Raw genomic sequence first — 64,539 nt, forward strand, 5'->3', positions numbered from 1 at the left:
TATATTGGAACATGGTTTAGAGCTCGAACATATAAAACCAGTGAGATTTTGAGCCTACTTGATTGGTTGTATTTTATCAACCAATATTTTATTTTTGGTGTGTATTTTTCTCTCTAAAATTGTGACCTTTGTCTTGCTTAATTCTATATTTCCATTGTTTGATGTATGCATGCACTTATATGATTGAGGCCTTTGTTTCACTGAGCTTACATACCCATATGGCCTTACCTTTCATTATCCCTTGCAAACCAATGTTGAGCCTATTATACCACTTTGTTCTTTACTTTAGCTCATCACTAACTCTAAGCGGAAAACAATAATGTCCTTAAATTTGAATCCTTGGTTAGCTTAGACTAGTGAGAGTGCTCATGAATTAAGTGTGGGAAAAGTGGGTTTGGAAACGTTTGGTTTTGGAAATTGAGTATGTTAGAATTTTCTGAAAATATGAAAGAAATGTTTAGGACATGTTCATGCATTCAATAATTTAATCATATGCATTGAGAAAAAAACAAAAGAAAAAAAATATAGATATAGATAAAAATTTAAAAAAAAGGGAAAAGAAAAAGAAAAAGAGAAAAAGAAAAGAAAAAGAGCAAATAAGTAAAAGGGGATAAAATGCCCCAAAGTAAATGGTGAAAGTAATGCATATGTACTGTACTCGAAATTAGGATGCATGAATATGTGGAAAACATGGTTAATGGATAGTTAGATGTGGTATTATGATTACATGGATTGTCTAAAGTTAGGTGGAAAGTTTAAGTTAATTAAGGATTCAGATTTTAGTCCACTTGACCAAATACAATCCTACCTTGACCCTAACCCCATTACCACCCTTAAAAGACCTCTTGATATGTGTATTTGTGCATCAAATTTGTGTTGATTGGTAGAAGAAGAGCAAGCCTTAGAAAGCAAGATTAGTAGAGAATTGAGAGAGTCGAACCTTAAACACTTGAGTGATTAGAGTGTATACACTTCTGGTGAGGGTTCGATGCTCGATTCTTTGTTCCCGGCTTTCATGAGCTATCTTCTTCTTGCAAGTCTATTTGTACTTCATTTTTATGATTTGAATTAGTGAAATCCAGTTCATGTTTGTCTTGAAGAGCTTATTTACTTTTAACCAAGTAGGTAGAAACATCTTAGCATGTAGTTGCATTCATATAGATAAGTTGCATTTCATACATTCTACCATTCCTCTTCACTCTTACAGCTTCTCTTGAGCTTAGCATGAGGACATGCTAATGTTTAAGTGTGGGGAGATTGATAAACCACTATTTTATGATTTATCTTATGCTCAATTGAGTGGTTTATATCAATTTTTTACTCACTTATTCATACAATTTGCATGGTTCTACATTTTCCTTCCTGATTTTGTGCTATGACTGAAAATATGCTTCTTTGACCTTATATTTGCTAATATTAATCCTCTCTTATTACCATTCGATGCCGTGATATGTGCGTTAAGTGATTTCAGAGATTACAGGGCAGGAATGGCTTAGAGGATGGAAAGGAAGCATGCAAAAGTGGAAGGAATACAAGAAACTGAAGGAACTACTAAAGCTGTCCAGCCTGACCGCCTGGTCTTAAATCGACCATAACTTGAGTTACAAAAGTCCAAATGATGCGGTTTTAGTTGCGTTGGAAAGCTAACATCCGGAGCTTTGCAACGATATATAATTTGCCATTGCTTCCTCGAAGATAGGTGACGCGCACGCGTGGATTACCTGGACGCGTGACTTTGCTGCGTGCTGGACGTACCAGAAATCACTGGGGGCAATTTTTGGGTTGTTTTTGACCCAGTTTTTGGCCTAGAAAACACAGATTAGAGGCTATAAAGTGGGAGAATTGATCCATTCATTCATACAACATATACAACTTCCATAATTGACAATTATTAGGTTTTAGATGTAATTTTAGAGAGAGAGAGAGGTTCTCTCCTCTCTCTTAGGTTTTAGGATTAGGATTTCTCTTAGCTTATGATTATTTCTTCAATCCAGGTTCAAAATTCCTTTAATCTATGTTTCTCTTTTACTTTTAGTTACTCTAATGCTTTTACTTATTAATTACTTATGTTGCCAAATTGGCTTATGAATCTTTCCATGTTAGATTTGAATATTCTATTTAATATAATTTGAGGTATTTCAGATTTATGATTGTTTTATTCTATTTATGATGCTTTCAATTTAATTTAGATTTTTCTCCTTTTGGTTTTGGTTAAGTAATTGGTGACACTTGAGTTGTCAAACTCAGCAGTTGATTGAAAATTGGAAATTGTTGATTGATTTAGATCCCTCTAAAGCTAGTCTTTCCACAGGAGTTGACTAGGACTTGAGGAATCAAGTTAATTGGTCCACTTGATTTTCCTTTATTTAGTAAGGGTTAACTAAGTGGGAGCAATAACAATTCTCATCACACCTGATAAGGATAACTAGGATGGGATTTACAGTTTTTATACCTCGCCAAAAGTTTTCTTTATAATTATTAATTTATTTATCTTGCCATTCAAATTACTTGTTCCTTATTTAAAAAAAAATCCCAACGATACTTTTCCATAACCAATAATAAATCATACTTCCCTGCAATTTCTTGAGAAGACGACCCGAGGTTTAAATACTTCGGTTATAAATTTTATTGGGTTTTATTACTTGTGACAACCAAATTTTTGTACAAAAGGATTCTCTGTTGGTTTAGAAACTATACTTACAACGTGATTATTTTTATAAAATTCTAAATTAGCAGGAATCTGATCGTCAGGAAGCTTGAAAAAATGGAAGGAGCATAAGAAATAAAGGAGACAACCAGCGAGCAGTGACGCACACGCATGGCTCACGCATGCGCGTGATCTAGAGACTTTCACAGTGACGCGTACGCATACCTGACGCGTAGTCGTGGACTGGAGTTCGCACAACGACGCGAGCCCATGCCTGAGCGCATTCGTGGCCAGGAAAATTGTCAAGCGACGCGTACGCGTGACTGACGCGTACGCGTGACATGCGCGATCTGCAGAAATTTCAGAAAGCGCTGGGGGCGATTTTGGGCCGAGTTTTGACCCAGTTTTCGGCCCAGAAACACAGACTATAGCCAGGGAATAGCAGAGACTCAAGACACATTTCTCATTACGCATAGTTTTAATTAAGTTTTTGAATCTTAGAGAGAATTCTACTCCTTCCTCTAGGGTTCTTCGCATTCATAGTTTTAGAGTTTCATGCTTTTGCTTTTGGATACTGAGAAGAATCATTACCTCCATTGAAGTTTCATCATTCTAGTTTGTTTTCTTATTCCTTTACCTTTTACTGCCCATTAACCCTGTTTGGATAAGTATGTTGCATTTTGGGATTTATTAATACAAGGAACCATTTTTACTTTTAATTGAATTTTAATTATTGTTTATCATGCCTTCCTTTTATTCCTTTTTTAATTCTGCAAAAGTTATATTTATGTTAATGGAGTAGTTTCCTAACTTGATTGGGAGTTGATTAAAAAAAGAACTTTGAGTTGGAATACTCAAGTGTTAGTCCTAATTGGAAGTTGATGACTGACAACTCTAGTCCCTAACTCTAATCCTTTCTTAGGAAAGGATTAGGACCTGTGATATAGTTGGTTAGTTAGTTACTTGACTTTTCCTTATTAATTAAGGGATGACCAAGTAGAACAACAATCTTTTATTATTACACTTGGGAAAATCCAATAAGGATAGAAATTCCAATTAATCTTCTCCCGGTCAAGAGTTTTAATTGAATTATATAAATTCTCTCGTTAATTTCCGTTGCTTAATTTTACAATTATTTATTTTTCTGTTTCTCAAACTCAAAATTACTGGGAAAAACCTCTAACTAATAAGCTGCACTTTTTTGTCAACTCGTTGGGAGACGACCTGGGACTCATACTCCCAATATTTTATTCTTAAATCTGTGATAACTCTTCTAAATTGATAAGCGAATTTTTGCTGGTTAAGAACTGTACTTGCAACGTATTTCTTATATTAATTTCTTAATTGGCCAATTTCAGCCACGTCAATTTTTGGCGCCATATATCGGACAGCATATAAGACACCTATAGGGATGAGCCCCTTCCGCCTAGTTTATGGAAAGGCATGCCACCTCCCAGTAGAGGTAGAACATAAAGCATTCTGGGCGGTAAGAGAGATCAACATGGGATTTGAGAGGGCCGGCGCTGAACGGAAGATGCAACTAGCAGAGTTGGAGACCCTTCGGCTGGAAGCATATGATAACTCCAGGCTATACAAAGAGAAGATGAAGGCTGTGCATGACAAGCACATCAAAAGGCGAGAGTTCAGACCTGGGGAGCTGGTTCTTCTTTACAACTCTAGACTGAGGCTCATGCCAGGCAAGCTGAGATCTAGATGGGAAGGTCCCTACAGAGTAGAGAAGACAGAGCCGTACGGAGTCTTTCACCTGAGTCACCCTTCCAGCTCCAAATTCATGAAGGTAAATGGACATCGCTTGAAGCTATACCATGGTGAGAAGATGAAAAAAAGCAAGGAGCTGGAGATCTTCCTCTTGGAGGATCCACCAACAGCAGAAGCCTGAGCTACTGGACCGTCCAACTTAAGGACGTTAAAGAAAAGTGCTAGGTGGGAGACAACCCACCATGGTACGATCTTTCAGTTTTCTTCTTAACTTTATGTTATTTTATTTTGTTTTGTTTTTCTCAATATCCATTTCTCATCTCTACATGAATTAGATGCATACTGCATTTTGCATATAAAAAAAAATAACGCACACGACGCGCAAGCGTCACTGACGCGTACGCGTCATATGTGTGTGCGTGCAACATATGGATTGAACAGAGAGTTGTGCGGGAGTGGCGCAGGAAGGGTGCATTGCGCACCAACTGACCCACGCGTGCGCGTCGATCGAAATTTTGGCACTCCACGCGTAAGCGTCAAGCACGCGTACGCGTGGACGATGAAATCGGCATAAATGAGGATTTTGGTAGAAAGTTGTAATAGTGTGGGGGTGGAACTGTGCTAGGCGCACAAATCCTGTCACGCGTACGCGTCATTTTGCCATCCAGCCCATCCACGCGTGCACGTCCTTGACGCGCACGCGTCACCTCAAATTTTGGAAAACATGCGTAACAAACAGAGAGTTGCGCGTGCGCGAGGCTGCCTCCGCGCTAATTGCACAACTCAAGTCACGGGTACGCGTCCCTGACGCGTACGCGTCAATTGGAAAAAAGCGCGACCCACGCGGACGCGTAAAGCACGCGTACTCGTTGCATGCAACGCACAACTTAAACACCTCAGCGCCTAATTTCACATCTTCCACCCCTCCAATCCTAATTCTTCTCAATCCTAATTATCTCTTCCTTCTTCCTTCTTTCTTCATTAAGGTTCTCCTTTTTTTCCCCTTTTACTTTTTTTCATTATTACTCCACTTTATGTTTCTTTCTTCTTTCTTCTTTCTTCTTTTACTTTTATTATCTATGGTTTCTTTTTCTTTCTTCTTCCATGCATTTTTTCATGTTGGTGTTGGAATTTTATTTGGGTCTTACCCTACTTTAATAAAGCTTGTGAACACTATGAGGAGTGATTTGACAATTGATATTTTATTTTGGGCTCTATTATACATTTGGATTATATTATTTTCATTCTTATTATCCCTTGCACACCACGTGTTTGTGAAAAAGCTTTTATGGCACTTGGAATCCTATTTTCTTTTACTCTTTTACTTATATGCCTCTTTTTCACAACACTTGGATTCCACATGTATTTGAGATCATTATTCACAATTGTTATATTACATATGCTCTTTTATTTGGCACACTTATTACTTGATGCTTGACTCATACTTCTCATGCCTATTACTTGCATGCTTTTCACATCTTGCATCTAAGTTTATGAATTGCCTTTTTGATCTTTATTGTTGTCTTATATACATGTTGTAGCTACCATGTTGTTGGGCTAACATTTTTCCTTTGGCATTCATTATCACTTGGAATTTCCTCCCTTCCGGTCTTAGTATCTATATTTAATATTCCTCCTTTTCTTTCTTCTTTAGACATGGGTACCAAGAAAAGAAAAGAGAAGGCCCCTGACAAGACTCCAACAAAGAGAGGAACCAAGAGAACACTGGCAAAGGCACTTCCATCACCAGTGTCAAGCCACCAACAAAGCGGGTGAAGAGGATCATTAAAGTTGATGAATCAAAGAAAGCCTTTTCCGCTCGAGACTCCACACAGTTTGCTAACCGTTATTGCGAACAGATGTTTCCCATCCTAGCTGAGAGAAAGTACAATAATGAGTGTCTGCTCATTGTCCCAACACACATTGTTGATTTTGTGGAGCCCCGCATAGAGAGGAGACAGTGGGAATTTTTGAGGAGACAGCCACGAGAGGCCAACTTATCATGGGTCGTTGAGTTCTACTCAAACTTCCACTCGCATACTCTGCAGACTGTCTACGTTTATCATCAGCAAGTCCCTGTCTCCGAGAGTGCCATACAGAGAGCATTAGACATTCCACCTAGTCCAGAGGGATGAGACGCCTATCAGGAGGCCTCTCTCAAGCGCCAGACATACCAGTTCGACAGGAATAGCGTCCTTGTTGTCATAGCACAACCTAACAGCAAGTGGATCTACGGACAGCATAGGACTCGACCTAAGAGCATCCCAGCCCAGTCACTCACCCTGGAGGCTCGCGTGTGGGCACAAATCATGTCCCACTATGTCTTTCCGAGCACTCACGAGTCGACCTTCACAGCAGACATGGCTGTCCTCATCTGGTGCATCCTGACAGAACAACCCCTCAACCTGCCTCGACACATCCAGGCTGCCATGGGACACGTACAGATAGCGGGTAACCTGCCTTTTCCCGCCTTGGTTTCAGATTTAGTCTCTGCAGCGGGTGTGCCCTCTCGGGCAGGCGACACGAAGGTCATGATCCCTATAGCCGACCAGTATGTCCCGAATGGAAAGTATATCAGGCCGCCAGTTCCCTCTGCAAGCCAGCCTGCAGGTCCATCTTTGGATCCCCATCCCTCCTCCACTCCACCATCTTCTACACCACAAGCACCATCTACCCATCAGATGTTCCTTCAGATTCTTGAGAGACTCGACCGGCAGTACCGGCAAATGGAACGAATGGAGCGCCACAACAAGCGCCGATACGACTACCTGAAGGAACTCATACTTGGTATACACCCACCTCCAGAACCAAAGGACACCCCAGACTCCCCTTCATCCAGTAGCACAGGCAGCCAAGGCGAACCAGACACTGGAGGCGACGCTTCCAGCACTCCCTTGCTCCTTACTGATGGCACGGAGGACCGTGCCAAGCTTTAAGTATTGGGAGGTCAGTCCCTGACTTCCGGAGGTAACTTCTCTAGCTCTTAACACCAACATTTTTAGTTTTTCTTTTGTTAGATAGGATATATTGCATAATAATAAGTGTTTGCATGTATGTTCTACTTGGTTGAAAAATAATAAGTTTCTTTTTAAGACCTTATTTTTGAAAAAATTTCACTAATTCGAATTAAAAATTTTGTGTTAAATTTGTTTGAAGACTGTAAATTGGAACATGAATTATAACAAAGAACATACAACCTGTGAGACTTGAGCTTAACTACATGGTTACACTATTTAACCATAATATTTGATTCTTGTGTGTTCTCTTCCCTACGATTGCAATCTATATTTTGTTTCATTCTATATGTCCATTGTTTAGTGTATTTACATGCTTGCATATGATTGAGGCCATCATTTGTTATTAGCTCACTTACCCCAAATAGCCTACCCTTTTAATCACCTTTGTTAGCCACCTTGAGCCTTTTAATCCCCATTTATTCTGTATTTTACCATATCACTAGTCTTAAGAAAAAAATAATTAATTACCCAAAATGAATCTTTGGTTAGCTTAAGTTAGAGATTGAGTTAAATTAAGTGTGGGGAACCCTGGGAACTTGGGTTGATGAAATGGTACTGTGTTTCATTGACAAAATATTGAAAAATTGGGTGCATACTCATATGAGACCAGAAAAATTAAAAATCCATGTGCATTGATAAGTTATGTTATAAAAAAAATATTAAGTTAATTAAGTGAATAAGTGAATAAGGGGACAAAATTACCCCAATGCTAAGTTTAATAATCAATGCATATGTGATAAAATTAAAGAAAATTTGGTACATGAGTATGTGAATTATACAAAACTGGGAATTTTGGATAGCTAGGTATGATTTTAGAATTATATAGAGTGTGTGTGTTAGGTTAGAGCTTAGGTTAGTCAAAGATTCATATTATAGCTCACTTGGCCATACATGTATCCTCACCTTTACCTTAGCCCCATTACAACCCTGAAAAGACATCATGATGTTTACATTGATATACTAAATATTTGTTGATTGGTTAGATGAAGAATAAAATTTAGAAAGCATGACTAGGAAAGAGTAGAGTGAGTGACCTTAGACACCTGAGAGTTAGAGTGATATACACTACCAGTGAGGGTTCAATGCTTGATTCTATGTTTCATGCTTTCATGAGCTATCCTCTTACAAGTTTACTTGTCTTTACTGTATGATTTGAATTAGTGGAATCTGAACTATGTTTGTCTTGAAGAACTTGTTTACTTTTAACCAAGTATACAGAATCATCTCAGCATATAGTTGCATTCATACATAGGTTGCATTGCATTACATGAGTCTTACTTTCCCTTATTCATTCTCTTTGTCTCCTTGAACTTAGCATGAGGACATACTAATGTTTAAGTGTGGGGAGTTTGATAAACTACTATTTTGTGGTTTATCTTATGCTAATTTGAGTGGTTTTTATCAACTCTTTACTCACTTATCATACTATTTGCATGATTTTACAATTCCTTCCTAATTATGCTCTATGATTGAAGACTTGCTTCCTAAGCCTTTAAATTATGTATTTTTATTGTCTTTTCATACCATTCGATGTCGTGATCCGTGTGTTCAGTGCTCTCAGGCTTTACATGGCAGGAATGGCTTAGAGGATGGAGAGGAAGCTTGCAAAAATGGAAGGAGTACAAGAAATAAAGGAGACAACCAGCGAGCAGCGACGCGCACGCATGGCTCACGCGTGCGCGTGATCTAGAGACTTTCACAACGACGCGTACGCGTGGACTGGAGTTCGCACAACAACGCGAGCGCGTGCCTGACGAGCACGCGTGGCAAGGAAAATCGTCAAGTGACGCGTACGCGTCAGTCGCGATCTGCAGAAAATTCAGAAAGCACTGGGGGCGATTTCGGGCCGAGTTTTGACCCAGTTTTCGGCCCAGAAATACAGACTAGAGCCAGAGAACAGGAGAGACTCAAGACACATTTCTCATTACGCATAGTTTTAATTAAGTTTTTGAATCTTAGAGAGAATTCTACTCCTTCCTCTAGGGTTCTTCGCATTCATAGTTTTAGAGTTTCAGAGTTTCATGCTTTTGCTTTTAGATACTGAGAAGAATCATTACCTCTGTTGAAGTTTCATTATTTTAGTTTGTTTTCTTATTCCTTTACCTTTTACTGCCCATTAACCCTGTTTGGATAAGTATGTTACATTTTGGGATTTATTAATACAAGAAACCATTTTTACTTTTAATTGAATTTTAATTATTATTTACCATGCCTTCCTTTTATTCCTTTTTTAATTCTGCGAAAGTTATATTTATGTTAATGGAGTAGTTTCCTAACTTGATTGGGAGTTGATTAAAAGGAGAACCTTGAGTTGGAATACTCAAGTGTTAATCCTAATTAGAAGTTGATGACTGACAACTCTAGTCCCTAACTCTAATCCTTTCTTAGGAAAGGATTAGGACCTGTGATATAGTTGGTTAGTTAGTTACTTGACTTTTCCTTATTAATTAAAGGATGACCAAGTAGAACAACAACATTTTATTATTACACTTAGAAAAATCCAACAAGGATAGAAATTTCAATTAATCTTCTCCCGGTCAAGACTTTTAATTGAATTATATAAATTCTCTCGTTAATTTCCGTTGCTTAATTTTACAATTATTTATTTTTCTGTTTCTCAAACTCAAAATTACTGGAAAAACCTCTAACTAATAAGCTGCACTCTTTTGTCAACTCGTTGGGAGACGACCTGGGACTCATACTCCCAATATTTTATTCTTAAATCTGTGATAACTCTTCTAAATTGATAAGCGAATTTTTGCTGGTTAAGAACTGTACTTGCAACGTATTTCTTATATTAATTTCTTAATCGGCCAATTTTCGCCACATCAAAATACCTACTAATAGTTTTACCAGACTTATAGAACCTAACTTGTACGCTGCAATTTTTGGTATGGTGAGCTAATATGATTAAGAAAGTAGCTACTTGCTCGCCTATGCCAACATGACCATCTTCGTCTAATCCACCTTGAACTTGTAGTAATTCACATAAATTTTGCAAATGCGTTCAAACTCATTCTTAACTCCCATATGCAATTTCTATCTCTACCCTCCCCAATGATATTATCTAATGCATCTCGCCTTAATGGCAATGTGTTCACTCTTCGACCAATTGAAGAATGACCCCGCCTTCTATTCCTAATATACATATATAAAGTAACTAAGAAAAGCAACATTAACATATCAAATTGCATTCTCATAATCTAGTAATATCCAACACATAACTTAATTTGTTTAGAACGATCCATCATCACTTCCTAAGAAACAATAACAAGTAAATGCATAAATGAAGAACTCTAATAGTTTGTACGAATAAAAAAAATACTCAATTAAACTAAAAATGAGAAAAACACTCATTACATAAGCATATACTTACATAATCAAAGTTAAAGCATACTAATAGATTTTAAAACTAAGTAATCAACCAATTGTCTTAGATGCCATGAACAAAATAGGAAAGACATGATTAAAATCTAATTAAATATATATCAATAAAAATGTGAGCCGAAACATAATTAAGAATTTTAATATGTAATTTTATTAAGTAAAATAAGAAAAATAATGCTTTGAAATAGGTGATTGATAACCTTTTAAGACAAAATTGACTCTGACTACTATCACAATAAAACAAAATTCAAACTTGTAAATTAACATGTCAATTTTTACAAACAATTATCATCCATCTTATTCAATTTCTATAAACACATAATACAAACAACTTGGTCAACAATTTGGTAAGCAGTTTGATAAGCAATTTTATAAACACAATATAAATAAATTGCTCTCTAGCATTTCTCAAAAGATAATAATTAAAAATATGACCTATTAATAATTTGATAAGCAATTTTATTAACATATTAATCAGCAATTTGAATAACATTTTTATCACTAGTTTTATCAATAATCAGCACCAATAACAAGAGTAGATTGATAGCATAATGTCATTTATTGCAGCAGCAACAATAGCACTTAATCAACAATAATGTATCTGATCAATAATCAAAATCAAAACAAAAATAGCACAAAAGCAAAATACCAGAGACAACGAGGCAAAACACACCGATGGAGCAGATGTTGCAGCGGCGGAGCATAAAAGACTCAACGCGCAGCAGAAGCACAACTAGGAGGAGGCTAATGCGGCTGCGAGATGGAGAGACAAAGGCGGCAGAATAGCAACACAAACTCACCGCCAACGGAGCACAGCACACAGTAATCAAAGAGGAGAGTCGTTGGAAAATAGAGACGATGTGCGGTGGTGGTATAATTTCGATGATGCAGAACCATAGTAGAAGAAATTATCACTGGTTAGGGTTTGTAACAAAACGAGAAGAGATTTTGAATTTTAGAAAATGAATAAAGATAAAATAATTTGAAAAAAATAATCCAGATCTGTGTCCATCACCCAAAATACATGTATCTTGTGTATATTTGTGTGTAAGCATGTCCTTCTCATTTTTGTGTCTCACAAACCAAACAATAAACACGTCCCACCTTATTTATGTCTTGGCCAGACACAGACATCAAACAACCGGAGTGTTAGAAATCAATGTAATAAGGGTCTGATCATAGTGTTTGATATGGTTCGGGTCCAACCACACCTTCTCCTATAAACTTATGCACACTTTTTTTTTGGATGTTCCGTTTAGTTTTTTTTATTTTTTATTTGAATATTGTTGGAAATCCGTCGTATCCCGGGGCTTTGAAGGAGCCAATGTTAAACATTGCTCTCTTAATTTCCTCCGGAGTAGACCTTGCATTTAAGTTTCTGATCTATTCCTCTGTAATATTCAGATAGGCTTTAGTCCATGGGGGCTTGGGTATGAGTCCATTCCTCACTGTATAGCTTCCTAAAAAATGTGATAGCCATGTTTTCAAGGATTTCTTGATTTTTCTCCCACTGTCTTTGTGCATTTTTTGAGTTTTGCTTGCCACTCTATTCTTCCTTCTCCTTATGACTATTCTTGTATGAAAATATTTAGTATTTTTGTTTCCCTCCACCAACCAAATGTCTCTAAACTTCGGCATCCATAGAACTTCCACCCTGTTAAGTAATTCCTCAAGCTCCTTATTCAAACTCTTTTCAAGGTCTTCTAGGAGGGAATTGTTCCCGTAACTGTGTGCTCTTTGAATTCTTCCTATCCTCCTAAACATCTCTTTTTCTTTTGTATGTGTCCAAAAATCTCCCCATTCTACTTCTTCAGGTGTTCAGTTAATTGAGTAAGGGTTGTTTTCTCCTCCCTTGCTTAATGCATTCCTCAAACTCTGGCTATAAATTCCACATAGCCTCGTATCTAAAAGGTCTGTCCCTGTGATGTATAAGAACAGGTTCAACATGGATTGAGAGAGGGTGATGGTTTGAGTTGGTTCTAGTCAAAACCTCTACCTTGCCTTCAGCAAATCTCATCCTCCAGTTCATATTAACCAGAAATTGATCTAATCGCTTAAACACTCTGTCCATCCTCTCCCATTTAAGCCCCCTCCAAGTAAACTTCGATCCTACATAGCCTAAGTCAATGAGATTCCATTCATGTCAACCCTTGTACTGCTCTTCTTTTCATTTGGGCTCGCTATCTTATTAAAGTCCCCAACTAGCATCCATTCCCTCCTAGTTTGCTGGGATAAATCCAACAACTCCTGCCACAATCTTTTACGATTATTTTCTTGTGGGATAAATTGAAAGTTATGTCGGGGTCAGACTCCACCTCATGTTGGGTTAGTGGAACCCAATTCATTATTGTAGTCTAGGCGTTGTTTGGCATTTTGTAGTGGGCAAATGTACCAGGCCCATTTGAAAGAACCCAACCTCAATCAAGTCTATAGAAAATATTAACAAAAATCCTTTTGCAATCCTGGTTCAGCACTTAACCTACCTGACGAATTTAATGGGAGTCAAAGCCCGCTATGAGCCTATGAGGTATACGTCAAGTTTGCATCTAATCAACAAATCCATTAACAGTAAAAGTGGATTTTTGGTCTGGGCGGTCGAGGGGAAGAAAGAGAGAAGGGTGACGTAGCAATAACGAAAAGCGCGCACACGGTAAGGAATAAGGATGCGCTTTCAAAATACGCGGTCGGGCAACGCTTAACCATGAATAAATAAATTCAAAACAATTTCGGTTGTCGTTTTGACGGATAATTCTGATTTCTGAAGCTCCGCAGCACAGCATAGAAAGGTAGAAACTAAACTTAAAGAGAAAGAGGTCATATTTCTTTTTTGAATCCGACTTGTCGTTTCGATGGATGATTCTTCAGCGCATAGAGATCGCAGGCCAGAAGCACTCGGAGACCTTGGGGTCCTTCCCGATGAAACCCTCTGCTCAATCTTAGAGTCTCTCTCTCCCCGCGACGTTGCTCGCCTTGCCTGCGTTAGCAGGTATTCACATCCATACCTACCTTTCTTTCTTTCTTGATTTTGCTTCATGAACACTTGATTCATCATTTGAGCTTCACATTACTCATTAGCTGCCATGCTCTGCTTTCTTTCTTGTCGAATCATTTTAACAGAATCTCGATTCATACATGAAATTCGTATACAGCGTTTCGTTATTCATTATTCATTCACTTCACGGTAGTTCTGCAATGCTTATGCTACAAGGCTTGATTAAGAAGCAATTTTTTAGATATAGGCATTTAACCCCTAAAAGAAAAAAAAAAAAAAATCAGACTTGAGAGTTCATCTGAACTCGAGTAGGTTAGGCTCGTAACCTCAATTTAGGGACCTAAACTTGTAACTCTGTTAACTCGAGAGAGTCTGATAAGGTTGACTGAGTAGTGAGTACAGTGGATTCTGGCCAATTTTTTATTTACATTCTTCGGTTAATCTTTGTGGGCAGTGTCATGTACGTGTTGTGCAATGAGGAACCACTGTGGATGAGTCTATGCCTTAAAGGGGCATCTGGTTTGCTTCAGTACCAAGGCTCTTGGAAGAAAACTACCCTGCTGCATAAGTATGTTTCTCCTGTCTTCCATTGATGCTTCTAAGTTAACATTCATTATCCATTTTCCTTTTTGTTTTGGTTTGTACTTTTATGCTTACATATTGGGAATCATGAATGCAGTGAGAATCTGCCAGACAAATACAAAGAGTATCAACCACGACTACTATACTTTGATGGTAACAGTTTTGATTCTGCAGGGATCTTATGAGCCAATTTATATGTTTCCTCTAAACCAGGGATATTTACCTTCCTGCAGGGTTCAACTCTTTATTTTTGTACAGGAGATTATACCGATGTCATACCACATTGGAGTCGTTTCATGCAGATGATGGAAATGTGGAAAGAAGGAAAGACCTATCCTTGAAGGATTTCTATGACCAGTATGATGCAAAGAAACCGGTACAAAACAAAAATAACTATACTAGTAATCTACATTAGTTTTTTCCCTCATCATGGTTATGTTTCAAAATTTCAATGTGTATCTTTAAGCTATGTAACCAACAAAAAAATGGGTGTATTTGCTTCAGTTTTTGTTTTGTTTCTTTTTTTTGCTAAGTGATCTATATGCAACTTTTTCTTTTTTCAGAAGCAACTTTTACAACTTATGAGAACATGGGAGTATTTTAGGTTTTACTGTTTTTTTTCCCTTTCAAATATACCGTCAAACCTTTTTGGCAAATATCTTTTAATTAAAAAGAATCACTTATTTTCTTAATAAAACTAAAGTAAATGGACCACCCAATATCTTCAAGCTCTATCTTCTAATTGTTCCTTTTTGTTTCATAATTTGTTTTGGAGGAATAGGAGCTACCTTTGGTCAATGGTACTGTTTTTCTTTTCTTGTAAAGATGGAAATTTGAGAGATAAGTAAATATTATCTAACTCAAGGGGTCCATTACACATGATGTTTTGTGTTGTAGTTGACACTATTTCTGTTTCTACTGGGATTTTATTGTTGATGTTTACAAGTTTGATGAATTACAAACCCCAGGTTATGCTTACTGGATTGGCTGAGACATGGCCTGCCAGGCATAAATGGACAACTGATCAGCTGTTGCAAAACTATGGAGACGTAGCATTTAAAATTTCCCAAAGGAGTTCTCGGAAGGTCTCCATGAAATTCAAGGATTATGTCTCATACATGGAAGTTCAACATGATGAAGATCCCTTATATATTTTTGATGAAAAGGTGCTTGGATAGGGATATTCATGTATCAATAATGCTCTGGCTGTCTCCATCCACCATTTCCTTCTCTTATTCTTGTCCTTTCAATTTGAGAGCTTGGGAGTTCTTTTAATTTTTATTTAATAATTTGTGTACAGTTTGCTGAAGTTGCACCTAGCTTATTGAAGGATTATTCTGTACCTCATCTTTTTCAAGAAGACTTCTTTGATATCTTAGATGCTGAACAAAGACCATCCTATAGGTGGCTAATAATTGGACCACAGAGATCTGGGGCCTCTTGGCACGTTGATCCAGCTCTTACTAGTGCATGGAATACTCTTCTTTCTGGCCGTAAAAGGTAAAAAATTGAGCTACTTGACGCGAATTTTTGAGTTCTATTTGGTTGTGTAGCACAGACATCTACTGTAACATGGTAATATGGTATCTAAGGAAGCTACATGCATTTTCTGGTTTTAGTTTAATCCTTAGCTTATGTTTGGTATGGATGTCAAACTAGCCTGTTCTTGTGAATTAGCCCCATGAGTAAAACTTACATGGACATAAATCATAAAATTCCCACTGCTATGTTCAGTTATTTAACTTAAATTGTGGTTTTTGTTTTTTGATAAACAACAACAACAACAAAGCCTTGTCCCACTAGGTGGGGTCGACTACATGGATCAAATGACGTCATTGAGTTTTATCATGTATCATGTCTACAGAGAGACAATTTACATGTAGATCTCTCGTTTGACCACTTCATGGATGATCTTCCTAGGTCTTCTTCTGTCTTTCACCCCTTGTCTATCTTCCATCTCATCTGACTGAGCGCTCTGTCGGTCTTCTTCTCACATATCCAAATCATTTGAGACGCGATTCTACCATCTTTTCCACAATAGGTGCTATTCCAATTCTCTCTCTTATACCTTCATTCCTTATTCTATCCAATTGCGTATGACCACTCATCTATCTCAACATCTTCATCTCTGCCACACTTAACTTATGTTCGTGCTCTTTTTTTGCCCACCCAATACTCTGTACCATAAAGCATAGCCGGTCTGATAGTATTGCGATAGAATTTACTTTTAAGTTTTAAAAGTTCTTTTTTGTCACATATAAAACCAGATGCGCTCCGCCATTTTGACCAACCTGTTTGGATCCTATGATTTACATCATGTTCAATCTCTCAATTATGTGCACCCAAGATACTTAAAACTTTTAATTTTTTGTAAGATGTTTTCTCCAATCTTCACTTCTGTATTGGGGTTTTTCTTTCGGGGGCCAAACTTACATTCTATATATTCCGTCTTGTTACGGCTTATGCGTAGACTATACACTTTTAGAGCTTCTCTCCATAAATCCAACTTCTTATTTATGTCTTCCCTTGACTCTCCCATAAGGACGATATCACCGGCAAAAAACATGCATCATGGTATAGATTCTTGGATATGCTCTGTGAGTACTTCCAAGACTAATGTGAAAATGTATGGACTTAAGGATGATACCTAGTGTAATCCTATGCCAATAGGAAATTTCTCTGTCACACCATCTTGAGTCTTCACACTAGTTGTAGCCCCATCATACATGTCTTTAATTGCACGAATATATGCGATCCTTACTTTCTTCTTTTCTAAAACCTTCCATAAAACCTCCCTTGGCACCCTATCGTATGATTTTTCCAAATTAATAAACACCATATGTAGCTTCAGTGGTGGATCTTCCTGGCATAAAACCAAATTGATTCTCTGTTACTTGTGTCTCTTGTTTCAGCCTCCGTTCTATCACCTTTTTCCATAACTTCATGGTATAACTCATGAGTTTGATCTTTCTATACTTTTTGCATCTCTGTATATCTCTCTTATTCTTATAGATAGGTACCAAGGTGCTCTTTCTCCACTCATCTAGCATCTTTGATAAACATGAGTTTTAATTTGATTCTTAGATATATATGTATCTTAGTGCTTGATTATGTTTAAAATAAGCAGTGTTATGAGGCTTTCACTTGCATTTGGTAGGTGGGCATTATATCCTCCAGGAAAGGTGCCTTTGGGTGTGACAGTGCATGTTAACGAAGAAGATGGTGATGTCAATATTGAGACCCCGTCATCACTTCAGGTACTATAATTTTGCATTTATAGTGATTTATATATATCCTCTTTATGTTGGTTCAGATCTATGATCATGTCAAGTGTATTGTGTCCAACTACTGACGTGGTTAATCATATTCTGTTTATTTACAGTGGTGGTTGGACTATTATCCTCTCCTTCCTGATGAAGATAAGCCAATTGAGTGTACACAACTACCAGGAGAGACAATTTACGTTCCAAGTGGATGGTGGCACTGTGTTTTAAATTTAGAAACAACTATCGCAGTCACTCAGAATTATGTGAATTCAAATAATTTTGAATTTGTATGTTTGGACATGGCTCCTGGTTATCGTCATAAAGGAGTTTGTCGTGTTGGATGGCTTGCTTTAGATGAAGAAACTTATGAAAATGTCAGACAGAGCACATGTTATTCTGATTTGTCTAGGAAAGAGAAAAGAGCCAAAACTATCAAAGATGTAGATAATCTAAATTCTGAAAGTACCGTAAATGGCGCATCTAGGAACTATGGTTTATGGAAAGATGGATTTTCCTATGATATAGAGTTCTTATCCATATTCTTGGATAGAGATAGAGACCATTACCTTTCCCCGTGGAGCGTAGGCAACAGCATTGGTCAACGAGAACTAAGAGAATGGTTGTCGAAGCTTTGGATTCAAAAACCACAAATGAGAGAGCTTATATGGAAGGTTAGTTTCTTGTCCCCCCCAAGTAGTGGTTACCTTATCAGATTTTATGACCTCATTTTACATATATGTCCAGGGGGCATGTATTGCCTTAAATGCTGACAAGTGGTTGGAATGTGCATCAAAAATTTGTGCCATCCACAATTTGCCTCTTCCCAGTGACGATGAAAGGCTTCCAGTTGGCTCGGGTAGCAATCCTGTGAGTTTTCATTCATCTATTTACTACTTTTCATCTCACTGGTATTTGTTTAGTTTTCTTAGGCTTTTGTGAAAATATATGGTCTTTATTGTCCTATTGTCCTAAACATATTTATGGTCTTTTCTGGGTTTGTGTTGATACTGATTTTCCTCTTGCATTCAAGAATATTGTCACATTCTTATTGATCGACTACAATATGCAGCCCAATTAATTAGTTGCCATCTATACCTCAAGGTTCCCTAGTTAAATTAGGACATGATGATGGCATGTGGTATGATTATTGGATTACCTAATAGAGTCCTTGTGGAGTATGAAGCTTCTTTTTAACTACAGTAATATTTTTTGTTCTCTAAATAGGTTTATCTAGTGGGGAACTCTGTTGTTAAGATTTTTGTTGAAGGAGGACTGGAAGCTTCTCTTTATGGTTTCGGCACAGAGGTACTTTATTGCCATTCTGTTTCTATTGCATCTGCCATACAAATCTAACTTGAATTTTGTGCCTTTTACAGCTAGAGTTTTACAGGCTACTTCATGAAATCAACTCCCCTCTCAAGAAACATATTCCTAGTATTTTGGCCAATGGGATCATTTATGTTGAAGATGGATCTTTTAACAATTTAACTTGGGATGGAAAAGGAGTCCCTGACATCATTTCAAAGAGCAATCTCATCAAGACAAAATGTGATGTTCATGGTTTCTCATTTGGGGTATGGGGCAAGAAACAACTTGAGTATAAGAATGCTGGGATGGAAATGGATGGATCGGATAGTTTAGCAGGTCACTCAAGTATATGGCCATATATGATAATAAGACGATGTGAAGGGAAAATGTTTGCAGATTTGTAAGTCTTATCCTTGTGATTCACTGATAATTTCACCATCCCGCTGAGCAACTCTAAATCTTTGATTTTGTCAAGTAGCAGTTCTCTTCTCTGAATGTTGTCTATGTTCTCCTGCAGAAGAGACACACTGTCATGGGAAGATGCAACAAACTTGGCCTCCTTCTTAGGGGAGCAGCTGAACCACCTTCATCTCTTACCACATCCACCTTTGAATATTTCATCTTTAACAGATATTGAACATGAATTGAGCTTTACTGGAACCGATGGTTGTGGTGCAACTGTTAATTATAAATCAAATACTGCAGCAGAATGGGGAGTCTTCCTAAGAAACTTAACAATGATGCGGAAGAATGTTTCAAGCCGTTTGACCAAGTGGTATAATTTGCCTTCTTTTGAGCACCTTAATTTCTTGTTGAAGAAGTTTGAATTTAAAGATATGTAAGAAGTTGCTGATGGAAAAGTATCGTTTTTGTTTGTGCATTCAATATAATGATCTTCTGATCAATTTGGAGTTTGAAGTTTCGTGGAGTTTATTTATTAACTTTATGCTTTTCCAGATACAGTGAATGTCAAATTTTAGTAGCTGTGTTTATGAAGCATTTATGAACTCCCTTTTCACTTTTGCTTCACCATGTTTAGATTGTACCTTATCCATGTGTTGCATTTGCTGCTGCTGCGTTTGTGCTTCCATAATATACTAATTTTTTATGATGAATCTTCAGTTTCTTATTCGCTCTCATTTGTCGTAATTTTGTAGGGGAGATCCAATCCCTAGCAGTTTGATAGAGAAAATTGATGAATATGTCCCGCCTGATTTTGCTAAGCTGCTAAACATAATTGAGGTTTCTCCAAACTCACTTCTTTCCTACTGGATACAGCGGAATAAAATTGGTTTTCAAATTTCTTACTTTTATTTGACTTCAGAATCTCCCAAGGGGTGCTTGTAAACCTTGCTCTTGGATTCACTCTGATATTATGGATGATAACATTTACATGGAACCATCTTCGGCTTATTCTATCTCAAGTGGGAATGCAGAAGATGCTGCCAAGGTAAATGGTCATTTGAGCAGCTATGATGAAGTGAAATCCTGGCGTCCTAGTTATATCCTTGATTTCAGTGATCTTTCAATAGGTCAGTATGTCTTCCTGCCTGTTCCGAGAATTTTTATCCGACTTCTACAATAATGTTCATCTGTTTTATAATTTACTTTTGAGCATTTTAAATATATGGCATTATCATTTATAAACTTCCAATATCTACAAGAAACTTTTGTTTGTACATTTGAACTGATGATGCGGTTTCTCTAGAACAAGACTAATGTTATCATCCCTAAATACTGTTTGATGTTCTTCAGTCTTCGCTTCCTAATAGTTTTCAATCTATCGTATGTATACATTGCGCAAGCATTCTGACGTTCTATTTGGTTGGTAGTGATTTAACAAACTTTTTTAATTTCTTTTACAGGTGATCCGCTGTTTGACTTGATACCAATTTATTTAGATGTCTTTAGAGGTGATTCAGATCTCCTTAAGCGATTTTTAGAAAGCTATAAACTTCCTTTTGCAAGTCCCATATCAAAGTACGAGTCAACAGATGGTGGTCAGAAGTATGCCCGACTTTCATATGTTGCCATGTAAGTAGTTATGGTAATTCTCTTGCATACTAGTAGTTCTTCCACTACTTTTGACCTTTTCTTTATTGCATATTTCAATCTGGGCGTGTGGGTTATATGGAAATACGGAACTAGCCACATATAAATGAATAGAAACAATCAAGCTCTCCTGAAAGATCTAAGCATGGCAAAGATGGATACCTTGTCAAAATTATCATCAGTACTTTCAAGAATCAGGAATGTTAATGGTTGTCTACCTTGCACATGGCCTTAATAAAAGTATTCAGATAATGCATAACTGAAACTCTTGAAGTAGTCTGTAGGTGCAAAACTATACATGATGTTAAATTGATAATTCTGAACCTTTCGAATGCTTGTTAATTTCTGAGAGCAATGAAGAGTTTGTTCTTTATATGCATAGGAAGTTATTTGATTGCATTGAAGTGGAAAAGCAACTGATCTTTGCTTGGATTAAGATACATCAAGATTCAAGAATACAATGTTTGACTTGAGTTATTAGATGGCGTTAGACATATTTGTGTGCCTGCCTTCTACAGAAATAGAGAGATTTTTTTTGTCCTTCCTATCAAGAAGGAGCAAGCAATTTCAAATTAACTCTGGATTTCTTAATTTTCTTTTGCAAATTGTAGGTGCTATTGTATTTTGCATGATGAGAATGTGTTGGGAGCTATTTTTACTATATGGAAAGAATTGAGATCAGCAAAGTCATGGGAAGAAGTTGAGCTAACAGTGTGGGGCGAGTTGAACAATTACAATGGCTTTCCTTGACCATCCCAGAGTGATATATATTCATGCTTAACTTGTCTAGTAGCCATAAATTTATTGTTCGACATCTTGTAAATTTGTATTATTGGTTGCCACTTGCCAGTGGCCTTTCATTGATTATATTCTGTCTAATAATTCAACATAAGTGTATCCCTTTGCTTCATGCAATGTCAAGTCATTATATAGTTTTTGGTTGGTTCTTAGAGAATGCAATTCTAGTGGCTTTTGCCCACATTAGAATATAATGCAGGATGTTGAGATTTCGAAGACGAAAAGAGACAACTTGGATAAGCTTGATTCCGAATTGTCCATTGTTCATGCAATCATACCCACACGTGTCAAATCATGGCCGAGGAACCAAAACAAGTGAATAAGAAACAGAAATGCTCTTTTGGACCGACAAATTTCGCACAAAAATCTCGAATAAATTTAAATGATGACGTGCCTTGTATTTCATGGATGTTTTTGCTTCTGAACTTGAGTCCACATCTATCGAATTCGAAGGACACATTATTACTGAAAGGGAAACGTATGTTGATCACTTGATTGTTGTTGAACTATGGTGCGCGGTTATTCAAGCATTCTGTTCCTCCAACAACAAAGATTCTGTGGTTACCTAAACCCTTGTAGCTGGTCGGAATTCGCGGATAAATAAAACAAAATTCAAATTTTAGAGATCATACAAAGACCAAAGTACTTTACAGGATTTGAGAAATCTGTGAACTGTCTCCATTTTCCTCTGGGCATGCAAATTTTTAGGTGCTTTTGGGGATGGCAAAGAGACCTGCTTAAACGGGAATATGTGGCGATGGATCCGTTATGATATAATACTTTATTTTATTTATACAAAAATCTAACGTTAGAATTTAATTAAGATTATCTTACATTTAATAAATGAGTTATGGATATTTTTTTGAGGAATGCTAGGTGCCAGTAACTTTTGTGATTTGTAGCCATCAAATAGCTATCAATGATGGTTTTAATGGTGTGAGATTGGTGTGAGATTTCATCCAATGGCTCACTTTTCTTTGCTGGTTATATGCTTGCCAGAATTTAACAAAGTTGCTGGCCCCTAGGCTTTTCCTTATTTTTAAGTTATTTTATCTTACATTTATTATTGAAAAAGGTTCAAAAGTTAGTAGAATTTATTGTTTTTTGGCAGCACTTTTAATCATTAATCTAATTTTTTTAAATTTAATAATTTAATAATGGGTAATGTTAGAGAGACAAAAAAAAAACAGCCAGAATTTGCCTTATTTAGCATTTATTAATTATCGCAACAATTAATGAATGCTAAATAAGGCAAGTTATGACTGTTTTTTACTGATTTTCTTTGGTTACCAAATATTTTCCTTTAATAATATATTTGTAATCCACATCTTTTAAATATTGATGGCTCACTACTAACCAAAAATAATAATTTGGCTGGCTTTTTAACATTTGATATGAATTTTTATGGCAACATTTGATCTAAACAAATATTTAGAAGGTGCACAAAAAGATTTGGAGTAAAATTTGATCTCTAAATTTTTTTATTTTAAAAAAAAGTGATAATTTACAATAAAAAAACTCTTTAAAAAAATTTACTTGACATAAAATTACCAAATTTTAAAGATGAATAGCTCTTATTTTTCTAATAATAATTACAAAAACCTGCATTAAAATCTGATCTCTAAATTTTTTTTAAAATATATATTTATTATTTAATTTTTTAATCACGTTTTTTAATCTTTTGAGAAATTATTTGTTATTACTAATTTTTAAAATTTTTTTGTTAACTATGTAAATTTTTAAATATTATTTTAATAATTTACTTTTAATTTATGTAATATATACGAAGATGATTATATAAATTTTAAAATTTAATTTTATTGATTAGATTTTAATAATAATAAAAGCGGATATCCATATGATGGATTAGAGTTTGGAGGAGTGATAGGAGGTTAGTAATTTTTGTGATTGATAGTCATTAAGTAGTTATCAATGATGTTTTTAAAGGTTTGAGATTTTATTTAATAGTTAAATTTTTTTTTATTAGTTATATACTGGCCAAAATTTAATAAAGTTGTTGATCTTAAACTTTTCCTTAAAATTTAATTTTTATGAACGAAGTCAAAAATGGCAAAATTTGCCCCTACTCACCATTGCCAACCCTAGATACGGGATACCCACTTTCGTTTCTTTTTAAAATTGGGTCGCCGACTTTCCATGCATGCATGTAGCGTCCCCCCAAGATGCTTAGAATTTAGAAAACTGGTTTCAAAATAAAATAATAAACTTAGAAAATGTAGTCTCAATGCATTGTACATGTTGTTTTAATCAAGATTTTAAAATTTGGGATAAGATCCTGTCAAGTAAAAAAAAAAAATAGTAAAGAGATAAAATAAAAAGTTAATTATTTTTAAATTAAAATAATGAGATATATATTTTATAGAAATTATAAAATTAATAATAATTTTTATTAATTTTTTTATTTTAGGAGACATAAATTCTTAAAAATTAATTATCTAATCATTTTAAATACTGATTTACTGATTTACTAGTTCACTCAAAATAATAAAATTATAATAAAATAATATAAAATTATAAATAAATATATAAAATATAAATATATTATAATATAAATCATAAAAATTACAATTAAAAATATAACACAACCAAAAATATATTTTTATACAAGTACAATACAAAAGTCAAATATAAAAGAAAATAGCCAACTATCAATGGTTAATAATATCATTTAGAGTCGTTTTTTCTCCAACGTTTATCGTTTGGGGTAAGTTTCAAAGTTGTCCCTAACGTTTCAATTGTCCTATTTAAGTCCATAACGTTTCAAAATTGACTCAATGTTGTCCTGCCGTTAGGGATCCGTTAACAGAATTGACGGTGGGACAAAATTGAGACGATTTTAAAACGTTAGGGACTTAAATAGGACGAAAACGTTGGGGACAAAAATGATACATAGAAATAAATTTTAATTTTATCATTTAATAATATCAATTTTTTACTATACATAGTATTCAATTATTTTTTAATCACATCTAAGTAAATTACACTTAATCATATTACTTTCATTTTAAATAAATTAATTTTTTTATAATTTTACTCTTAAAGATTTTTAGTTATCATGAAATGTTTGTAGAATGACTAGTATATAAACTTGCAGAAAAGAAAAAAATAATATATATATATATATATATATATATATATATATATATATATATATATATATATATATAAGGTTGAGCTTGTAGGGGTTGTAAAGGTTGAGCTTGTAGGGGTTGATCTTGGAGTGGTAAAGAAGCATCTTGTAAAGGTTGAGGGTCAGGTTGTATCGCTCGGATATTTATTACTTGTATTTGTGATTGTATAGCATGTAGACGTATCATACTTTGGACATGAAAATAATGCATCCTTCTAACATGATGAATACGTTTATTTTTAATGTTTTCTCTAAGGGTTTTTATCGATTTTATGGTTTTGGTTTGTTGTAGTAACTTTATAGTTCTAATAATCCTTTTGTTTATCTTCTTTATTTCTACGTTTAATTCTGAAGATTCATTTATTAATTCTCTTATTTTTCTTCTTATTGCCATGACTCTTGTTTTCATTCTTCTTCTAACAAGCTTTAAAGAAGTTAGCCTTTTTTGAAACTCTTTCATGTTATAAGAATAGAAATAATAACTAAGAGAATAAAGAAATTATAAGAAAAGAAAGCATAAGATAGTAAGCTTACAGAGATGAACTTGTACTATTATTGCTTGCAATGTTGATACAAACTTGATAATGATTACAAATATTGGGAGAATATATGAAGTAAGAAGATTTTAGAGTAGAGAGAATCCTTGAGCTTTCAAGTATGTGATGATCATGAATGAAGGAGGCCTTTGGTATTTATAGACCCCAAGTGATCACTGTTTGGGTACTATTTGCCGACAGTACTGTTTGCTTTTACTATTTGCCGACATTTACTGTTTTGCCGACATTTACTGTTTGCTTTTACTGTTTGCCGACATTTACTGTTTTACTTTTACTTTTTATTTTTACCTCTTTTTTTTTTTTTTTTTTTTTTTTTTTTTTTTTTTTTTTTTTTTTTTTTACAGAGATCATTTTTCTTTTATGATTGGGCTTTTACATGGATTTTATATAGTTCTTACTACATTTCAAATGGATCTTGAGAATCTTGATAATAGTGGGCTGGGCTGGACTGTACCTCTTCGTCTTCTCCAAGAGGTACTGTTTGTATTGCTTGCAAAGAGCTTTGGATATCTTCTTCCGAGGTTGCCGCTGCTAGGGCTGCCATAATTTGTCGCTTCTGTGCTAAGAATTGAGTTTCTTTCTTATATGCTATTTGTTCATTGGTGGCGCTTGAGGCTGTTGTTGCTGGACGCTTTTGTGATGTTGATAACCATTGATCAATAGCTCTTTTACTCAGCAGATTTATATCATATTTATTCCACCATTTTATTTTTATTATTCTTACCAAATATTGTATGCTTGAACATTCTTCATATGCTGCTGAATCATATTCCCAGGTCATAATCCAGCTTATTCCCATGGCTGCTATAAATGAAATGAATTTATACTCTTGTAAGAATGATGACTTGCTTTTAAAATATTCATACGCCATGCTGGCTTCTTTTGGGAAGAAGGCTTCTATTGGTCCAAAATTCTGGAACCAGGATTGGAACCATTTGGGAAATTGTAATGAGATCCCTTTTCTGAACCATATGAACCAAGAATGGGGACTTGGTGATAGGAATAAAATATGGTTCCATGCTTCTTGGTAATCATAATAGGTATAGTTTTGAGGTTCGAATTTTAGAGAGAAGCTTTTAGACTGATATGGGGGTATTTCCCATTCTTGTAGAGATAATATTTTCATGATTTTTATTTTTGAATAAACAGGCTGTTTTGTATTGGAGTCTCTATAATGTGTTAATTCAATAGATCCAGTGTCTACTAATATGAATTCATAGAATTTTTGGGTTTTTTGTGGGTTAATAGGAATGTAATGAAAGGTATTTGGGAAAATAGTCTTGTATAGGGTTTTTCTATCTTTTTTGAACCATTCCTTTTCAATGGTTAATATTTTAATAGGATTGGGCTTTTCATAGTAAGGAAACTGTTCTTTCAAGGGTTGAGTATTATAGAGATCTGATGGTTGTAATAATGTGAATTTGTTATTAGTAGTAATTAAAGAGCTCTTAGAAGGTACTGATGATGATGATGATGCTTTTACAACCTGTGACATAGTCATAGGTCTTAATGATAATTGTTTTGCTGGTACAGGGGTAATAGGTAATTTTGCTTCTTTTATTTGGTCAAAAGGTTGACCATAATCTTCACTGGAGGCTGGTTTTTGTTCCATCTTTTCCCTGCAAAAATTCTCTAGTAAGAAAGTCAGGGAGTGAATTTAGTTCTCCTTTTATATGTTCAATAGTAAAATCGAAACATGATAGAATAGCTTGCCATCTTGCAAATATTTGTTTTGAAACCAGATTTTTGACATCATTTTTTAAAACATTTGGAGCTGCTTTACAATCAGTTCTGATTAAGAATGTTTTGTTAAATAAATCTTCTTGAAATTTTGAAACACATAATACTATGGCAAGTATTTCTTTTTTGACTGTTGGGTAATTCTTTTGAGCCTGATTCCAAATTCCCGAGTGATACTTTACTATTTGCTCTTTTGAACTATTAGGAGGTATTTGTTTAAGAATTCCTCCATATCCTAATTCTGATGCATCTGTTTCTACAATTAATTTAGCCGATGGATCTAGTATACTTATACAAGGTATTTCTTTTATTGCATTTTTTATTTTTATTATTATAGAAGTCATTTCCTTTGTCCATGGAGGTGGATTTTTCCTTAATCTTTTATAAAGAGGCTCGCATGTGACTCTTATTCCAGGTAGGAATTCTGCTACATAATTTAAACATCCCAAAAACCTTTGGAGTTGTTTTTTGTCAGTTATTTCATTTGGAAATTTGTTTGCAAATTCTATAGCTCTTTTAATAGGTACTATGGTTCCTTGATAAATTTCATATCCTAAAAATCTTACTCTAGTTGTAAAAATTTTCATTTTCTTTTCTGATAAAACTAATCCTTGTTCTTTTATAATATCCATAAATTTTTCTAGATGATGTATATGTTGCTTTATTCCTTTTGAATATACTAATACGTCATCAAGATATACTATGGTAAATTCTATATGCGGGTAAAATATATTATTCATTATTTCTTGGAATTCGCTTGGAGCATTTTTTAATCCTTGAGGCATTACATTCCATTCATAATGTCCAAAGGGTACTATAAAAGCTGTTTTATATCTATCTTCCTCTTTTACAGCGATTTGATAATATCCTGATTTTAAATCAAATTTTGAAAAGATATTTGCTTTATTTAATCTTTTAATTAAATCACTTTTGTTTGGTAAGGGATATCTAATCCATTTTAATACCTTGTTTAGAGGTTTATAATTGATAACTAATCTTGGAGCACCTCTTTCTATTTCAGATGCTTTCATCACATAAAAGCCGGTACAGCTCCAGGGTGATTTTGAAGGTCTTATTAGTCCCTTATCCAGATATTCTTGTATTTCTTTTTTACAATATTCTAGATACTCTTTGTTCATATGTATTGGTTTTGCTTTTGTTGGTATATCTTTTTCATTAAACCCATCTTCATATGGTAAAGATATTTCATGTAATTTTCTATGCTGAAAAGCTGTGGGGTTTAGACTACATAATTCTTTCTTAATTTTTTCTTCAATTGCTTTTATTTTATCTTGTATTTCTGGAGTTTGTAACTGTTCTTCTATTCTTTTATGTGTAACTTCTTGGTTTAAATAATTAATTTGTCTTGTCTTTCTTTCTATAATATTAATTTGGAGTGGTAGATTTAGAATTTCCTCTTGGCTTAAACAATTAACTTGTTTTGTTTCTGTTTCCATAACTCTAATTTGTGTAGATAGGTGTTGTAACATATTGAGCTCATGATGTTTTGGTCTCGTGAGAAATTCGAAATGAACAGGATGATTGGGAATTCGTGTACATGTTATTCCATCGATATCGACATTAAAGGGGTATAATAATAAAGTAAAAGGATTTCCTAATATAACTTGATGAGATATATTTCTTGCCAGAAAAAATGTAGTGGCAAAACATACTCTATTTTTACAAATTTTTGCTTTAGATAATTTATAGTCTATAGTCATCGTATCATTTTCAGCCATTAGGACTCTTTCTGTAGTTTTTTCGTAATATTTTGTAGGTATTAGTCCTTCTTGTATACAATTAACATCAGCTCCTGAATCTACCATAGCTATAAAATCAAATTTTTCTTCTCCTACTATTAAGGTTATCGTAGTAAACCATTTTTGTCTTACTAATAAAGTTAGTACATTTATGTAATTTTCTGTACCTAAGTTAATATAATTCTCGGGAATTGTTATGTTACTAATTTCCTCTGGTTTTTTATCATTATTTTGTAAAGTTTGTTCTTGGATTTTTATTATATTTTCTCCTTCTATTTTTAGTAATCTATAATCCATATTGATATTCTGTTGTTTTAATTCTGAAACTTCTCTTTTTAACTTTTTTATTTCCTCTTTGAGAGAATTAAGGGAAACTTTTTCCTGCGGATTTTTAAAACGATCATAAATTTCTTTTATTTCTGTTGGTCTTATTTCCTGCTTACTTTCTTCTTCTTTTTTAACTAATTCAGCTAATTGTTTTATGAAATCATCTCTTAATGGAGTATCTTCTAACCTGTCTATTATTTTGACTAGTGTAGAGGTTTGTTCCCTAGTTAAAACATTTACAGTTTTTTCACAATTTCTACAGTTACATAATCCTATTCCTAAACAATTATTTTGTTCTTCTTTCCCACTATCTCCTTCTGAGCTTTCTTCTTCTGTCATAAGGTCTAATTGTTGTATAAAATAGTCTTCAGTTTCAGAAGAATCTTCATAAATCGATTCTTCTTCTGATTCTGAATTGATTAATATTGCTGTTAAAGCATGTTTAATCTCTTTATTTTCTATTTTATTTATTTTTTGTTCTGTCGTACATTTATTAGCATAATGCCCTTGTTTTTTACATTTCCAACATGTCACTTGTTTTTTCTTATTAGAAGTTTTAGGTTTTCCTTTAGGAGTTTTATGGAATTTTTTATAATATTTCTGTTCATAATAAAGGGGTTTGTCTATATTATATTTAGGTTTTTTATAAAATTTTTTCTTTTTAATTTTTTCCAAAACATCATGAGCTCAATATGTTACAACACCTATCTACACAAATTAGAGTTATGGAAACAGAAACAAAACAAGTTAATTGTTTAAGCCAAGAGGAAATTCTAAATCTACCACTCCAAATTAATATTATAGAAAGAAAGACAAGACAAATTAATTATTTAAACCAAGAAGTTACACATAAAAGAATAGAAGAACAGTTACAAACTCCAGAAATACAAGATAAAATAAAAGCAATTGAAGAAAAAATTAAGAAAGAATTATGTAGTCTAAACCCCACAGCTTTTCAGCATAGAAAATTACATGAAATATCTTTACCATATGAAGATGGGTTTAATGAAAAAGATATACCAACAAAAGCAAAACCAATACATATGAACAAAGAGTATCCAGATATTCTTGTATTTCTTTTTTACAATATTCTAGATACTCTTTGTTCATATGTATTGGTTTTGCTTTTGTTGGTATATCTTTTTCATTAAACCCATCTTCATATGGTAAAGATATTTCATGTAATTTTCTATGTTGAAAAGCTGTGGGGTTTAGACTACATAATTCTTTCTTAATTTTTTCTTCAATTGTTTTTATTTTATCTTGTATTTCTGGAGTTTGTAACTGTTCTTCTATTCTTTTATGTGTAACTTCTTGGTTTAAATAATTAATTTGTCTTGTCTTTCTTTCTATAATATTAATTTGGAGTGGTAGATTTAGAATTTCCTCTTGGCTTAAACAATTAACTTGTTTTGTTTCTGTTTCCATAACTCTAATTTGTGTAGATAGGTGTTGTAACATATTGAGCTCATGATGTTTTGGAAAAAATTAAAAAGAAAAAATTTTATAAAAAACCTAAATATAATATAGACAAACCCCTTTATTATGAACAGAAATATTATAAAAAATTCCATAAAACTCCTAAAGGAAAACCTAAAACTTCTAATAAGAAAAAACAAGTGACATGTTGGAAATGTAAAAAACAAGGGCATTATGCTAATAAATGTACGACAGAACAAAAAATAAATAAAATAGAAAATAAAGAGATTAAACATGCTTTAACAGCAATATTAATCAATTCAGAATCAGAAGAAGAATCGATTTATGAAGATTCTTCTGAAACTGAAGACTATTTTATACAACAATTAGACCTTATGACAGAAGAAGAAAGCTCAGAAGGAGATAGTGGGAAAGAAGAACAAAATAATTGTTTAGGAATAGGATTATGTAACTGTAGAAATTGTGAAAAAACTGTAAATGTTTTAACTAGGGAACAAACCTCTACACTAGTCAAAATAATAGACAGGTTAGAAGATACTCCATTAAGAGATGATTTCATAAAACAATTAGCTGAATTAGTTAAAAAAGAAGAAGAAAGTAAGCAGGAAATAAGACCAACAGAAATAAAAGAAATTTATGATCGTTTTAAAAATCCGCAGGAAAAAGTTTCCCTTAATTCTCTCAAAGAGGAAATAAAAAAGTTAAAAAGAGAAGTTTCAGAATTAAAACAACAGAATATCAATATGGATTATAGATTACTAAAAATAGAAGGAGAAAATATAAATCCAAGAACAAACTTTACAAAATAATGATAAAAAAAAAAAATATATATATATATATATATATATATATATATAAATTATAAAAAAATAATTGAAAGTAATGTGATTAAGCATAATTTATTTAGATATAATTAAAAAATAATTGAATACTATGTACAGTAAAAAATTAATATTATTGAAAGATAAAATTAAATTAAAATTTATTTTTATATATCGTTTTTGTCCATAACGTTTTCGTCCTATTTAAGTCCCTAACGTTTCAAAATCGTCTCAATTTTTGTCCCGCCGTCAATTCTATTAACGGATCCCTAACGGCAGGACAACATTTAGTCAATTTTAAAACGTTAGGAACTTAAATAGGACGATTGAAACGTTAGGGACAACTTTGGGACTTATCCAAAATGTTAAAGACAAAAACAATACTTTACTCTATCATTTATCATCAATCATCAAACTCCAAAAATGGTATATGTGTGTATGTTTCACTTTGTTTAGAGTCACAATTAAGCAATAAAATGTTACCATACTTAAGGTTGATGACTTCAATACTCACGAGGAACTTTAAAAAGGTACAATAGGGTAAAATCTCCAATAATCATATTCATGTCAAACACAACAGCCTTCTGTCTAAAATTAAAAGTGAGTTAAGTCAGTTTGAGTGAATTTAAATTTATATATCTGTTTCGAAAGTTATCTAAAACGTTGATTTGGGTTTGAACGTGAGGTCTATATCCCTTAGTATGGCAGCGTCCGACCTCTTTGGTATCGAGGTGCTGCTTGTCCGAATTCTTCGTGAGAAGGTAGGAGGTGGTACCTGCAAGAGACTCCAATGCTTAAGTTAGCAAGGGCTTTAAGCAGGTTTTTAGTAGATTAGAACGTGAGTATACCTGAGGGGTATCAGTGTATTTATAGTAGAGTAAATAATCATCTTTGTTAGAGTAGTTCCATCTTTTCTGATGGATAACTGTTCCCTTTATCTTGAAAGTTTGTTAGGACTTGTCTTGTTAGAGAAGATAAAGATTTCAGTCGAGATTTCCGTAGGTAGTTACCTACCTTGAGTAGGTAAAGCTTTGCCCCGTTTCGCCGGTGTCCAACCTCTTTAAAGAGGTCGGGCTTATTGTGAAGGCCACCCTTCTTGGTAGGCCTCTTTGTCTTATTGGGCCTGGCTTTTATTTATTGAGCTAGGGTATGAATAATTCCCTTACTTGAGTCTTGAGCTTTCTGTAGGTCGGACTCAAGCAATTTGTGGCTTCTGCTTAGACATCGGGTGTCCCGCCCTTCTGTAGGTCGGATACTCGACGTGTTTTGAAAATTTTCAAACGTTGCTTCTTTAAAGATGGGCGAACGTTGCGCGGTAGTTTTTTCTTGAAATATGTGCATGTTTAAAGAGGAATAAAAGAGCCGTTTACCATTTGTCCCTTGTAAAAAGGCTTTTCAGCTCTTCTTCTCCCTTTTCCTTGTTTCTGAAAAAACTGCTTCATTTCTCCTTCACAAAGAACTTCTCTTGTGCAATCCGATCACTTCTGTTCCTTCCAAGATTTCTTTATCTTGGATTTTGAATATATTTTGCTTTCGCTAGCGTGAAGAGGAACGTCCGTGTTTTTGCTATTTAGGCGTGCCCTCCCTTTTTCTACAGTCTTCATCGAGGATGATTTTGTTTCCTCTTTTTCTTGTATTCTTATTTCTATTTGTTTGGGATTGCTTTGTTGTTGTTATTGAGTTTGCTTCTACTGTCTTTGCACTTTTTGTTTGAGAAAAGTCTATTTTGATTTTCTTGTTTGATGTGGAACGCTTGGAATGTTAAAAACGTTTGTCATCAAAAGATTCTGAAAGACTCTCTTTTCTCTGAAAGAATCTTCTTTTGTATTATGGTACCTGTTACCCTTTGTGTATTGTGTTGCCCCTAACGGTGTCACTTTAATGTGATGACGTTGCATAAGAGAGGCACCATTTGGTTGTTCTGTAGGAGAATTTTTTAAAAGAGTAGCTTTCTTTTTGGCTTTGTTGATTTACCCGACTTGTTTTGGACGAGGTCCGACTTCTTTTAGTAACGGTCTTCTTTACTTTTGCATTTGTAGGTGTAGCCTTTATGTCTCGCGCTGTTCTTACGTATATGTCAAACAAAGTCCCCCTTAGTCTTTGAGTTTGGGTAAACACCACCGTTCTTTCTTGTGCCCCTGTGACTGATAGAGAGTATTGTGAGGAATTTTGTAGGCATCATAATATATGTGAGAGCAGAAAAGATGAGAGGAACTATGTGTTAAAGGCCCCTGATCCAGAAGAGAGAGTGTGTTTTCCTCCCCTGGAGAATTTTGAGCAACCTTTCTTCTATGCTTATGATTGCTTTTTCACTAGGTTAGGTATCCGACTTTCTTTTACTGCCTTTGGTTTGGATGTTCTACGGTCTTGTAACCTTGCCCCTAGTCAATTGCACCCGAACTCTTGGGCTTTTATGAAAATGTACCAGCTCCTATGTCGGGAGCTGGTTGTCCGACCTTCATTAAATGTCTTCTTTTATCTTTTTGTTGCAACAAAACCATACAGTTCCATAAAAAAGTCGGGGTGGATATCCTTCCGAGTTGTACAAGGTCGGAAGGTTTTCTCTATCTTTGATGATTCTTTTCACGATTTTAAAAATTATTTTTCAAGGTCCGGAGTGTTGAGAGAGTCCGACCTTTCTTTTACCCGAAAATCAAGAATTTCCTTTTCTCTTGTACTGGCAAGATACCCTTATAACCCTTAGGCGTGAGGTAGCCGAGTTAGATGACATGGAGAGGGGTGTGGTTCTTTTAGATACCTGGGACCAGACTCCTTACTTGGATACGAAAAGATTTTTGGGAGATCCCAGCATTTTGAAGTTTGAGCTCAGTAGCTCCCTCTTCCCTTACTTGTTGACTTCTGTGTTTTATTATTTTCATTTTTTGATATATATTTTGTTTTGTTTTGCAGAAAGTGTGGCTAGTTCTTCGAAACACTAAGAAAACTGTTGTAGTCCGTAATCTTCAGCAGTAGAAAGAGGTCGGGGCCGGATCCTCTGTCCAATCTTCCCTGAGGAAGTCGGAGTCGGGTCCGTCCGAATAGAAGGTCATCATTCCTACTCCCCTCTCCAAACTTATTCCTTCTGAACCTTCCCCTTAGTCTCCTTCTTCCACTGAACCTCCCTCCAAGAAACAAAAAATGGAAGAGGAGGAAAGCATTTATACAAGGAACTTTGACGCCTTGGCTTGGAGGGAGAAGAACGTCCTCCCTTACCACCATTTGGGCACGGATGATGTGCCACTTCAAAACCACCTCCAGACTTTGGCGCGTGGAGGTCTTCGTACAGTCGGAGTTTGTACTACCCTTGATAGGGAGTTGAGGAACTCTTCCCATTCAAGCCACAACTAGTGCGTTGGTGGCTGCCCGGACCGATGTGGAGAGGTTGAATAAGATAAAAAAAGAATTGGAGCAGGAGAGGGAGACCTTGAGGACCGACCTGGGGAAAGCTCGGGAGAGAACGAGCAAGTCGGAGGCTTCTGCTGCCTTAGCTGAGGAGAAGACAAAGAGATATGAAGAGAGCTATACTCATGTCTTCAAGGAAAGACTGGCACTGGAGAAAGAGTTGGAAAAAATGAAAGAGAAGCTCGCCGACCTTGAGGAGTCGGTAGCATTGGGGTTGGATGAGATGTTCGAGAACCTAGAAGCTCAGGTTAAGGTCTTGGCTCCCGACCTTGATCTTTTCCTTTTCAGCATGGACAGCATAATGGTGGATGGCAAGATAGTCCCTACACCCGAGGAAGATAACGAGGAGCCTCCACTTAATCTGAAGACCTCGGGGCCTCAGGTCGGTCAGACCTCCACATCGGAAGCCCAACCCGAAGCTGCTGTCATGGAGACCTCTTCTTCGGCTCCTGTTGTTGTTTCGGCTGTGCCAGTGTCCGTCCATCCTCCAACTCCTTCGGCCAAGAAAAATGAGTTACAGGCGAGGACTTTACTCCTCTTTGAGCCTTTTGTATTTTGCTTTAGATGTACTGGTATGGCCCACTTATGGGTCTTATAACACTTTAATTTTTTTGCAATAGCTTGTAATTTTCTGAACACTTTTATCTTCTATGTAGTTGCTTTTCACAACTTTTTTATGAAGTAATGTTCAAAACTGTCTTTTAATGTTGTAAAGTACCCTTCCATTTTTTTTTTAAACGAAGTTATGTTCTTGTAGTGGGGTATAGTTTGCTTTGACTTTTGAGTCTCAGTAATTTTCGAACGTTTATTAGTTTCCTTACATAGATCCGACTTCGAGTAGTTGGCCTTTGTTAAGTTACTTTTGCAACTCGTTTTTTATCTATCCTTCTTAAGGTCGCTTTGTACGAGTTGTTTATATAACTTCTTACATTAACTTGTACCTCGTTGCTTCATCTTGCTGACCACTTTAGGTCGGGCAATGATTTTCGCAGTTTATCGAACTTAAATTAATGCATTCAAGATAGGAAAATTTTAAAGAAAGAAATGGAATATGAATTTTTATTGATGCTTAAGAAATTCCCTTACAAAAGCATACTAGGGGTTTGAACGTCCCTAGCCCTCATATTGGTGCCTTGTTAAAAAACCCTTGAAGTCAGGAAAAAGAGTGCACCCATTTAAACGAGGTTCACTACTTAGTTGTAGTATTTGTTTAAGTTACAAGCGTGCCAAGACCTCAGGAGCTCCCGCCCTTGAAGGTCGGACACTTTGTAATAATCTTTACCTAAGACCTCTACTATCCTGTAAGGTCCTTTCCAATTTGTAGCCAGATTTTCTTCTCCTGACTTCTGTATTCTGATGTCATTTCGGATTAGGATAAGGTCATTGGTACTGAAGTTTCTTTTGATCACCTTTTGGTTGTACCTTAGAGCCATCCTTTGCTTTAGAGCTTCCTCCCTAATCCGAGCTCTTTCTCGAACTTCATGGAGGAGGTTGAGCTCTTCATTTTGCGCTCGGGTATTAACTCTTTCATTGTAAAATATGACCTTAGGTGATTCTTCAGCTACCTCTATGGGGATCATTGCTTCCATTCCGTAAGCAAGTCGGAAGGGTAATTCTCTCATTGTGGAATGTGGAGTGGTCTGATATGTCCATAAGACTTAAGGAAGCTCGTCAGCCCAAGCCCCCCCCTTTGCGTCTTGTAGTCGACATTTTAACCCGGCTAATATGACTTTGTTGGCAGCTTCAGCCTGTCTATTGGCCTGGGGTGTTCTACCGATGTGAACTAGTATTTTATTTTTAGGTCGGCCACCAAGTTCCTAAAGGTTGAGTCGGTAAATTGAGTCCCATTGTCCATGGTGATGGAGTGGGGAATCCAAACCTTGTGACAATGTTCTTATACAGGAATTTCTTACTTCTTTGAGCAGTGATAGTTGCTAAGGGCTCTGCCTCAATCTATTTAGTGAAGTAGTCAATTCCTACTATGAGGTATTTGACTTGGCCTAGTGCTTGTGGAAAATATCCGAGTAGATCAAGGACCCATTTTGCAAATGGCCATGATGAGGTAACACTAATGAGCTCTTAAGGAGGTGCCACATGGAAATTAACATGTTTCTGGCAAGGTGGAAATGCCTTAACAAACTTGGCTGCCCCCTTCTGTAAGGTCGGCCAGAAGAAGCCAGCCCGGATCACTTTTTTGGCTAGTGACTAAGCTCCCAAGTGGTTTCCACATATGCCACTATGTACGTCCTCCAAGACTTCCTTTGTGTTGGAGGTCGGGACACATTTTAAAAGGTTTGTTGAGATCCCTCTTTTGTATAAGATATTGTGGACCAGTGTGTGATTTTGTGCCTCTTTTACGAGCCTTCTGACTTCCTTTTTATCCTTGGAAAGTATGTCAAATTTGAGGTAGCTGACTATAGGAGTCATCCACCCTAAATGTTGATTTGATATAGTCAATACTTCCTCCTCTTTTGATATGGATGGTGATTGCATAGTCTCTTGAATGAGACTTCTATTGTTGTCCCCTGGCTTGATGCTGGCTAATTTTGAGAGGGCATCAGCTCGGGCGTTGGATTCTCGGGTTATATGTCGGACTTCACTTTTCAAAAAGTGTGTCAATTGTTCTCGGATTTTATCCAAGTATTTCTTCATAGTGGTGTCTTTAGCTTGATAAGTGTCATTAATTTGCGAAGTTATTACTTGCGAATCATTGAACACCACCACTTTTTCTGCCTCTACTTCTTTAGCCAGCTTCAAGCCAGCAAGTAAAGCTTCATATACTGCTTGATTGTTGGAAGCGGGGAACTCGAACCTTAAAGAGAGTTCTATCCGAGTTCCTTGGTCACTTTCTAGAATGACACCTGCTCCACTTCCGTCTTTGTTTGATGACCCGTCTACATACAAACTCCATATAACTGGGTTTTCCGGACTTTTCGTATATTCAGCGATAAAGTCGGCAAAGTATTGAGATTTAATAGCTGTCCGAGCTTCGTACCTCAGGTCGAACTCGGACAGTTCCACCGCCCATTGTAGCATTCTTCTGGCCAAGTCTTTTTTTGTAGAATGTGTTTCATTGGTTGGTTAGTGCGGACTATGATGGTATGAGTCTGGAAATACAGTCGAAGCCTTCGAGATGTGAAAATAAAGGCATAAGCAGTCGGTTTTTTATTATATTAATTATTTTATCTTTTTAATAAGTTAATTTTAAATGAAAAATTTTCTTCTGTTTAAAAAATAAATTTAAAACTATTTTTTATTTGGTGATAATGTAATATAATTCGGTTGGAATAGATATATTATTGTTTCATTTGAATTTCAAATAAATTTTGAACAGTTATAATTTTTTGTTATTCGAAACGCTATATAAATACTTTTACTCTCTTCTAATGACATAGACGTTAGCATATTATCAAATTATCTTTTCTAATATCATTCTATAAAAGCATTATCTACTCCATATTTATTTATTTATTTGGCGTCACATTCATCCAGGTCTCTATTTTAGTTCTCAATGCTAATTCATTCCTGCATGTGCATCCAATAATCTTTACTCCCAACTTATATATGCAAATATCTTGTTAAAAAGATTAATTTTTGCCATTAATTTTTTTTTTATTTCACTGACCCTTTTGGTTTCGCTTTGATTATTTATGCTGTATTTAAAATATTGAATTAACATTAATTAATTTATTTATGTATTAAAAATATGTTCCTAAATATTTTCTATTTTAAAACTTATCCAATTATCTCATTGAAAAGATAAATTTTTTCTAAGTTTAATTTTATTTTGCTGACCTTGTTGGACTTATTTTCTCCATATTAGGCTTAGCTTTTTGGCTCTTTGGACTACATACACAAGGTAAGTAACGAAAGAATAAAATTCTTTAATATTTGAATATATATTTATTGAGCTCTTTTATTTCGTAAGTACATACTCTCTAAATTATCTATTTTTTAATTAATATTATAAACCCTAAATATTAATTGTTGAAAACGGAAAACTTGTATGTTCAAAGATAAATCAACAACTTATTTGGCAGACTATTTGATCATTATTTTAACTTTAATTAGGTTAGAAAAATATTTATTCCCTCTTAATGAATATAAAACTGTATTATAAACACGTTTACAAAATCAATCTTTAATAATGATTTTTCGTGTTTAATAAATTATTATTTGTTTAAATAAATTTTGTAGTTTTACACACTACATTTAAAATAAACATTGACGTCGTTATCCAGGACCTAGAAGTTAACACCGTACGATGACAGACGATATCTCTGAAGATTTTTACATAGTTTCTGACTCTAAAGCCCTAGAAGAAAAGCAACATAACTGCGATTGTGCATAAGTCATACATCCCCGAACTAATAGAGGGAAAGGTGTGGCTAGAAATGCGCATCCTTCAAACTCGGAAGGACACAAAATAAGCTCAGAAGTGCACCCACCTGAAATATCCAGACCAAAAAATCCCACAGAAATTATGGGACTTGTCTACGGACATCAAAACCGATTAGAACAAGAACAGGAACTAGAACGACAACGAGAATCTGAAAGAGTCCTGAGAAGGGAGGTACGACGATGAAGGAAATTAGAAAGAAAAGCTCTTGAAATTGGAATCCAACTTAGTTGAGGTCACCAACCAAAGAACAAACATTGCCATGCATGTTGATCTCAATAAAATATCAGGAAAAGACAAAGAAACTTTAAATTGAATTTGTTTTAATTTATGAATTCAGACATTTTATTTTTTCTTGTATATTTATACTTGAATGTAAACATAAAATATCTTATGGTAAACGAGGTAATATAATTACAAAAATTTGTTCACATGATTAAATAAACATATATTTAATTGATTATTTTTTTTACTCAAAACAAATCGAAAGATAGTGTTACGGTTTAAGTAACAGTGATTCAAACATATTTTTTAAAATAAATTTTTAGAATATATTAAAAATTAAATATAGACAAACCCAATTTACTTACTAATCAATACTTCTATATTTTACGAAAGGCAACATTATGTTATTATAACATTGAAGGAAGTGGTGAGAACTTAAGTAAATTATACCCTATTGATTTTTTAAAAAGAGATAACATTCAAATGTGTAAATGAGAATTTAAACTCATTTTACGACGGTTGAAAGAAAACTGCCGCTAATAATAAAAAAAGCTACCAATTCCAAACGGCAAATTAATTTGTTACGTAATTTGAGGAATTATTATTCACATACTTTAAGCGCTGAACGCTAAAATAAACTTTAATATTGGTAGTTTTGCTAACAAACCATATCCGTAAAGTTAATTTTAAAGAGCTAGTTTTGCTAAGAAACCATTATCTTAGCTTTGCAAAACTATTTTTTTTTATATATTTTTTTATTATTATATTAAAATATAGTTAAAATAATACTTATCTTTTATTAAATTAGACTTTCAAGCAATCTAAACGGTTATAAAATTTTGCATCTTTAAAGTCTATATAAAGACTTGCACTCTGCCATTTATCAAAGTTTTAATTGTGCCCTGTGAAACAAGGTGTCAGGTTAGTTTTTTCCCATCACGGTTATTACTAACACAAAGTAGGGGTGTTAATGGATCGGATCTGATCCGCATATCCGCGGTGTTTATCCGAATCTGATCCGAAAATTGCGGATATAAATCCGATTTGCAAGGCTTTTGGATCGGATCAGATCAGATTCGCACACTAATCAGATCGGATTGCGGATTTTGTGTTAGTATCCGCATATCCGCAAAAATAAAGAAATAAATAAGTAAATATTCTTTTTATGTTTTATTTCAACTAATAATTATCATATATGTTGTATTATTTTAATTTATTATTTAAAAAAAGTAGGTTTAATATTATTTTAAGAGTAAACATATTTAAAAAAATAGAAAAAATGAATTTTATTGATATTTTTTTAATAAAAATAAGTTTTTAAAAATATTTTTGTGTTTTGCGGATATATCCGATATCCGATCCGATCCGATCCGCACATTTCGCAAATGTGCGGATCGGATTGGATCGGATCCAACCTTAAAAACTGCGGATATTGGATCCGATCCGATCCGATGATTTTAGTGCGGATCGGATCGAAATTTTAGCCATATCCGATCCGATCCGCGTGCACCCCTAACACAAAGCATTAATATATTGAATTTTTTACTTTCTCCTCAATCCTTCTCTTTCTTTTATATCAGTGTTCTACATAAAATGTATTTATGCAATTAATTATATCATTTAAATGATTAATGTCGAGATAAATGATTAAAATATTTTTATTGATAAATACAAAAGTTGATAAATTTTATTTGTATTTTAGCTAATTAAATTATCTAACTATTATATGCTGGTAGTAATATTTATTTACTTTTATTAGACACAAATTATCCTATTGATTTTTTCTCCTAATTAAGTTTTAATTACATCCAAATGGCTTTTATTTCATACTATGCATGTAATTTTCTTGGGAACTATAATTGCTTTAAAACACGTGTTAGACTTCAGTCTATGATTGATTTTAATTGTTCGTAGTTGAATTAATACACAACCAGGTGAAATGATCAAGTAATTTGAGACTGAATGAGTAAAATAATATTCACCACAAATATACAATTTTTTTTCCTTTTAATTATGCTAACAATCTATTATAAGATTAATCTGTGCCATTAATTTTATTATTTAACCAACTAACAAATTTTTTGGTATTCTTTTAGGAAAGGGAGATTTATTAAGAAAATCAGGAACATCCACAAAGGTATGTTTTCAATTTTTCAAATATAAAAAGAAGTTATGAAATTAATATTAACGAATTTTTTATGTTATTTGTTTGAAACATTAAGATTTACAAAGTGGATACCGTTTATTTAAATGATGGTTAATTAAAGTATCTAATTATTAGATATTAATTCTTTGTTGTACATTTATAAGGGTAAGATTTACAGTTTAACACAAAAATATAGAAGATATCACCTAAGAAAAAAAAATTTGTTGATTCAATTTCGTGTAATTGAACTACTATGCAATTTGGATTTAAAATAAATTTTAAATTTCAAATGGTTAGTTCTTTGGTAGTGGTGATTATTCTTATGGATTTGACAAACACTTTTAATGTTGTATTTCTCAAACTTAAATTATATGTTTCACCATATGAAAAGTAGCATATATGCCTCTCTTTTTTGAAGGAGTGAATATACACATAATTGGAGATACAAAGTAAAGAGATCAATTAATCTACACACACCACTCATCCATCGTTATCGAACACAGTAAGTCATCACCCACAGACATTACATATATTGTTTGTTTTACTTTTTATATTATAATTAGCATTTGGTTATTCTGTAATTTAGAAAACAAAAACAAATTAATTATTTTGCACACATATTTATGCTGATTACATGTATGTTAATATTATAACAGGTAGTGCCTAGTAATAAGAAAGAATAATTAGTTTTTGTAACTTGAACTATAATAATAAGCAACATAAGTAAAAATGGAGATAAAATAGATATTAATATCTAATATTTCTTCTAAATGTATGTTGTTCGACGGGTGTCATTAGCCTTGGGGATGTTGATATGTTTTGTTTCCTTTCAGAAGCCAAAAAAACAAAGTAAGAATATAAAAGTAAGTGACTATTAAAGTTGCGAGAACCGAATCAGTCATTGAATCGGTCAGGTGACAGATTCAATAGTTCAATGGTTAAATCAAAATTGAACTATAGTTGAATCGATTTAATTAAATATACAATAAAAATATTAGAAATTCAATATACAATTTTAAATATTTAAATTTAATATTTTAAAATTAATACAATTTAAAATTTTACTATTTCACATGGTTATTTATTCATATTTTATCATTAAAAATTTTTAATAAAAAATTTCTAATTAACTCCTAAACTATAATCAAACTCAATTGCTTGACTATCAAGATGATAACTCTAACAGAAGAATTATTGTGATAAAAGAAACAAAAATGAATTCAAAGACTTAGAATTGAGAACATAATTATTGAGAATCAATATACACTAATTATATTATTTTGAAGTTAAAACTGAGTCACACTTCCAAATACAAGATCTGCACTATATATATATATATGGAAGCTATTAGCCTGAATCATAATAACTAATTAATCAAGAGTCTACCTACTCTTCTTTCACTCTTTCTTGAACTGAATATTATTCTATTATATTTATATCCTTCAACAAAATCTCAAAAGCTAAAATAACAAAAAATGTTAAAGAGAGTAAATCCAAAAAAGTTATTTTAAACCAATCAACTAATAATTGGATAAAATTCCTTATTTACAACCACTACTAAAAAACTAGTTATTACAGACAGATATTTCCGACAGATTTTATCCCACGGAAATATAGAGGGAATCTCAGAGGGATTTTTTGTTGAAAAATCAAAAAAATGGATTAGCATAAATTACAGACAGAAAAAAAATCCGTCGATAATTCTGTCGAAAAAATTAATTTTTTTCCGTGGGAAATGGTTACAGACAGAAAATTCGTCTGTAATTAAATAGACAAAATGGTGTGTTTTGTTAAATTATTACAGACGAAAAATCCGTCTGTAATTTAAATTTTCCGTCAGTAAATATTGAGATAACCCTAATCTTATCTCTATCCACTCGATCCATTTACACTCTACCCATATCAAATGAGCTTGTTCCTCTCTCCGTCACCGAGTTGCTTCTTCTCTCCATCACACCAGCTTCGTCCGCCGCTGTCGCCGCCGCTGACGTCACAGATCTATCTCCGTCGTACCTTGCGTCGCACGGGCTCCCTCCGCCGCCGCATCCAACCCTAACCCCAGAGCTTCGTCGCGCCTCCAACCCTAATTCCAGGACTTCGTCGCACTTCCAACCCCTGCTTCGCCGCTCCCTCCGTCTCAAAGCCTCCGTCGTGCTCACTCTCTCGTAAGCCTTCAAATGTCGCTCCTTCCTCCATGGCTAAAACCCGTAACGCTCTGTTTTTCCTCCTGCGTCGCCGGTCTCTGTCTCCTCCTGCGTGTGGTTGTGCTGAAGCTCCATGGGAAGGATATACAACGGATTCCATGGGTGAAGCTTAACCACAGCTACAGAAGTACCGCGAGACTCGATTGAAGCAGTACAAGAACTACGAGAACCTCTCGTTCTCGTGAGGATCTCGACAAGGTGAACACCTCAGCTGCTTCACGCTTTCACTTCTGATTCAGATAAAATTATGAATACTAATTCTAATTCGTTTTTAAACTCCCTGTTTATTTATTTATTTGGCAGGAGTGTTTGGAAGTGCAGAAGGAGAAGGCCTTCTGTATTGGCACCACTTGGGGTAATGATCACCACATGTTTGATACAATGACTGTGATGTCTTTTACCTTCATTTTTATCCCTTTGTTCTACGATACATTACATTACAAGAATGTGTTTTGTTTTATCCCTTTAGTTTTTCTATAAATTACTTATCTTCATATTCAGTGATGTGCATATTCTCCTTACATGAAAATGGTACTTTGTACTGTTCAATTTGTGTGTTTGTTCTATAACTTGAAAGCTTATGGTTACTTCTTAATGGCGGTGTTTCTGTTTATTTGGTTGTTTGACTTGTATTAGTTTCAGATTAGTTTTCCTTTTGCTGATATATATGTCTGCCACTAACCTCTCTTTTTAATTTAGATCTACAACTGCAGTTGTCCTGAGGTGAGTAGAAAGTATCAGGTTTCGGCATATTTAGAAAGGTTGTTATAGGAGAAACTCAAGTGAAGTTTGGAAGTTTAGAAGATCAGGGGTATAATTATGCTCAATCTACCTGTTACATAGAGCTCGTGAACTGTGTGAAGAATATTTTCATTCTTTTTCATTTAGTTTAGAAATGCAACTCATGATTAAGTTTTATTAGTTACTTCAAGTTTCATGTTTTAGGCCTCTTATATATATGCTTCTGATGATGGTTTTTCAATTAAATTTTATGGATTGGTACAATCTTCAGATTCACTTCGATGTATCAACTGTATATACATGCTTTAAGTTCACGTTAGCCCTTTATGGGGAAAAGTGTAGCAGCATATTTTTGCTTGTCATTTGCTGTTTTTTATTTTATTTTTTGGTGTTGGAAAATCTTGTAAGATATGTGGCTTGTTTCATAACCATGACGAATATTCTTGCCCAATGATGAAGCTGAAGCATGGAGGGTCTGCGGCAAATATGGTGTCAACAGCACCGCTCTCTTTCTCAGCTTCTTTTCCTCCGAGCAATTTCTTTCTAGATTTTTGTCAAAGGTACATAGCTACACACAGCCTTTTCGTTTTCCTGGGACTCTCCCTCTCTTGTGTAATATCATTATTACTATTTGCAAACTGGAGTACCAAAAATTTAGTTCGATTTTTTCAATAGTCTGCTAATTTGAGCTGTTTTCTTGATATATCTTAAAGTTCTGTTCAAGCAATTGCTTTTACTATGGAGATTTGAATAACTGCAGAGCACGGCTGGTTATTCCTGCTATTGGTTTTAGCATTGGATTCAAATGGATTGATTCAACAATGGGGGTTTATACTTAATCAAATCTGTTTTGCACATCATTGCTATAAACGATGATTTCAGAAATAGAAGTGAAACAAATGGTACCAGAGCAATTAGAAAAAGGAAATAATAGCATATTACAATGCAACTAAGTAGTTGCAGCCGCCAGCCGCCTGAGTAGGAATCAAGAAATAACTTGCATTACTTTAGATTGTGGCATATGGAAAAAGGTTGAGTTTGAGTACAATTGAGATATAATAATTTATATTGTCTTCTTTTATTTGTTAAACTTTTTGGGAGAAGTAGTGATACACTGCTAGCCAATAATAATAAACCTCTTCTTAGTTGTGTTTGTTGTGACATTACTGCAAAGGAATTGAATAAACAGACATGCAAGAGGTTATATGCAGAACCATGTTATGGATTCGGCTCACCAAGCTCTTGATGCCTGATTCTATTTCCATTGCTTATTTCATCAAACAGTTCATAACATCCTTTTTCAATTATTACTTCCTTTTCCAAAAACAATAAGAAAGCAAAAATAAGCTAAATTTTTTCATGAGGTATTAAATTTGGATCCTGCATTACACATTTGATTTATATGAGTGTTTTATATTCTTCCATTTCTAGAAAAAATACAAGATTATTTATTAAAGGAGCATATAAAAACAATGACTATGATGCTTCTCCAAGATTATTTATGGTTGTTCCATTTATCTCAGTTACCTTTGAGAATATGTAGTGGTTGTTGAAGTACATAACAACTAGCATAAGGTTAATTTATCATGATATGTGTAACTGGTTTAACTCATCCGCATTGATTAAAAAGGAAGTGATAATCTGCAGCCTAAGGACTAGAACATTTTGGCCTTATGGTATGTAGAGTAAACTGATTGATAATGCTCACTGTTAAATAACTAGAACATTTTGGCCTTATGGTATGCCTTGCATTAGATTAAATTTTTACATTCCTGTTTATTAGTTATTTCAATGAGATAGGACATCTTTACTATTAGACTTATACAATTAAGTTGACTTTTGATGGGTTTGAAAGAGATTATATATCCAACTTTACTGTTTGCCTGGTTTTCAGTTTCAAGTGGTGTGACTGAATTTCTAATGCACATATGTGATATCATGTTCTTGAGACTACACTTCAGGCTCTAATGTTCTTGCTTTTCTTCTTGTGTTGATGTTGAAAATGCAATTCTCGCAGTGGATAGAGCAAGCTTCTGAACCCAACAAGGAAGCAGTTATTAAAGCATTGCTAGGTGCAAAAGAAGCTATGCTTGGGATTAGATATCATATGCGCCTAATGGGTGAGGCTGCAGGTGTTCTTGTAAGTTCCTTTCATTGATTTGGCACTTATTATTAGGCTTCTTCTGTTTGAATGATGTTGATTATAAATTATATCTGCTGGTAGAATATCACTACTCTTTCCTTGCAATTCATGCAGATTGAACCAGAATCACAAACAAAACTTTTAGATGCTACACTGAACTTGGAAGGAGTGTTGTTGGCTGGAGTTCCAGGAGCAGGAGGATTTGATGCCGTCTTTGCTGTTACTTTGGGATATTCAAGCAGCAATGTGACAAAAACATGGAGCTCACTCAATGTTCTTGCCCTTCTGGTTAAAGATGATCCTTGTGGCGTTTCTTTAGAAAGTGCTGACCCTAGAACAAATGAAATCACTTCAGCTATATCTTCAATTCATATTGAATAATTTATTGTAAATATTATTTATTTTTAATACAATGAATTTGTTTATTTTGTGAAATATTATAAATATTAGAATATAAATTAGATAAAAATTTGTATTAAATTTATATTTATTTTGTATGAAAACAAGTTTATTTTGTAATTAGAAAAAGTAAAAAAAATTCTATTTTACCTTACAGACGGATTTACAGACGGATTTTCTGTCTGTAATCATGATTTTCCAAAGTTTAAATTACAGACAGAAAATCCGTCTGAAAATCTGTCTGTAATTACAGACAAAAAATCCGTCTGAAAATCTGTCTGTAATTATAGACGGAAAATTTGTCTGAAAATTCGCCTGTAATTACAGATGGAAAATTCGTCTGAAAATCCGTCTGTAATTACAGACGGAAAATCCGTCTGTAAGTTTGTCGCCTTCAGGAAATGGAGGGAGAATTTACAGAGGGAAAATCCGTCGGTAACTAGTAAAAATCCGTCGATAATTTTCCGATGGAAAAAAATCCGTCGGTAAATAATTTCCGACGGGGCTTTTACAGAGGGACAAAATCCGTCGATAACCAAAAATCCGTCTGTAATAAAGACTAAATCTGTCTGTAAATCTGTCTGTATTTATCCATTTTCTAGTTGTGAACCCACGTAAAAAATCAACTAACAATTTCATGACATACACAACAAAGACTTAAACTGCTAATACACCCAAATAAATTAAATATGTAAACAAGACTTATAAATTAGTTAAAAAGCATTAAATGCATGCATAATCTATTATCATTATTTATTTAAATATTTATTTTTTCAATAATTGGTATGTAATTATTAATTACTATAAAATATTTTTACTTTATATTAGATATAGATAAAAACTGAATTTTAGAGACACGGGGTAGTGTAGAATATAAGCAAGGATTAAACAATTTCTTAGATTTTATATTTGCTAATGCATCGTCAGATGGTATGATAAAATATCCATGTCTAGAGTGTGGGTTCCAACTTATGAAACAAGAGAATATGCGTATGACCACCTGTTGATAAGGCCCTTCCCCTAGGTACACTGTCTGAATTCGTCATGGTGAGAAACCTTGTGACGAGGGCACAAGGTTCAAGCGCTCTACTGATAGTCCAATATCCTGAGCAAATCCAATGACGCAAATGGTCAATGAAGCATTCGATTTCTCAATACAACACGGGAGCAATGACACCACAATGGAAGAACATGTTAATGATGATGAACAAGAATTTCCGAATTTATATGACGAGCCAAGTTGCGCGGCGAGGGATTTTAATGATTTACTTGCAGATGGAGAGCAGCAATTATATCTCGGATGCTCAAAATACTCAAAGCTATTATTCTTAGTGAAGCTTTACCATATAAAGTGTATGTGTGGTGTTAGTGACAAGGCGATGTCAATGATCCTAGATTTGTTATGAGAGGACATTCTATGAGACCAAAAAGACAATTAGAAAACTGGAAATTTAATACAAGAAAATAGATGCATGTTCAAATGATTGCATGTTATACCGGGATGATGATGAAGACTTGACCAAGTGCAAACGATGCAGAACTTCAAGATGGAAGCAAAAGACGCGGAAGGGTTCTATTCTCAAGCTAAAAATTCATGTCAAGAGAAATGGGAAACGAATACCAGCAAAGACTCTCCGTTACTTTCTTCTCATTCCGGGACTGCAACAGTTATTCATGTGCAGCAAAACATCTAAAGACATGTTATGGCATAAAGAGGGTCATAACAACGATGGTCTTTTGAGGCATCCAAGAGACGCTGAAGAATGGAGAAAATTTGATGCGAATAATACTTTTTTTCATTGGATCCGCGCAGTGTTCGCTTGGCCTTAGCTAGCGACGAATTTAATCCTTTTGGGAACATGAGCACAAAGTATTCCATTTGGCTTGTGATTCTTATCCCGTACAATTTTTCTCCATGGCTTTGCATGAATCAAAGGTCTTTTATTATCTATGATTATTCCTAGGCCTAAAATGCTAGGTAATGACAAAGATATTTACTTGCAGTCCTTGGTTGATGAGTTGAAGTAATTATGGAATGACATTTGTAAGATCCATAACTTTTGAAAATTTTATTATAAACTAATGTCAAATTCAATTATCTATTTATAGCTTTAATTTTAAAAATTTCTTTATTAAAGATAATTAAAGCAAGTTTTGATTAATTGAATTTAAAATAAATTAAGATTCTTATCTAATTTTATAATTATTGGTTTATTTTCTATATTTAAATTATAACGTTAGTAGTTATGCAATAATAAGAATTTGATTTAATTTAAATATTGATATTTTTATATAAATTAATCTTATTATCTTATTATTTCAATTAAAATATTTGATTTTAAATTAATTAGTATTTTGGTACAACAAATAATATTTTTAGAGTAATTTTTAAGGATTTAATTAGATTTCAAATTAATATCCTATGTCTCAATTTTATTAAAATTACCAAAAACACCCTCATACCTATTTTCACCCAAAACAAACCCTAACCCTAATATCACAAACACACACAACACACACAGCACCAGCAGCAGCAACGGCTGCAACAAGAAAAGAAAGGGAAGAGAGGAGAGGGGGAGGCCGCGAGAAGAAGAAAGGAAGGGGGGAAGGGAGAAGGAGATCCGAGAGGAAGAGGGCGCCGGTGGAGGGGGGAAGTTGTCTGTGCCGCCGCCGTCCGTTCCGTCCACGAGCTGCCGCCAGAACTGCGCGAGGAGAAGGAGGCATCGCCATCCTATGGAGCCCGCATCGTCACCGTTCAGTCCTTTGCCAGAGCAGAGACAGGTCATCGTGCCGCTGCTGCTATCCGAGCCGTCTTCGTCGTTGCCGCCATCGTTGACGAGCCCAGCCGCCACCGTCGCGTGCTCCATTGCCGTTGCTGGAGGTTAGCCGCCGATCTGATCTGAGGGAGACAGAAACGTGAACAGAAGAGAAGACAAGGAGCCACCGCCACTGTTGCTGAACCCCCAGAGCTTCACGCCGCCTCTACCATCCGAAACCTTGCTGTCGTTGCCGATGACCACTTTCGGTACGGGTTTTAAGTTTGGTTTTTGTTCTTTTGGGTTCTGACAAGATTTTGACGCTGCATGGTTGTTACATTCGCCATCACCGGGGTTTTTACTCGCCGCTGTCACTTGGGGTTATTATCGGAGCTACTGCCGGGTCAATTCGGAGTCGCGTCTGCTTTGTTTTGTTATTACAGTAAGTGTTTATGTTTCAAAAACCCCTGTGTTAGTATTCTGTTATGTTTGGTCATAAATTCTGAGGTTCTGGTAACGTAGGGTCGTGCTCTGAATGTTGTATGTTGCTTTAATATTGCTGTGGTTGCTGCGAATATGGTTTGAGCTGAGGTTGTGGCTTTCGCTGACCGCAGGCCGAGAGAAAAGACTTTCTTTGATGCGTTTGGATTACGGATTCGTTTATCGAGGTAGAGACGTTTTCTTAAATTCATTTTACTTTCAAGAGTTCTTATAAGTCGATGATAATATGAAAAATATATTTTTATAATTACATGAGTCTTACGAATTGAATTGGACTGTTTGGATGGCTGTGATTATTTATTTGATTGATTTATTGAATTATTGAGGAAGCTGGTTATTCTGATTTGCTATTTTGGTTTGTTAAGTTGGTCATTGTTGAATTGATTTTCCTTTAATTACTGGAAGAGGTTTAATGTTAGAATTTAGTTTCATTTTGGAAATTTTTTATTTTAGAAAAGATTCAAAACTGGAATTTGTTTTGATTTTGGAAAGGATTTGATATTTGAAGTTAGTTGGGAACAGGTTGGAAATTGTGGCTTGGTTGGGACCCGTAAGGGTGGCATAGTCCAAATTTTAGAGATGCTGCCCAAATTTTTATAAAAATTTGAGACTTCATTTAAAATGGGTATTTAGAAAGATTTAGATTTTTAAGGGATTTTATAATTTGATTTTTGCAGTTATTAAGAAAAGGTTACGTTTTGGAGTTTGATTTATTTAGAAGAGAATGAATTATGTTTTCAATTTGAATTATTGAAGAAAATAATAAGAGATATGATGAGAATGAGTGCGAGAATGAAGATTGATTTTTGAGTATGATTTTTGAATAATTGAATGGTAATGAGAATGAATGTAAAAATTAAATTGAATTTGATTGAGATACCTGGGTAGTAGTAAGGATTGTGGTTCGTCCCGCTTGCTCCAGGTCAATGCTTGAGATTTGATAATAATGATGATTATTTTTAGACTGAATGAATGTATGTTTGAGATACCTGGGCAGTAGCAAGGAATAGTGGTTCGTCTCGCTTGCTCCATGTCAGTGATTATGACGCCTGAGTAGTAGCAGCAGTAGTGAATTATTCCACTTGCTCCAGGTTGAACTTTTAAACACCCGCCTAGGTAGTAGTAGTAGTAGTGGTAAGTTGTCTAGGTTGAAATATTACACGTTGTGTTGACTTACGATAGCGTAAGTTGTCTGGGTTGAAAAGTTATGATTGTCACATTCTGATGGAACATTTACTTCTAATGCACTGCCTGTCCCAGTGGCCACCGTAATTGCCGATCTTTCATCATTTTTTTGAGCACTTTGTGGGAAAGCCATTAACCCTCTACAGCTTAATGAACTCCAACATCATGTTGTTCATACCCTATGTCGTATGGAAATGAATTTTCCTCCATCGTTCTTCATAGTCATGGTACACCTTATCGTGCATTTTATTAAAGAAGTAAAACTTGGTGGTCCAGTACATTTTTGGTAGATATATCCAATAGAGAGGTTAGTTCCTATATAACCCCGTCTAGACATGTGGTTTGATCAAATTTTTATACTAAGCATATCATTTAATTTTATTTGAAAGGTATCTGGGTCGTTTGAAACAATATGTGCCCAACAGAACACAAGCAGAAGGCCCAATTGCGGAGGGCTACTTATCTGAGAAAATTTTAACTTTCTGCTCTAGATATCTGGATAACATTGAGACTATGATAAATCGACCGGTGCGAGTTGATGATCAACCTAGTGGAGTGAGCCCTAATACAGGGGACATTGTGTTCCCGAAAGTTGGAAAGGCTGTTTCTGAATGGAACAACATCAAGCACATCGTCACGTGCTAGTCAACTGCGAGGCTGTTTCTGAATTTATTGAGTAAGTAATCTTATGTTATATTTCAAATTAAAGCTTGGATACAAATCTTTTCATCCGTCCACTATTTGCGATTAATGTTTTGCTATTTCATATAGTTCATTTAGAGAAAAAATAAAGAGAATGTTACAAGATCAAACAAGGTCGCAATAAAAAATAGACAGCATTGTTCACAAGGAATTTACTCAGTGGTTCAAACAAGAGGTTAGCATAGAGTATGCATTATGCCATTTGCCTTGTTAGCATAAAATATTTATTGCAATATACTACCTTTGATGATATTAAGAATGGTTGTTATATGGTAGCAGGTTCCAATGGAAAGCACTCAGTATTCAAATGAAATTAAATGGCTTGCATATGGACCCATACTTCAAGCAAGACATTTTGAGGCGTACAACATCAACCGGTATAAGTTTAGAACTATGACAAAGGAAGAAAGGATGAAAATCCAAAATAGTAGAGTATATGTCTCATCTAATACACGAAGTTATGCAAGCATGTGTGACAATAAAGTGGTTGTTGGTAATGTTTCATATTCCGCAAAATAGTAAACATAATTGAATTGAATTACAGCTGTCGGTTCACAGCATGTTGTTCAAGTATATTTGGGCGGATACAACTACCAGTAGAGGTATCAAATAAGACCATTTCGATCTTACTAGTGTTAACTTCTCTCGTTCGATACACACCGGTGATTGAGAAGACCATGAATTGTACATATTGGCATCAGCGGCTCATCTCGTACACTATATGGATGATGAATTAGATAAAGAATGGAGCGTAGTGGTTCATGTGAAACCAAAGACTTGTATGACATAGAAGAAGAGAATGAAGAAGCTAAAGTTGGTTTTTCTCTACAGCCAGGGTTGAACATGTCAGCGGCAGGTGACATTGGAGATTTACAGTTGACAAAGAATGATGATATAGAAGACCCCACAGACAATGCTTCTAAAAATATCGATGAGGTTGCATACTGGAAATAGAATAAAAGTCAATGTAATTTAAAAAGGGTCTTTGTGTAATTAAAAAATTTAATAATCTTAATGATATATGTAGTTTGCTAGCTATATCACGATCTGTATTTTTGTATTTCAATTAAGTCTTTACTGATTTGTTGGGTTTAATGAATAAAAGCAGTTTCACATTTCTTTATAAGTTTTTTTTTTCAGAAAAAGTTAGTTTACAATAAAGTATTAATTTTGTTATTATTGTTGTTGTTCTTAATGTCATTTTTATGATAATCATGATCTCTAATAATTATTATCAATTTTAAGATTGTTATGACTAATAAATATTAGTGAACATAAAATGATGGTGTAACATACTAAATGAAAACGGAGGACTTTTCATTTTATTGTGCAAGCACAACATTCGCTAAAGAAATGGTTATGATCTCTCTATTCTCTTTATTGAAACAGGCAATTTCTGTTACTAGAGACATATGATTTCGTAAAGTGAATGTTAGATGTTGGTTGGAGACTATATCAGCACGCTCTTGCTTCAACCAATACTTGGAAACGGCGAACAAATCTACCATGCAGGTTTGTTCCTTAGGCATATCCTAAAAAATTTGTGCTAAACTATATTTGAATAATATTTATTTTAAGTTGATATATGCTAACAAATTTGCTGCAATAATATTTGTTACGTTAACATTTAAATTTGTAGGAACTTCATGAATGGAATCAGTGTACGAGAAGAAATTTGGCTATGTTTTTGTGACATGCATCTGAGAAGAGCTCTAAAGACATACTTGCTGAATTGAAGGTAAAAAAAAATATCTAATATAGAAAGTGCATCATGAAGAAACAATGTGTTTTACGAAAAAGACCATGAACTATATTTTTTTATTATGTAAACGCACTTTATAAACAAGCATGCTGTTGAGTTGGATATTGCATCACAGGAGAAAATGAAGTTTATAGAATTGCACATTACAGAGCTTCTTTCTAAGAAATCTACCCAAAGTTCCAACAAGGGAGATGGTAACTATTGTTCAATTTTAGTTAATTTTAAAATTGTCTTTACATATTAATGTACCTTAATTCTCTAAATTACTATCTAATAACTTGAGAGTTCTCAGTTTCTTCTGAATAGACTCAGACTGTTGTATGCATGTTGATAATTTCAGTATTAGCTGAATATTCAATCAAAATAGTTAATAACAGTGTAGATGGGGCAAAGACTGATTCAAAAGATAATTTAGTTGATATCTTGTCTGTTGAAATTGACATCTCCTTGCAGTTTGATCTCAATAAGGTTCCAAAAAAAGACAATGAAACTTTAGATTATCAACAAAGACAAGATGATGTACATGTTGCAAATAGGGGCTTTAATCTAAATAAAAGTCATGGTTTAGAGGACATATCAGATCCTGTAATACGTGAGGGTTGTAGATTCTTGACATAGTATTTTTTGCCAAATCAATACAATGTTGAAAAAAAAATTTGACATTTTATTTTAAGACTTAGGTTGATTCCCTTAATTTAATAGTTTGGGTCGTAATATTACATATTTGTCTACTTTAAGAATTTCTTAATTTAGGTTTAGTAAAGTTTAACTTTGAAGAAGCTAAATTAAATTTATGCTCGATTGAATTTTATAAATTCAGAAATTGACTTATTTTTTTCTTTTATATTTATGCTTGAATGCAAACTTAAAAGATCTTATAGTAAATGAGAAAATCTAATTACTAAATTTGTTCACATGATTAAACAAATATATTTTTTTAACTGATTAATTTTTTTACGTAAAACAAATCCAAAAATAGTGTAATGGTTTAAGTAACAGTGATTCAAACATATTTCATAAAAAAAGTAGTGAGAACTTAAGTAGATTATACCCTGTTGGTTTTTTAAAAAGGGATAACATCCAAATATGTATGTAAACGCATTTTACGGGGGTTGGAAGAAAACGCCGCTAATAGCTACACATTCTTTTCTAGCCGCACCAACCGACGCTAAATGCCAAACTAATTGCAGTCCCACTCTTTTCCGCTGCATCAACCGCCACCATTATTCATTTTGCAGCGATTTTTTTAACCTCCATAAAAACACCGCTGATATCTGCCAGATTTGTTGTAGTGATGGTAAATGTCATCAACGTGATAGTGCAAGTATAGGAGGTGCTGCATAAAATACCTGATATGTATGATGTGTGTCTTGTTTCATTAATAGTGTTGTCCTATTATGTTTAAACTTTTGTTAAATATATCCCTTAATTGAGCATGATGTAGATTGAGTTTATATCATGCATAGTTGATAAACAAATTACTTAATGACGCTACATGTCACCATTTTAAAAAATTTAATAAACTACAATAACACGAGTTAAACAAAGTACAAATATTATATTAGTCCCACGCTACTTTCTAATTGTCCACTTTATATCTTTGCAAAATTGTTTGCACTTCTTCGCAACATTTTTAAATGCAGATGGGGCGAATTTGTTTGCATTTTGGTGTAGGGATCAGATCTAAAATTATATCCTTTGCCTCGAGAATATAGAGTTGGAGAGTCACTTGTGGTTGTACCTATACCACTTACATAAAATATAAAGACAAGATATATATCAATCGAATAATAAAATACTAGACGAAAAAAATAAATGTAGATCCATTATAATACTAACAACAGACACATGAACCAACGAGCAAAATACAATTAATTTCAAAGACTTGAATAAACACAAGTACAATACCTATACTCGGCCCAGGGTCATCACCATGGTCGTCATCGTCATCACTCTCGTCATGACCATCATCTTCATCCCCCTCCAGGGACTCAACTAGGTAGTCATCATCATCACCGTCGAGTTCCCTTGTGCTCTCCTTGATGAGACCTATTGGGATACGATAGGATTCCTACTATTAACAATCCTTCGGTCCTCGTTATTCCTACTCGAATCAACAGTTAGTCTGCCTATAGAGTTTGTTGAAGGAGTACAACACCAAATTCTTGAATCCAATTACCTCCTTCCCTAGGTCAGCACACTCAACTGCATCGACATGGGTGGGGGGACTTCGCTCTGGTTACACAACTGTGATTGACCCAATTGCGTCGCCATGAATCCAAGTAGCTGGAAAAACCATGTTGGGTCCCTTGTTTCCAACTGTGATACACCTCAATACTATTGATGCCATGGATATGGCGGTGTAAAATGTGATGTGGAATATGTCTGAAGAACATATGGAATCGAAGACTGCTGAGATGGATCTTACAGTGGTGTTGGCTGTGGGGGTTGTTGTGGCTGTGGCAGTGGCGGTGACTTTGGTTAGGATGGATGATTCACCATAGTATTGCCCTCTTAATTTTTTTTACAATACAAGATCGAACCAATACAAGTGAGTGTCATATTTCATGCAATACCAATACATGTAAAAGTCCAATGGATGTTGCAAAGACATAGGATCTCATATAGGACATGACTGTATCGATTGGTCCATTACATTATCCAAAATGGATGGTTGACAGACGAATCAAAGTTTTTAGTCTGGTCAAAACCTCACCATATTGATCATCCAGAAACCTCTCCTGATGTAGGACACCCTATATAAAACCAAATTGTCTCCTGCACCTTTCAGTTGCATGCCACTCAAGAGTCTCAAATGATATCAACGGTACCGTTGTGCTCCAAACCAGTGAATGAAGATGGATGTCATCTTTTAGAATGACGTATGGATCTGTTCAATCAACACCGTAAGCTTCCCAAACAAACTGGACAAATACAAAAAAAAAATATTCACCAAATAATACAAAGGTTCAACATACATGGATTTCAAGATGATTTTATATTATTCAATTAGAACATACATAGCCTTCCTGCACCTCATCTAACAATCTCCTAAAGTGAGCAATAGTATGATATCTATACGACCGATTAGCACGCTCCCAGTTACACCATTTGACATCATTTTTTTTCACTAGTAAACTTTTTGACTAGACATTATAATACAATGTAAAACACTTAGTAAAGTTATTAATAATTAATATTACCAGTTAGCAAGTGAAAAATATTGCGGGAAGCCAAGAATCAGGAGAAGAAATGGAAAACAAATCCAAGCCCAGATATGCAATAATGTCAGTGGACCATCAATCTCCTTATAGTCAAAACGAGATGCCTTACATAAGGCTCTTTACAAGGGTGCTAGGATGCTGATCCCCAGCTAATTTCGCTGACCCAAGAAAAGTTGTGGAGTAGCGGCATAAATTTCCAGTGAACTACTAACCCAGACTTATTAGTAAACAAAATTGACATAAACAATAGCAAGATATGGCACTTCACATACCTCTTGATGGCAACTTGATCGTTCAAATGTAATTCATCTTTCACATTCTAATCTAGGTAAATTTGATGTAACTTTTTCTGCAATCATTGGTCCTAGGTACAACTCCAAATTGATGCATGCATTCAGCTTCTATGGCCTCATAACTATTCATGGTTACTCTTGTAACAGCAAGACTATTTATCGAAATACCTAGAATTAAAGTCATATCTTCCAACGTAATAGCGTACTCACCAGTTAAAAGATGAAAGGTATGCATGTCTGAGTGTCATCTCTCAACTAAAGTTGTTAACAAAGCCGACTAACCTTAGATCTCTCCAATCTGAGATACGTGATAAAAGACAGTGTCTCGCAAAAAAAAAAAAAAAGGCTCAACAATTGAATTGTATGCAACTAATGAATTCATGTGGACACACCTTAACATTCGTGAATCCTACAAAACATAGACAAATAGTAACTCAAGTAGTTTCAGTTAATTAATCAATAATAAATTAAAACACTTATAATTTCAATTTCCATTAACATACTAACAATTATTATTAACTTAACATGAATATTAAAAAAATAATTTAACCTCTATACTAAACTAACTAATATAATTAATAAAATTACCCATGGATTAATATTAACTTAATTATCATAATAATTAATTTTATTATCAATAATATCCAGACAAATTTAATTCTTATTTCTAACGATATATACTAACAAATATAGTTAATAAATAAATTTACCCTATAACTACACTCATGCATACATACAAAGTGAAATAATTAATTATATTTTATCATAAACTCTAAATAATTATAATTTTTATTTATTAAGATTATGGAAATAATTAGTTCTAATCCCTAACAACAATTAATAACATTAAAATAACTACCAAAAATATAATCATTTATTTTCATTAACATTTTAACTTTATCATTAAGATTAACATTATCGAAAAATTAAAATTCTAATTGCTATCTATTACAAGTATAGTTAATAAATTTAACCCATAATTATAATTTATATTCTCATACAACTAAAATAATTAATCAAATTATCGACAAACCCTAAATTAAACACCATTAATTTAGTTATTAAAATTGCTTAATTAAATTACTATAGCACTGACATTGACACTAAACAAAAACTACCAAAGAATCGAATATGAAATATTATGATTAAAATTAACCAACAAATTAAATTCTAATTTCCATCCTACTCTAAACAAATACAATTAAATTAATAAATCTATAAAATAAATCTAAATTTTATTAAGACATAACTAATATATCTCTAATTTTTATTATCATACTAATTATCATTAATATAAACTAACTATATAATTCTAATATTTATCTATACACGATATATCTAATACTACCATTTAATTATTATAAACAATATTAATTTACAGTATTATTATTTTTATAGACACTGAAAAAATTACAAAAAGATTACTTATATAATTAAGTTGACTAAGATAGTTAACAACGTAAAATTTAAGATATCAACTTCTTTAGTTTATGGTTTAAGAGTGATAGTATTAAAAATTGAGAGTGAATCGAGTGAGAGTGAGAAGGATCAGCGAAGGAGAGAAAAAAGACTTTTGGAGAGTTTAGATTTGTGGAATTGATTCCTACCGTCTGTTTTCAAACTATTTAACTCTGGCCATCTAATATGTGATGGGAATCAAATTAATTTAAATCTGATCGTTCGATTCTTGCATGCGTGTGTTGGCCAATTACAAATATGAGGGTTTAATTTGATATTAAAACTAACCGTCCGATTTGTCTTAAGGCAAATTTGATTTTTTTATTTATTCGCTGTCATCATCCACACTCAAATAAAACATAACAACATCCAATATTGATAGAAAACATCACTGTTACAACAATAACAAAATAAAAAAAAACTAAATGAAGATTAAAAAATATTAGAGTATAAAATACAGAGCTGAGTATTATTCCCACTTCCTGCTCCCCTCTATTACTATAGATGTACCTCTTAGGCTGTTAGTGATTGCAGCAAACAATAATTTAGTCAAAAAAATGGACGAAGTTGCTAAATAGGACTTACAATGCTCCACAAAATAAAGTAATAATTTAGTCATTTTTGCCATTCTTCTCAACTAGGCCTGGCAGCATGGACCCTATCCGCGGGTACCCAACTCGACCTAACCCGGTCGGGTAGGGTTGCCAACTCGATCCGCTGCGGGTAAGGTTGGGCACGGAGCGGGGTACGGGTTGAGCCTCAACCTTATCCACCCTACCCGCACCCCCATAATATGTGTTATATATGCTTTAAAAGGAAAAGTATAGAATACCAATAGATTATCTGCCAACTTATTGCCAACAATAATTAATTATTATATTTTAAACACATGTATAAAGAGACACATCCAAAAAGTACATCTATAAAGACACTTCTATTAGTCTCAGTCATAAAAAAGACATTTTTATTAGACACATCCACAAAAACACTTCCATTAAACACGGTTATAAATAAGAGTTGGCAGAAGTGCTGTTAGTAACGTAGCGGGATTGGCTTTAAAATGTTACATATGAGAGTTGGCGGGATTGGCTTTAAAATGTTACATATGAGAGTTGAACCAATGACCTTAAGCATGTGCAAAAAGTTCCTAGACACTAAACCAAATTTATAAATTTGTAAACTTTACTCATTTATTTTTATAAAACATATTTCTCATTTAATGAGATATAAATACAATTTTTAACAATCTGGTGGCCTCAATCATTCAGATTACAGCCCTTATTTCACAGCCACTCCCTCAATGGTGCAAGAAGAACCCTAATCCTCTTCTCTCAATTCTCAAATTCAAATCTCTTTGGACTCTGATCGTGTCGCCGGCACTACTCATATTACTCGCGTCGCCGGCGGTGTTGTAGTCTCCCGTCACTCTCGTCGCCAGCTTGTTCGCGAAGGCCTTCTATTAGGTAGTATTTCTCTTGATGATGCTCATCATCCTGCACGAAATACAGATTGTGGACATCTATTGACTTTAAATCTCTGATTCTTTGTTCAGGTGATAACAACATCGATGATCTGGTCTCTGTTGACTCATTAGACTTGTTCCCTAACTTAGTGGTAAGCTTTATACTGTGAAGTTTTATATACCTTGCATAGTGTACTTCTTAGCTATAATTATTTTGAGTATTTCAAATTATTTTGTAGCTATAATTATTCTGAGTATTTTTTGAGCATGTCTTTCATGTCTGATTGAGTTATTGTGTCTCTTGCTTCTTGTAAACACATTTTTTTGTGTATATTCCTCTGGAACTGCTTTCTTTATATCACATGGATGGAGTCAGATTATGAATTCATAATTTACCATAACACTAAGACTCACCTTTGAGGCTGAAATTTATTTATAAACAAAAAATGGAAACTAGGAAAGACACGACATAAATTAAAGGTTGCTCTTCTCGAAGCTTATTCAAAGCTAAGCAAGTTTGAAGACCCCTCCCAAACCCCCCCTCCCCCTTTCCCGAAAAAATTAAAGGTTGCAATGATCTATCCTTAACTGCACTCTATGTCTCACTAATGAATCATTTTATTTTTAGTTCTTTATTTGTCTATTATCATTGCAAGTTTACATTGAGAAAGTAACTAATCTATCTTGTAAAACTCTTCTTTCCTTTTCACTGTAGAAAATAATTTAAAAATTTTAATGGAGAGATAACCTATATAATTCACCAATTAACATACAATAGTGTTTTTATTTGCTAAATTTTATCTTTAATGAATATATACTTAAACGCTGATTGTTTATCTATTTTTTATTTAGTAATACTTGTTTAATTAATTTTGACTCATTTCTATAACAATAATTTTTAATTTCTTATACCTTTACAAAAAGAGTGAAGTTGAAATTCTGTGACTAGAAAATAGAATTTTTGACTAGTTATGACAAGATGATTATTTTTTTCTTTTTCTTTTATTTTATTTGTATGTGTGTGTAATTTGATTATGTAATTTGATTTTATTTGGACTAGTTGTAATTTGTATATCTGACTATCTGTACAAAGTGTATTTAAACATGTCACATATATATATTTGTAGGGAATTCACTTTGAAATGTCAAGTACCAACATGGATGTAATGGCACAAGATGTGGCAACAGAAGAACAACAACAAGAACCCCCAGTGGAAGCAACCACTAATTTTGTTTCAGATGAGTCCGCTTCGATTGAAAATAGCAACAAATCGAATGTGAAGAGTGTTTATTGGCAATACTTTAGTCGATTTCAAGAGGAAAAGACTGGAAGGCAAAATGCAACCATTGCAAATCTGTTCTTGGAGCCAATCCAAGAAATGGAACTATAAATTTGAAGAATCATGTGCTCCACTATTGTAAAAGGATCAAATTAGCAAATTCTAGGCAATCAACAATTGTGGATTCATTGTCTAAACATGCAAGGAGTGCTGCGGATGCCTTTGCATTTGATCTATCTTATACAAGAAGGTGTATTGTCAAGGCCATATGTATGCATGAGTACTCTTTATCTTTTGTGGAACATGTTGGAATGAAGGAAGTATATGCATCAATGCAACTAACTTTTAAGGTGCCTAGTCGAAACACAATCAAGAAGGACATTTTTGAAATGTATGAGTTGGAGAAGCTTAACATGACTAAGCTAATGGATGGAAATGATAGTCGAGTAGCAATTACAACCGACATGTGGACTTCCAACCAAGAAAAATGATACATAATTGTCACGGCACACTACATTTATAGTTCATGGATTTTGTAAATGCACGTATTAAGGTAAACTTCTAAATTATACTTCTAGTAATTGATATGACTTTTAATATTTTTTACTTGAAATTAATTTGTCTTTTAGATAATAATTGAAATATATTTTTGAACGATTTTCAGTTTTACTTATGTTCCCGCTCCTCATACGAGTGAAGTGCTCTCGAATGCATTAATGAAAGTTTTGTTAGAGTGGAACATAGATAGAAAATTGTCAACTATTACATTGGATAATTGCTCTACTAATGATGCTATGGTTGATGAGTTGTTGGGGCACTTACATTCAAAATATTTGTTGTTGGGGGGTTCCATGTTGCATATGCGTTATTTGTGCTCATATCTTGAACCTAATTGTGAAAGATGGCCTAAATTTGGTTAAGGAAAGTGTGAAAAAATTTGTGACAGTGTGGTGTATTGGACTTCAACCCCTAAAAGACATGAAACCTTTGTGAGTTGGTGTAGTAAGTCAAATGTTCAATTTATAAAAAAAATTAGCTCTTGGTTGTCCAACTAGATGGAACTCCACTTATGTGATGTTAGAGACTGCATGGTTGTATCGAAATGTGTTTCCTCGATTAAGACAAAAGGATCCTAATTACAAAAGTTTGCCAAGCAATGAGGAGTGGGACCTTGTTAAAGAAATTTGTGGTAAATTAAAGTTGTTTTATGATGTGACACAATTATTTTCTGGTACTCAAGTTCCAACAGCCAACATTTATTTTAACAAAGTATGTGATATAAATGTTGCCTTGAAAAAATGGTCTGCTTCTCCAAATTTACTGATTAGTAATATGGCATGTAGTATGAAGATAAAATTTGATAAGTATTGGGAAGAAATTCATGACATGATGGGTGTTGCTGTCATTCTAGATCCTAGGTATAAGCTTGCTAGGTTTGAGTATAAATTCTCAATGTTATGTCAAAATCAAGATGAGTGCTCAAGTAAGATTGAGAGGATCAAACAGATATGCTATGACTTGCTTTATGAGTACCAACAGAATCCGTCTAATTCAAGTAATGCATTTGAGGATTCTACACAAGAGCTACAGATGAATGCAGAGCAAGATGATGATGCTGCTTACCAGTTGTATATTAGACAAAAGAAGAAGAAAAATGGTTCATTTGTGAAGACTGAATTTGATCATTACATAGAGGAAGATGTTCATCATTTGAGTGCCGACTTTGATATTTTTGCTTAATGGAAGTGAATGGGGTTAGATTTCCAACACTTCAAAGAATTGCGAGAGATATATTTGCTATCCCTGTGTCTACTGTTGTTTCTGAGTCTTCTTTTAGCACAAGTAGTCGAGTAATTGCTCCTCATTGTGGCAGTTTTCATGAAGATATTGTGGAAGCTCTTATGTGTAATCAAAACTGGTTGTGGGCAGCATATCGTCAAAGAGGTTATTTATGATTTAACTTTTCTATTTGTTTATGGTAATGTTAAATTTATATATAGATTGATTAATAAATAAATTTATTATCTTTGATTTTTAGGTGGAAAACCTGATTATCAAATTGCAAATGATGATGATGCGGTATATGAAGTCATAAACTAGTGATGGTGTTGTTGCAACAAATGGAATGCTCATGGAGACATGAAATTAAATAATTTTATTTATGTTTATGTTATTTACTTAGACAAAGACTTTTATGTGTAATTTAATATTTGATGGTTATGTTGTGTATGAGATACTTGTATTATTTGTGGGATAATTTGTGTTGTTTGAATACTTGTATTATTTGAATGCTCATGGGATAACTTGTGTTATTTGATGGTTATGTTGTGTATGAGATACTTGTGTTATTTATGAGATATTTGTGTTATTATAATGTTTCTTTTTGTCAACCCGCGGGTAGAATTGGATACCGCGGATTGAGTACGGATAGGATTATGGTTGGATATTTCTCAACCTGCGAGTAGAATATGGTAGAGTAGGATTAATTGTTGGTTAAAAACTCAACCCGCAAGTAGGGTTAGGATTGGGTTCAAATCATACCTTACCCAACTCATTGCCACCCCTATTCTCAGCCACCTGCAGTCCTGCGCCATTGGTAAACTTCTAATCAAAATACGTATATGAATAGATTTTTAAATTTGTAGAGAATTAATTTAACCTATTAAATTTGGAGATATTGTAAAAGTGAAAAT

At 34.1% G+C, this 64,539-nt stretch overlaps 1 protein-coding gene across 8 annotated transcripts; it reads left to right on the forward strand.

The window, feature by feature from the left end:
* The first annotated feature begins 12,290 nt into the window (after positions 1 to 12,290).
* LOC112766530 (lysine-specific demethylase JMJ21) lies at positions 12,291 to 21,902 on the forward strand. 8 transcript variants are annotated; one of them, XM_072222102.1, is made up of 18 exons: positions 13,323 to 13,556; positions 13,652 to 13,756; positions 14,217 to 14,330; positions 14,442 to 14,497; positions 14,578 to 14,720; positions 15,126 to 15,144; positions 15,313 to 15,510; positions 15,645 to 15,844; positions 17,502 to 17,601; positions 17,727 to 18,281; positions 18,355 to 18,477; positions 18,835 to 18,915; positions 18,987 to 19,318; positions 19,436 to 19,693; positions 20,076 to 20,160; positions 20,243 to 20,450; positions 20,784 to 20,952; positions 21,582 to 21,902. In XM_072222102.1, the coding sequence occupies exons 5-18, from the start codon at positions 14,695 to 14,697 to the stop codon at positions 21,718 to 21,720; spliced, it is 2,493 nt and encodes an 830-aa protein (XP_072078203.1). In that variant the 5' UTR covers positions 13,323 to 13,556; positions 13,652 to 13,756; positions 14,217 to 14,330; positions 14,442 to 14,497; positions 14,578 to 14,694; the 3' UTR covers positions 21,721 to 21,902. The 8 variants fall into 8 exon arrangements, with proteins under 8 accessions (XP_072078202.1, XP_025668208.1, XP_025668205.1 ...); XM_072222101.1 differs by lacking the exon at positions 15,126 to 15,144 and having other exon boundaries at positions 12,291 to 13,556; positions 20,784 to 20,965; XM_025812423.3 differs by lacking the exon at positions 15,126 to 15,144 and having other exon boundaries at positions 12,291 to 13,556.
* The last annotated feature ends 42,637 nt before the right edge of the window (positions 21,903 to 64,539 follow it).

Source organism: Arachis hypogaea, chromosome 17 (genome assembly GCF_003086295.3).
Source record: "Arachis hypogaea cultivar Tifrunner chromosome 17, arahy.Tifrunner.gnm2.J5K5, whole genome shotgun sequence".
In the NCBI taxonomy this organism is placed as follows: domain Eukaryota; kingdom Viridiplantae; phylum Streptophyta; class Magnoliopsida; order Fabales; family Fabaceae; genus Arachis; species Arachis hypogaea.

Excerpts from the sequence above, each read along its gene's own strand:
- LOC112766530 (XM_025812420.3), top strand. The coding sequence starts at position 13,620 with ATGGATGATTCTTCAGCGCATAGAGATCGCAGGCCAGAAGCACTCGGA. Across the intron at positions 13,757-14,216 it reads CGCCTTGCCTGCGTTAGCAG|TGTCATGTACGTGTTGTGCA; the intron begins GTATTCACATCC and ends CTTTGTGGGCAG. Across the intron at positions 18,916-18,986 it reads TTTATGGTTTCGGCACAGAG|CTAGAGTTTTACAGGCTACT; the intron begins GTACTTTATTGC and ends TGCCTTTTACAG.